The 72,089-nt window shown below is 44.9% G+C and overlaps 1 protein-coding gene and 1 long non-coding RNA gene across 2 annotated transcripts; one reads left to right on the top strand and one right to left on the bottom strand.

Moving 5' to 3' along the window:
• Positions 1-13,394: 13,394 nt before the first annotated feature.
• Positions 13,395-56,428, top strand: LOC144177973 (uncharacterized). The gene is made up of 3 exons (XR_013323899.1): positions 13,395-13,708; positions 27,826-27,949; positions 55,899-56,428. It is a non-coding gene; the product is annotated as an uncharacterized LOC144177973 (long non-coding RNA).
• LOC144177972 (uncharacterized) lies at positions 46,241-51,817 on the bottom strand. The gene is made up of 3 exons (XM_077705531.1): positions 51,591-51,817; positions 49,983-50,256; positions 46,241-46,763 (listed from the first exon to the last, which is right to left on the bottom strand). The coding sequence occupies exons 1-3, from the start codon at positions 51,641-51,643 to the stop codon at positions 46,716-46,718; spliced, it is 375 nt and encodes a 124-aa protein (XP_077561657.1). The 5' UTR covers positions 51,644-51,817; the 3' UTR covers positions 46,241-46,715.
• Positions 56,429-72,089: the final 15,661 nt, after the last annotated feature.

Genomic DNA, 72,089 nt, shown 5'->3' with positions numbered 1-72,089 from the left:
CCTACCGGTACATTGTGAGTGTGAAACATCGTAAAGAGCCCTAAAGATTATCTCGTTCTAAACGCGTTAGGAGATTATAATGTGAGTTTTGTGTTCGCAGGACGAGGAGAAATATTTCCCAGATAGTTTATTACACATCCGGTATTTTACTTTAGAACATTTCACCAAGGTCCGCTACGACGGCAGGTTGTGAATAACTACTCGCGTTATGAACTGCTCTATTAGCCCTGCCGGCGGTGCAACGACCGTAGAAAAATGTTGGAATGACAACAAATACTCGTCTTACTAAAACCGTGAAGCTTCTGAAAATACTATATATCTTCGTTTCTAAGCACAACGGCAGCATATCCTGGCGGATGATTTTTTTTCTTACCAACATAAGTCAACTATAAAAAGGGATTGAGTGAAACTGCATCCTACAGTTTGGGCGTCTGTACAGAGTATATACAGTGCAGTGTGCGTAGGAACCGAAGCGCTGCTGCTAACAAGCGCTCCGTGCGCAAACCGCTATGTGCCACTGACAAGCGACAACGTATCTTCTACATGGAAAGGGCGCGGTTCGGTCTTGCCTCGTAAGCGAAATTGAAAAACACAGAAAACGCCCCAAATAAAACTTCAAGGCACGCGAAGGGGAGTTGAGTGCTGGCACGAGCCACAACAGAGCCGAACAACTGACAGCGTTCGAGCGAGTAGAATGCCTCGAGGCCGACATCGCTGGTTATTTCTGCCACCGTTAGGATGTGGTGAGGCGCAGCCCCACGCGTAAAGAGGAATGACTGCCTGGGAGCACCCTTATTGCAAGTATACACGCGTAGTCATTTGCAAAGACACTCTGTTTTTGATCGTACGAACCAGATGCAATTAGCGGTAGTATCACCATCTTCTTTAGGTCTTACGATATTAAGCGCTCGCTTACCTAAACTAAGCAACCCAACTGTGTTTTTTATTTCCTTTCAGCTCTCTAAAATGTTTTTCTTCACCTATCAGTGCAAAGGTGTCTCGCGTGAACTTCTAATAGTTCGATACCTTTTCATCCAAATGTATTCTTCGCCACGAGATTTTCTCATCTCATGTCTAGATCAAGTATCATTCCTTGCTTTATTTCTCATCTGGCCTTATCGCAGTCATTCAGTTCATCGAGGCACACTATGTTGCCCGTTTTTCCCATTACAAGTGTGGTTGAACCTCACATTCGTTGTCCATTAAACACTTAGGTTGTGTTTACAAACACGTTTCTGATCTCACAGTATATTTTGCCTTTTTAAGCAGGGCTACAATAGACAACTTTTTAAAAGGGAAATACTTATTGCGCTCATTTTCTGGTGTGGGGTGTCCTCGCTTTTCGTGCCCATTGGCCCTATGTGGACCTGCAGCCATCACATCAAAGCAGAGGCGACGGCTATCGCTCATCGTTTCTGATTTAAATATAAATAAATCGTGCGGTGAACAAACGTGAAATTAGAGACGTGATTTGAGAATAAAGTCACTCGGAAGACACCATTCGAGGTAGTGAACATTTGATCGAAATAGCGCCAAAGGAGTATAAAACGTTCGCCTAGATCTGCTGACCTCTTTTGAGGGCGAAATCCTAGCAACTTGGAGACTTCCTTGCGCCCACATCATGCTTGCGTCTCTATCTGCGCTTTCCTTCCTTTGTCTTTTTGTTCGAGGTACTGACCGTACTTGATGCGACACCTGGCCCAAGAGCAGGGGTCTACGTTCATAGCCGGGGAATTTTACACTAACGTTGCGTCACCTTTAAATGTCCGGCTGTTCGCACCAGGCTGACTCTTGTTCCCTTCGATGGGTGCCGAGAAAGAGCGTTAACGCCGCACTAGCCTACTGTCCTAGACGACCCATTTGAAACCTCACACAAACTCAAATCGCTTTCAATTTTTGCAGCGGTGGACACTTGCGCCATCCATGTTGACGCCTATGACAACGGTAGCTTTACCCATGTAGTAAGACATGTTGGGCTTTCGGCTTCAAATACAGGCGTGCAGACGTCGCACATCCCTAGCCTTGGCTTTCGGAAATAAAAATGGCGCAGGTTCAACATTTGTAAACATGGTTGTGATGAGGCGAAGATAAGGCTTTGCACATGATGTTTCTGAATCTGTGCCTTTGCATCACATCTGGCCGGCGGCCGTATGGAAATATCAACTTCATGGTTTGATCCGCATTTTCTCTTGCGCTGAAGAGCACACCCATACAGGCCAGTTAACGCGCCACCAATGGCCAGACTTGGGGACAAACAGCCGGCAAACAGCAAAGGATCCGCTAAAGCGACGTCTGCTCATGTAATCCGCATCAGCTGAAGCGCAGGCACAGACGGTCTAGCTAGCGTAGCGCGATCAAGCGTAGACGAAGTAGAAATTTCACCCTAACCCAGCCACGCGGTACCGCAGCAGCAAGGCTCCGAGCAAGCCGAACGATTTTAAAAGTGCAGCTGGTGCGTCGGTGGCTGAGGTCATGTACGACGTGATGAATGATATTTAAAGACGCAGCGTAGTCACGCTACTGCTCTAAACAAATAAAGGCGTTCCAAATTACTTTTAACTTCACGTATTTAAACATTTGTATGTCAAGGTTGTTATACGCTACGCCACTGGGTGTCTGTAGAAGACGAAAGCGGCAGGAAGGTGCGTAGTTTGAAGAGAAGGAATAAAAACGCAAAGCATAGGGTAAGTGGCAACAGTGCGGCCGCAATCAAATCTTCTTCGACCATAGGACAGGGAAAGAAAACTGCCACACCGGAGAAGCAATTAAAATACCTCATTTTCAATCACAAGCTCGAAATGTTTGTTGCTGTAGCAACTCTTTCCCGATTCCATTTTGAGCAACATATGCGCTAATACCATCGAAAGTTTCTGCTTTCGTAAGCTTTGTAACCTGGTTGGTTGCATTGCATATTGTAGTGACGTACCTAACCAAGTGTTATTCTTTCAAATTTCTTCTCAACTTCACCCAAACTACTTTAAATCAACGCCTGCCTTATATAGCCCAGCCCGGATTGCCATTTACAATGTCGAAAGCCAAGGAAAATATATTTTTTTTATTTATGCATGCATGTTTTCATTTATTTATTTTAATATTATTTTTTAATCGTTCACCTATTTATTTATTTTTATTTATTTATTTATTTATTTATTTATATGTTTAATTATTTATTGTAGCTTCGAGGCTGAACCATTGACCAGGGTAATGGTTTTATATAATTTAGTAACTAATCATTGCAGTGCAAATCAAGCAGCTGCGGAAAAAGAAATGGACAATAACACAACGTAAAATATTGTAGATGAAATCTGTGTAGGACAGGTCATTCAATACACCTAGAAGCTAAAAACATTTCTACACACCAGATCAAATCAAGACGTGAGGCAAGTTCACAATCAATTATTGACTATCAAAGTGGTTATCATACTAATGACTGATTAGAAACCATCAGTGTCTAAGAAAGGTTCTACGGCATCCGGAAAGCCGTCCAAGTCATGTGAACCGTAAAAGCCGTAAATAACCAAAACTAATGTGAATTACGCGAAATTAACGGAACCGTAGTTAAACGTAAAACAGCCGTACGGTGTTTTAGCACGAAGAAGGCTCCGATAATGGTCGACGCCGCAAAGAAGGAAACGCAGTGAAATTCGAGTAACTTAGAAGAAACGTTAGTATTTCCGGCACGTTAATCGAAATGGGGTCCCCAAGAATGCGCCTCGGGGCCCACTCAGATTCATCATCAGCCTGTTTAGTACCCCTGCAGAACGAAGGCCGCGCCTGTTGATCTCCGTCCCATGCTGCAGTGAGGTGCCCCACGCCATTCCTTGCCTCCAAATATCCTGATTTCGTCCCCTCCACCTGGTTACAGGACTTCTTCTCGAGACCCGTCTCTTGGTATCTACTCTGACACTCTGATGTTCCCAAGTTAGCTGTTCCGTTTCACTACAACATACAGAAAGCTAACTTTGGTTGGCTCAACTGGCAACGGGTGGAAGCACGATAAGAGTAACGATTACGGACAGGAAACGAGCTTCCTGTACCACGGAACAAACTCGACTTGTAGACATCATAGTTAAAGTGGTTAAAGTGATCAAAACAAGTAAATTTGGGTTTTCCAACTTGCGAGTCGGGGACGCTACCACGTCACAAGTAGGGTTCTTGTGAACGCACTCCATACTCTTGGGTTGAGAAAACGTCGACTACAAGACCGTGCATCTCGACGTGCGCTTATTTTGAAACCGTCTCCCCGTGAAGTTCAGGACTTCTTCAACCACACGTTATGGCATAATATAAGCACACAAACACCATCACACTGGTAGAGTGGGCCCGTTACAGTCCCAAATATTGTGTAAAACTCTCCGCCGTTATATTAATTAATATTTCGGGGCCTCTATAACAAATATGTAGACATTCTCGCATCTCCAACAGAAGGTATTAGGAACTCGTAATAACAGCGGGCGTCAGATGCTCACGGTCAATTAAGCAATTCCGATTGACTTAAACGTTAACATTTTTTCACGAGGGAACATTCGTCTGCGTCTAATTCGAAATTGCCTATTCTGAATTCACATCTCATATGATGAACCTCGTTATCCCATGATTTTTATTTCTGTTCGCCCATAAACTTGACGTATACTGATACTGTTTACCTAGTGAAACGTTCAAATTTCGGGTGTTGATCCACTGTCACAGTAATTAATATATTTCAGGACGATCATATAAATTAAGCCGAAGTTAACTTTGGCTGAAACATCCAAGGCGCAGTGTTGGTATTCTGATACTACGCAGTGACCCTACAACTGAATTACTGGCGGTGGACATCGGGTTCATTACGACAGGATACAGGCAACGCGCTTGATTACGAGCGATCTTTCACTCCCGCAAGGCTGGCGCTCCCGTGTCGGCAGCTCTCAATGATGGAACGTCCAATGTCAACACGCAGTCCCCTGTGGGAACGTTGTTACGGCCTAATTACATGTCCGAGGCAGACGACACGCTGTCATACCAACCGGTCACTACCGAAGTAGGGCAAATTCAATCTCGCGGTCACTCCCCTTGCTCCAGGAACAAGGTTGCCATGGTAACGTATAGCTCAGCCCGGTCTTTCAAACCGCGTGATACCTATATATCAGAACACAGCACCAAGGCAAGTATCAAGGAAGAAATTTAAAGCGTCAAACAATTATCGTGGCCCTAAAGTAGGTAGGGAGGCAGTCAATACGTTTAAACTGACCGGAACTAAGAACCGATGTCATATGACTTGTCTGCGAATCCGCATTGTGGGTATTAAATGATTATCATCTGGCAGCGTTCTCACCTCGTATTTACTTGTACTCCAGCTCTCTTGAACACGAATTTTATATTGGGTGCGCATCCCCTACATTGCCCTTGTTCAGCAACTTTTGGTTTGGTGCCCCAGGCAACGTGCAAGTGCTTGTAACCATACCTGTAGACGAAAGCCGCCTTGAGGTTTTTTCCTTGCTTTTTAAAATGGCTTTGCCTCTGGGCGCCTATACTCCCCTTTCTTAATTTATGTCCATAAAGATATATGTGCGAAAAAGCATGACGTCCTCGCTACTACAATTTTTAACACTATTCTGTGCAAACTCATCATATAAATTGTAAGTTGGAACAAGCGCTACTCTGTTTTGCCTGCTCGGGTCTCACGCTTCGCAAAGGAAAGGTTATTAGGCCCAAGTGCAGGGCTCACTTATCTTCAGATTCAATCAAAATTTAACCCCACCTTGCAAAAGTTATCCCATCACCAATATTCTTTTGTCCGTATAGCTGCTAACATTGTGAAAATGATTCTTACTGCGCCAATGCAAAATAATCCAATATGCGAAATAAACGTTGCAGAATGGCAAACACAACGCACCCCCTTCCCCCACACGGAGACACAAACAAAAAAACTTGGAACATGAGAGCGACCCCAACTGTTGACAACGTTTCAGCAAGATGACTTGCCTACGTCAGGGCAAACTCTGGCTTCACTGGCAAGCTTTATACATGGCTAGTTCTCCATGCGAAAAAAGCGAATGAGAAAAAGGAAATTGGAGTGTAGAGGCAGTATTGGTTGGGAGTGTGCGGGGGCAGATATTAGGGAGGCAGCAAAGGTGCGGGTTTTTTGCTGCGCAGATGGTAAGCAGAAATTGAGGTTTCCTCGTTTTATGGAAGGAGGGGTTGAGAAGGTGTTTCTTGCGACGCCACGCGGCCTAGAGCACGGTTCTCGGAAATGGTGGAAGCCAAACAGAGTTTAGGGGAAGTCGTTACCAGACCGTGTCTGTAAGCTGGAGGTCAAAAAAGAAGCCGGTAACTAGATCAAGGAAAAAAAAACAACTGAAATTGCAGGTGTCACAAACATCAGCATTCTTGGAGAGAGCCTTTTCTGAAACCAGAAAAAACGAAAAGATAAAGTTACAACCATGTGTGCGGCACACGAAAAAGCAGTGGAAGAAAAAGGGGGGACGGAATAAAATTCCGGAGGAATTGCTGAATGAATGTGGACCTACGAATGTTGAAGCTAAAATAGGAAATCTAAAGAAACATGCCGATCACATTTGGACCTGGGGGAAGTGGGTCATATTGTTCGGATATAGATATTGAACCGTCTCTGGGCAGATACTCATAACAAGGCCTCTAAAGCTGTACCGCAGCGCTTCAACCAATCAGGCGACAATTTCCAAGACCTTAAGTTGCATATACTTCAGTCAAACTTTAAGTCTCCCAGGGACAGGAAATACAGAGTATCTTATTTACCCACAAATTCAACTCCTTTAAACCTGCTGGAAATAACGCTTCCGGAGGCAACTTCGTATCCTTACGATATTCACCGGGAATAAAGCATTTATGATTCATCTGCGAGTACCTTTAGCCGAACAATGTCATTTGCCTCTCCTTGGTCTAAATCTGATCGCCGAATTTGTTTTGCTCTCCTAGATTAGCTGCCAGGTTTCTATGCAGACACCCCTGCAGTATTTGCTCTGAAATTTTTTACCCTTCTCCCTTTTTTGGCACACATATCACAAGCGCACTACTAAAGAGGCTGGGCAGTATGCTATGGAGCTCATGATTCGAGATTGGTAGCTGATGTGCCACTCGCTAAACGAATTCATCGTACTAGGAACATTAAGACAGGGACGAAACACACGCTAGCGTTTGTTTCGTCTTCTCTTTAGCTGTGTCCCTGTCCTAATGTTCGCAAGCACGATGAATGTCTTAGTATACATTAACCAACTCGCCCAACTTAGCGCTTTAATAGTCGCTAAACGAAGCCGGTAATTTGTGTAGCACCTGGCAGATATTTCGAGCCCTGCCTGGACAGAGAAAATATACTTTGATTTCTGAAAGCATGGTCCTGAAATTGTTCATATTTTAGGCACAGGTGCCTGTGCAGGTAGAGAATTTCTTTTTTTCTGAACCTGAAATTATGGATGTTTTGCCGGCGGATCCTCACCAGGAACGTAACACTACGAGGCTCCGTTTACAATAGATGGATGGAAGGCAACCCTGTGTGGCTCCAACACAAACAGCACCACCTGGAGTGTTTGGTGTGCGCTGTTCAACACTTGAGAACCTCCCCATTCGGATCAACTTGTTCTGTTGAAAAAAATCGAGGAATATTAGGCAAATGGTTATCTTCTAGCTGCCGGGACGAAAGCCGACCTTGTCCCAGTTTTTAAACCTGGCCGACCCAATCGGACATCGCAAGACCTCAGGCCGACAAAAAAAAGCGAGTACAGTTAAACGTGGATGGAACGAAGTTGACGAAAGTTCACAATTTGTCGTTACGTCCAGGTTCTCGTTACATGCAGGTTTTGAGTCAATGCTCGCGGGAATAACGCAAAAATGAAGCCGAAATGTTGGACATCAGTAAAGGGTAACTCACCCTTCATGGGTTTATTTAACAAAGAAAAAATGCTTCAGTTGCGTCTGCCGCTGTCGCCCGAGCTTAGACACTACACGGAGCGCGCCTAAACGCGTTACAAGAAGCAGATTTGTGCTGAAATGGTGCCTTTTTGCAAACTTGATCCCTTTTTCCGAACTCAAGATTGTCGAGAGGGCGCGAGCTGGGACACTATACCAGGCAGCAACATTTTTCATTCTCGCCAGCGGGGAAGCCTTTAATATCGTGCGCTTTTCTCGAAAAGGCACAACTTCATTAGGCACATCTGTTTGGCAAGTTGGTGCATTATGATTAAAAAAATAGAGCTTGACTTGGACAACGACGGGAAAGAAGGACGACGGGACAAGCACTCACTTGTAACTAACATTTATTGAGGCATCGTCTAATATTTCTTCATTGTTTTCGAGCAGCAGCACTCAACACCTGCGAACCTATACCACACATAGAAGTGGAGACGCGCGACAACACGACCACAGGACAGCCGAGCATGCACTTAAGTCTGTAACCAAAACCGCACTTCCGCGTGGAAACGCACTGTACTTTGCGGCGTCGGAGAAAAAAAGCAAACATAAAGGTTAGCTGGTATGTTGTCACGCTACCCGAGCAGGAGAAGAAGTGACTGTACGTTAGCCACAGGATTGTCTAGCCCATAGAGTTTCTCAATATCACCTAGAGTGGTAAGTGTCGCGGCCATCGCACGCCGCCATGGGAATTGTTGGTACTATGGGAATCGCGTTGGCAGCAAGTGGCTAGTTCGAAGGGCTGTGGAATAGGCTTCTCGGCTCTGAAGCGTTTGTTAGTTCTGTTTTCGGGATGCCCTCTTTGGCATTCAATGGCTATCGGAGACATGTCTAAATAACAGCGTGATTAGCTCTTAACGCATGTGCTCGCGTTAGCGTGGAGTTTCTTCAGATGAAGGGGTGCCCAATGCAGCGACGGCGACAAGCGACGCAAAAAAACTTTAACCAAAAGGTGCAACAACAGTTTACTTGGCGAAAGCGACAAGCGAAAAAAATTTATAAACTGGCGCCTATGACTTTTGTCGTCGTCGCTCGTCGCTACAGTTCACTGTTTCGTCACCGCCGCTCGCTTGTGGGCAGCTTCTGGCCGGAAAAAAGCGAGCGTAGGCGCCGGCGGTCGCTTGCTGTTTATACCGTTTGCCCCTTGCTGCTAAATAAGCTACTAAATAAGCTTCGCTAACACACACTATGTGTTTTCTGCACCCATTCATTTACCATTTTCGTGTCACTCGTCGCCGTCGCAGCGTGCACACACCCCGTGAAGCATGCGCTGCCTTGGACAGGCGCAAAGGGGCAACATACATGGCCACTCGACAAGCCAGTATTTATTTGCCATTTGAAGCATTCATATAATTTCATAATGCTTTGGTCGCGTACTTGGACTTACTTGCCGTAATAGCCTTCGCCTCTACGTTAGTTTATGCCTGTTGAGACAAACATAAATACAACGCGATTACATCATTCTTGCATCTCTATGTTGCATCTGCATCGCCTTCCAAGGCGCGTAGCATACGACCATAGAGTATCTCAATAATGAGACTATTAAGAGGGAGAAACAACACAGCTTTAGACAATCTCAGTAATTTTTTCAGCTAAATATTACAATTAATCAAAGAAAACCTAACCCAGTATGGAGTATGTAATATATTTAAAAATATATCCACTACGGCCCGCTGTGTCTGGCGGCGTGAGCCAGAGGTAGGACTTCTACTTTTTTCCTTTCTATGTAACCCCCTAATTTGTTTTGCAGCATAAGACTTCTAACACAGTGTGCTATACAAAATAAAATTTGTTAAGAGCGGTGCTGTTGGCAGCAATGTTTTAAACAAAAACTCAATTTGCATTGCCACAAAGTCATTGCCGGCAATACCACGCCGAGCTTCCGGCCGAACTACACACAAAGGCGGCAATCATGGAGGCGTAGAGCGCTTCCGCCGAATCACGTTGACGCCAGCGCCCGATTCCACTCTAGATAAGCTAGTGAGAAACTCTATGATCTAGCCCATGCATTCATCATTGTTATCATCATCATAATGACGAATTTTGGGCTTAGGCGATTCCAGACATTTAGATTGCTGCTGCCCCCATACGGTAATGCTAGTATTCGCAAAATTAGCCTATTTCACTGGCCGATTTTTGACTAAAAGTGCTATAAAAAAAAAGAAATGACTGATCGGCATTAGCGAGTTCGTCACATCAAGGTGAGCCGACGCTGCGTTTCGTTACGAAGAGGTCGCAAGCACATGGGCTTCAATGGGGGTGATAATGGCGAAATGAAAAACTTCGTTAAATCGAGGAATTCGTTACATAGATGATTGTTAAATATGTGTTAACTTTATGTGGCCGTCATAAACAGTCCGCGACTTCGAGCTGGCTCCGAACGTAGCTTTATCTCCATTCCTATAAGGAACTCAGTCATTTGCTGCAAAGGAACCATTCGTATATTCGGCTGCCATATTGACAAGTATGGCGGAGCGAAAAGATGGATTCTTAACAAGTTGCGTGAGCGTCTACACGTGTAAATGGGGAACGAAAGAGGTTTGTCTTTGTGAATTACCCTAGGTTCATATATCATAAAAATAATCTACGGATACCCGTAAATGCCACTTAGCCTAACTCAACACCTTAGGATTAAGCGAATCAATCGCCAAGGGTTGTGCTTTTTTACGGGTTTCCCGTAGTACTGCGCAGATGCAGATGTACACACTTGCAGCAAAATCACTTCCCTGTAGGTTATGGCAGAGTAACAATCGCAAGCTCAGAGCACCGATCTTTCTACAACGGTAGCTTTCCGTTAGGCTAAGGCGTCCACAAACTAGAGCCGTTCTCGTTTCCGGCTGCAGCATGGGAACTTATCGTTTTAGTAGATGGCATGCCATTTCCAAACAAAAAGAGTTCAGCAAATTCCACAAGGCGCAAAGCTTTCGCCATAAGTCACAGAAAGCTGTCGGACAAGGTAGCCCAAGAAGGGATCATCCCACTGTACACATATGCGCTCAGCTTTAAAAATGAAGGAAGCTCACCCGAAGGCGTAAGAATGGAACGTGGGCAGCTGTACGCAAACTTCACAACTAACACGTTGGTTTAAGTTGACGATTCCAACCTACTTCTTCTTCGCTGAAGCAATGATCCTTACTCCATCATTGTTGGCATAATTGTGAGCTTCCTTCAATTTTTAAAGGTGATAATCATTGTACATCACTTTTGAAGGGGGTACGCTATGACATGTCTTTCTCTTTCCGAGCAAGTGTTGCAAATATTACGGCGAACGCTGGAGTGTTTTTTTTTTGCCACTACGTGAGCATGCTTGGCTTGCAAACATGTGCCAAAGACGCTCGGCTCTTTGTAGAGCCCCGATTGGCCAACTTCTCTAACCAACACTGATTCACCTGATTAAACTGCGCATAAATGACCCCACAGTACCCGTTAAGCGCTCCAAGCGACACGACAACGCGGCTCCTGAAGAGTTTCCCTGCTTTTGGAGCGTTCTGGGGACGAGCTCCTAAGTGCATCAGCCGACATCGAACTTTAGATCGATCTGCCATCGCACATCGGGCCACGGGACGCAATTCGGCTCCGATAGGCCTTCGTTCAATACCTCTGAAAAAAGAAAGAGCTTGCCGTTTCTTCCCAGAGCCGGCCTCGTCAACACCTTACCTCGATGAAGATCCCGACCTCGCACCCCCTACCCCCTATAAACAACCCTATTTCTGCAGCAATAATTCAAACGGTGGCATGCATAAATAAATACGTATGAAAAAAAACCCAATGTTTCTATTGTACAGTTTCTCAATTGTAGGTTCAAATGCAAGAAATCAAGAAATAAACTTGTCACATTTTCCTAAGCAATCGATCCTTGGCTATTCTACATAAATGATACCGCAGTTTCTCTTCTTTGCTTAAATAAAACGGTACGCACTGGAACGGCTCCGGAGGTTCTCATATCTGTGAAACTTGGTTGCTCTTAGCTTTTACTGTCGTTTTCCGGTTGACTTTCTCCTAGAAGGCGGGCGAATGGGTTCCAAATGTGACATGATAGCTCTTCATTAGGACTTTTTCTAGCCGGCATAGCGTATTTTCCCGAAACCCAGAAGGCAGAAAACGTTAAAATATAGAGAGAAAGAGTCGTTATGAGCCCTCGGGATGGCACCTGTCCCCTCGATTCCAGCGCTCTATCCTTATTTTACCAGCGTTGTTGAAGTTATGTGCATATTTCCGAGAAAGCATTCCGACATCCGGCAACCACCGACTTCGTACGTTCTCCGTCCTCACCCCTGACCTCACAGTGATTTGAGGACCGCCACTGCGCATTCTACCCTTCTTTCTGTGTGGAAATCCAAGCCTAGCTTAGAACTTGCCGGCGGCCAGAATGTTTAGTGCTACTGGAGGAGCCATCAGCGCCAAAAAAAGGAATTCATGGGCGAAATTTCCAGTTGCTTGTTTTTTTGTTTGTTTGTCCCCCAGTAATTGTCCCTTTTGCCTGGGTACCCCTTCCTCTGGTTTTATCGCCGTAACGCCTTGAAAAGTCCGTTCCGTTAGCAGGATTTTTATTTCCCATATTCTTTTATGTTGTGTCGTTGGCGTGCCTTGCTCATGAACTACCATTCATTTATTTTGTAATCTAAGGTAATTGGCCCTTTTTTCTTTGCAGCACACAGCCGAGTCCGTTTTTCTTTTGTCGTGTTGTAGTTCCTTATGCATTTTTTTTGTTCAGTGACCTACAATACCTTTCGCAAAGGGAAAAAGAATGCGCTGTCAGGACTATTGGAACCAGAGGCACCTACGTGTGGGCCTTCAGGTCTGTTACACTGTGGTCGGCTTTGTTTCGAACGCGGAACCACTCTAGCAGGCGAGCTATAGGCGCTGCTCCACGCAACGTCCTTTCTGTACTCACGGGTGAAGGAAAGCGCGATAGCTGTATCATCGGATGGATTAGGTTGGCCATAAAGATCGCACGACGTCTCCCTTATTCAAATAGAGTTACGCGAATATGTTAGAGAGCATTGTAGATGTGCACTGCTTGTTGAAGCGCGGTCTTCATGCACTTCTGCGTACTAGGGAATATTTCTGCGCGGATATATTAGGGCCCGACAGCCGTAAAGGGGGGGGGGGGGCAATTCATTTCGTCTAGTTTCAAACTGCATTTGAAGATTTAAGTGGTAATTTCAGCGCAAAGAATAAACTTCTTAGGGCTTCCTCAATCGACTAATAGAGGTTAAACCCAATAAGACTTAACTATTTCTTTTGATGTACGGACTGCCCAAGCACCATTTTGTGTGAATTTCCGACCGTGTTTTTTTTATTTCCTACTTGTGATAACTGCCATCCTCCGGGCGCGACAACGTGCAAGCAGACGACGACGGAAACCAACCGTCGGTCAAACATAAGAAAGCGGAAGACCACCGGGACCACGCGCAGCGGAGATCACAAGAGGGAAGTGTGCCGGCGGAGGCTAGCTACTAGACAGCGCTAAAGAAGGGGCCTAAGGATTCCTCTCGGGAGGTGGTTGGAGGGCAAGACAGGAGCTTGCTTGCGCCCTGCTCCGAGAATCGTCCAGGGAGCGGCTCCAGGATCCCTCTGCTGCAATACGTGATGCATGTTACCGCTCGCGATATCTGGAGGCATGTTCCGGGCCAAGATTCGGGGCGAGGCCTGGAGTAGCCAAGAAATAGCGCGGGCATCAACATTCTGTACCTGCGACCACCACATCTCAACAGGCGACGTTCCACTGACGTTCCACACGTTCCATCGATGTCATCCCGCCCAGCGTCGAATAGACTGGAACGTGAGCGTGTCCCCTCGTTTTTTCCTTCCGAGTAAACTTTGGTTCGGACTCGAGTGTTCTTTATTGCTCCGTGTTGCGCGTGTGCTGCTTTTTGTTGCCGATCAAGTCACCAGTTCTTTTCCCGAGTGTTTCTGTGTCCTGAAAAGAATATATGTTTTGTGCTGAACCCTTGGCATCACTTGTAGTTGATCCTCCTCCGCGAGCCACACGCCCGCCTGCTAAACAAGCGGCCTCACAATTGCTGGCGTCCGCGCCAGGACCGCGTGCTCGAATTCCATCTTGAGACTAAGCAGGCAAGTGGGTGTTGCAAGCGAGGATGGATCTAGAAAAGTTGATGTCCATCGGGAAGGAGTTAGGACTGCACGGACCAGCTCTAAAGGAATGGATCGATGAGTAACGCACGAAAGAAAGGGACCGGCGCGCAACTGAACGCGAGGCGCCTAAGAAAGCGGCAACACTAGCCCAGAAGAGATTGTCTAAAACCAGAGCTGGCATTGAGGCTGAACCGGCCCTGGTATAACTTAAGCTGCGGCTTCAGGAAGGGTCGCAGATTTCAAGCGAGGTGGGAGGCAAGCCCGCGCCTAATGCAGCGCAAGGCGTCCACAGCCCTCATAAGTTCATTTCTGCCTTCAACGAGGGTCGGGATGATCTTGACGCAGACATCCAGCGTTTTGAGAGGGTGACAACCAGTCAAGGGTGCCCTCAGACAAGTGGGCGCTGTCCCTGCACTTGTGCTTGACTGGTGAAAGGTGCAGGTACACCGAGCAGGGCTACAGGTGCAAGTTGAGGGAGTCTAAGCCACAGAACGCGGAGACAGGCCGTCAATTTGCGGGCTGCCTACTCGGCTACTTTGACAATTGGCAGGAGCTGGCCAAAATGGAGCAGACGTACGCCGTGCTTCGAGACAAAATAGTGGCCGAGCAATTCCTGGACAGCTGTCACGAGAAGCTGGCTGTTTTTTTTTCAAGGAGAGCGGCTACAAAACCTGGACCAGCTAGTCGAAACCGCCGACCACTACCTTGAAGCGCAAGGTCTCACCAACGAGGCAAGAAGCCAAGAAGATGAGACGGGCAGGCAGCCAGAAGTCCACCGGCCTCCTGGGTAGCAGGATCCTAAGACGAGGCCTTACTGCTTGTTATGTAATAAGCAGGGCCTCCGCCCAGCAGACTATTGGACAACGTCAATGTCTCCTGGTTCCAGCCAGCCCAGCAAGAAAAACGCCTTCGGCCTGAGGGGCCGCAAGCACGGACACTGATAGCAGGCTGAAGCTTGCTCCAACCTGCCAGAGAACGTGAGACAGGTACCCTCCTCGATGACGGGACCCAAAAGCTCTCGAGTAGAGGCATCCACCAAGTCTCGACGACGCCAAGCTGTGCCAGTGTCTCCAGCAAGCAATACACCTACAACCGAGCTGGAGGGGATGCCAACATCGCGGGAACTTCTGGAAGGCCAACCCGTGATCGTCCTGCGAGACACTAGCTGTAATACGGTCATCGTGAAACGCTCTCTCGTTGCTGACACTAAGCTTACAGGAGGCATGAGCACCGTCCACCTAATTAATCGAACGTATCTGTCCCTACCGGAGGCAGAAGTGGAAATCGATTCCCCGTCCTTCCCAGGCCGCGTACTAGCGTCCTGCATGGATATGGATAATCACCTGTATGACGTCATTATGGGGAAACTTGAGGCGAAATACTTAAACTTCTGTTTCAAAGAGCGCGTTGTGAGGTAAAGAGAATAGGTGGTAAACTAAATTGGAGTTTGTTTCTGTGTGCGCGTGCTGCTCAAGGAAAGCCGCAGCGCCGTAGTAGGCGGCGGCTCTGGCACACCTGCAATACCAGCCGCCCTCAGAGGTGTAATTCCCGGCGTGACCGAACAGGAGGCTCTTTGGTGTAGAGAGCGGGCGGAAGGAGCTGTAGAGGACGCTGTCGATGTGCTTGTAAAGCAATGGCGGGCGCAGCCAAACTGTTCAGCCAAAAGTGTAACAGCTCACCACAAGGTGTGAGTGAATATTTATTTCATGCCTTTATAGGCTGAGTGATGATGCCTAGCGGCCGCCAGAGCTTAAGGTTTTACCCTGGATGACTTCACTACGGCTGTTTTCTGTACTTACAACGTGTACGCTCGCTACCAACACTTGTCTGGTTTTGGAAACATTTTGGCAACCGAGTACTGCACGCCAAAGATATAATTATAATAGAGAATTGCCACGGTACCCAGATCAGAGGAAACCTGTCTATTTATTTCGAAACCGTCCAAGATGATATGCAGCGTGATTACGCTGTCCGAATTTCGTACTTAAAAAAACTGCTACTTGACTGGGCGTATGGCAAGCAAATAGTAAAAGACACCGTATCTGCAGCTGACAGAAAGGCCATTGGCGATTAGCGCTTTCGCTCCGTTCACTTGGGAAATGATCCTTCGTAAGCACAGCACCCCGGATGAACCTCACGTAAATCATTAACCTGGAGTCGAAGCAGGCATTCATAATGTTATTCAATATGCTAAGTGTCCTTGTGCAGCACAAAATTTGTAGTTCGTCATAGTTGCTAACGCCAAGCTTGTAATTGATGACCCGCACAAATTTGCCAGGTGTTGTAGTCAATGTATTTTTCATTCCTCAGGCGAAATATATTTCTGGCGCAGCAGTTTACACCGGGAGACAACTCCGGTTAGGCATGTTAGCACAAATATGCGCCTCGACAACTGGGAGCAAGGCAATGACAACACGTTTATTTCTGCTCATAACGTAACCAGTGACGTTTCTGCTCGTAAAGATATCACGCGCGTCGTTAAACATAGTACGTGCATTTCAACAATGGCCATGGCTGCTCTCTTCCTCCACCTTTGTCTAGGTGTTATTAATACACCCATACTCTTAAGAGCAGTGGAAACTGATACATGAATATTTCGCTGATAGTTACGCGTGAGTGCATTTTTGCCGCAAGAAGCATTACCAGACAATTTTATTCACTACTGCGAATGATAGCTTAACTGTTGACAGACAGAAATCAAGCTAGCGTGTGTTCTTAAAAGCTCAAGCAGTCATGGATACCACGTCGGGCGTAAAAGGCGTCTTTAACAGTCTTCCCGTAGGCCCCGCTACCACGAAAAAAAGTATCAAATGAGATAGTTTCGAACTCATAGGAATAATTTGGGCTGCTTAGGCCTGTCAGAGACTGTAATCCTCCGGATATTAGGTAGATATTTATTTACCTGTGGACGGGCATACAAGCCTTGTATCAAATGAAATCGTTCCGAACTCTTAGGAATAATTTGGGCTGCTTAGATCTGTCAGAGACTGTAATCCTCGGCATGATAGGTAGTTACTTATTTACCTGTGAACGGAAATAGAAGCCTTGTCGGCGAGGGAGAGGGAGAGTTCCAACGTGTTTCTGGTATGGTATATATACGAGCCAGCCACTTCGTCTTCACGTACATCGTCTCATCTCTCAGTGGTGTTATCATTGAAGTTTTATAACGGCTTGCTTTAACAGCGATTGCCTGAGCTTACATAATTGAGGGCAAAATGGTGGTGCACAAGAATCGCCAGAGTATATTAGACCAGCAGGTCTCCAGTTGCAAAGGAAAGGTCGTAAAGGTGGTGGGGGGTGCTGGGCTACAATAGGAGAGTGCACAGAGGTGACGTGCGGTGTCACAATGACGGAGCCGAAATTGGGGCCAAGTGGTAAGCGACTTAGTGAAAGACTTAAAGCGCAGAATACAGTGCCGCCTTCTTTGGGCTTCGCCGTAATACTATTAGTTTCACAAAAAGAGCTGGGAGTGCTTTGTGCGTCGCTGTGAATACCATTGATATTTACGCACCTGGTGTTAACGAAGCGGGGGGAGTGGGTTGTGCCTAAGAAGTACTTAATCGCAGAAGGAGGTATGGTAATTGATCTAAACAAGGTGGAGAAGGAAAGTCAAGGCATGAGCCGAGGGTGTGCCTGCGAAACAACTGACGGGATCGATAAAGGCGGAGATATTCGACAATGGCTGAGCGCAGTTGTGGCTGGCTTACGCCTCTCCTACCATGCTTCAGGAAAGGTGGTAGGAAAGGCAACTCTATTCGGAAGCACTTCCTTGTGATGCTTGTTAGTCTAATGAGCGTGTGAAAGGCCGTTGCTCAAGGCTACTCATCCTACCAGCTACTAAACCTCCTGTGTTCCCCTGTAAAATAAGGTTGATAGCGAATTGTTCAAGCTTTCGATTTATTTTTCCTGTTGTTTTTATTGAGTGGGTAGCAATGGACGTCCTCGTCATAACAATAAACTGTAAGATACTCGTAATTTGTATTCGTGCATGTTTTGGAAATAGTTGGGTGCGCTGCAGGAATTCACTGTGCGACAGAAAGAGCGAGACGTCTCTTTTTTAGAAGAGCACGCGGAGATGTTTACCGGAATTGCGACACCGCCATGCTACTCGGGTGGGGGAAGGGTGAAGGGGAAAGAAAAGGGCCCAGATTTCATGCGCGGATGGCACGGTGTAAGCTGGCTGTTGTGTACTGTGTTTGACTGCACAGAAACGCAAAAATATGGTTTATGCCTCTTTCATAGGAATCGGTAAAACACGAAAGTGAAATGTACCTTCACAGGGACTTGTATTGTGCATCCATATGAACTTGCACATCGCTATTTATATATTTCGGTGTGGCACCGTTAGACACATCAACGTTAGACACTGGATTGCAGGCGCCGGAACATTGCAAAAAACGACTGAAACCACAGCACATTAAAAACTGGGCGAACTAAACGGAACCGAAACCGAGAGCGAAAGCAGTAGGTGACGGATGGTGTCTCAATTCACCCGCGTCTCGCGTATACCCAAAGACGGCACGGGCTTTGAATTTCAGTCGTAAAGAACATATTTATTCAAAGGAAAAACGTGACCTGAGCCACTTATCTTCTCATTGCCGCGCCCGCAGACCTGATTGTGTCCCTGTGTTTCAGCGCACAGCCATCCTTTTCCGACATAAGAACCAGCCAACGCGAGAAATGGTACAAGCCAGCCAGATCATAAAAGCTGGTTCCGATTGCATCAGTCATCCCTCTATAACAATGCGTAATCGCTAAGTCGCATATTTAGATGCACATTAAGCGCTATTTCGCTGGCTCTTCTGGGCTTGCGTGTTGCGGTAGGGAGGGGGGTCTTAATGCGTGTATGGTGCGGTTATCTGCTGATTTTTCGCCATTCGTGCGCCTCAAAGTTCGTGTTCTGGTTTTGTTGTTACGGTTTTTTTGTATTGTCGGCTGAGTGCGCCGAGAAGTGTGACGCACTGGGGGCGTAGTGATTGGGCGCTTGGGCATTTAAAGCTCTGTATTGCGCTATAATAAACTACTTGCGAGCCTGCGCTTGTGCCGTCTTCATGTGTTCTTGTCCCCGTTAATTTGCGCGCAGTTTGTTTTTCGAGAGGGTAATAAGAATTTCTGTGTCCGGAAAGGCCATGTTTGCACTTGAGAATCGCAACTTTCAACGCACTAACCTTGTATGACAAGGGATGGTTAGCTGCACTACTAGACGAGCTCTCGGTCATAGAAGTGGATATCATAGGGTTAAGCGAAGTTATAAGGGCGTCAGATGGCTTCATTTTAGAAATTGACGGTAATATTTTGGGCAACAGAGGACTTGAAGAGAAACAAGAACATGGGGTTGGATTCTTAATAAACAAAAAATACCAGAAAACTTGGATGAATTCTTCCGCATTGACGAAAACGCCGCCGCAGCACTGATCAACCTAAACAAGCGTTACAGGTTAAATATCGTAATTGGCCTTTGCGCCAAGAATTAGCTACTATGATGAAGCCATACACATTTTGAACAAAAACGTGGACCCAGCTAACAAGAAGGAAGAACACAGTTTACGATTGTGATAGGGAGACTTTAGCGTAAAAAGTGGGGAGAAGCTAATAGACGAAATGTCAATTGAAAGCCTTGGAACAGACAATCGCTACCGTCGAGGAGATACACCGGTGGGAGTTTCGGAAGGAAATAACTGGCGGTTGACGAACACATTTTTCTGCAAATGAAATAATATCAAATGGACATAGAAAAGTCAAGATGGTACAGCAAAAAATGAAATTGATTTAAGTTTAGCTGACTCGTCACACAGCACTCGTCACACAGCAGCTGCAGCGGACGGCGCGTTTTTCGCTCGTCCTAAGCGCAATCTAATGTTTTTGCAGAATTCCCTGTTCTGTGACCACTGCGACTACCATCTGCGCACAAGCCGGGCCAAGCAAAAGTGGATCGACGCCTGGACGACTAGCGACAGCTCAGCGACACCTGACTGTGGCTCGCCTAGGTGACGTGTCGGCGGTGGACCACGCTTAAAAAGGCTGAACGCACCGAGATCCAGCGCACTCGTCACACAGCAGCTGCACCGGACGGCGCGTTTTTCGCTCGTCCTAAGCGCAATCTACTGTTTTTGCAGAATTCCCTGTTCTGTGACCACTGCGGCTACCATCTGCGCACAAGCCGGGCCAAGCAAAAGTGGATCGACGCCTGGACGACTAGCGACAGCTCAGCGACACCTGACTGTGGCTCGCCTAGGTGACGTGTCGTCGGTGGACCACGCTTAAAAAGGCTGAACGCACCGAGATCCCGCGCACTCGTCACACAGCAGTTGCAGCGGACGGCGCGTTTTTCGCTCGTCCTAAGCGCAATCTACTGTTTTTGCAGGTTAGTAACTTTCTGCCCTGTAGTTGGCAATTGTGTGTTTACGTCCGCTGCTGCTGCTGTGCCGGGTGTTTAACATGGACAATTGCTTGGCGTGTCATGAGAATGTTCCCGATGATGGCAAGTTTGTTCAGTGTACCTTCTGTCGGTATTCCTATCATCTTGGCAAGTGCTCTGGCGTAACGCCAGCCAGTTTTCGTAGTAAGGGCGACTCCCTTAGGTCTTAGTGGGCTTGCTCAACGTGCGAGGCAGCGCGTAAAAAGAGTGGCATGGCTACTGAGCCTGGAGCGTCTCTTGCGGATAGTACCGATAGAAAACTGCAAGAGTTGAACGATAAGTTTGCGCTGCTCCTCCCCCTTGTCGCCAAGGTCGACGCATTGTCGGAAGTGATTAAGAAAGTTAATGACATCGAAAAATCCGTCGCTCATGTGTCTGATCAGTATGATACAATTCTAGCAAAACTCGACTAGCAAGACAACGATGTTACCGCGCTTAAGAAAAGGGTTGATAGTATTGAATCGGGCTCCTCATCTCAGGTCAGACAAATGAGAATCCAGTTCAACGAACTTGAAGAATACAGTCGTCGACATAACATTGAGGTTCGGGGAATCGTTGAAGAAGAGAATGAAAATCTTCTGGAAAAAAATGAACGATTTGGCCTGTAAACTGGAACTACCGGAGCTTGCACAATCCGATCTTGACGCCCTGCATCGCTTACCGTCTGGTCCTGGCAAAGAACCTGTGGTGATTGCCCGTTTCGCTTCAATTGCTTTGAAGGAAAGCTGGATAAAAAAGCGCTCTGCTCTGAAGATAGCCGCCCCGTTAATACAGATAATGGACAACCTTACGTCCATGAACAAGCACCTTCTGTGGCTCGCAACAAACAAAGGGACAGAGATGGGTTATCGGTTTGTCTGGCAGAAAAACGGTCGAGTGATGGCACGAAAGTTCGATGGCGATAACGTCATTCACATTCGTGACGAAACTGACCTAGAAAAAATGACGTAAGAAGCTTCCTGTAGGCTTTCACGCAGCCTAAAACTTGTTATGGACACCGTTAAACAGTACCAGCATTATGACGCTGACTCTTTTTCTTCTGTCACGTCAAATAGTTCTAATTTCTTTTCCTTTTATCACTTGAACGCTCGCAGCCTAAAAAACAAAGAAGATGAGTTAACTATTTTCCTATCCTCAATAAAACATGACTTCGATGTTCTAGCATTCAGTGAAACATGGTTTTCGAACTGTGGTGAGGCTGTTTAACTTGAAGGGTACAAGTCTGATTCATTATTCAGGAAAGACGAACGGGGCGGAGGCGTCGCTCTCTACATTAAGAACACATTTGTTTATGATGTAATTCCAGAATACACTACTGTGAACCCCAACTTTGAATCCCTGTTTATAAAAACCAGCCAATTTGTCGTTGGCGTTATCTACAGACCTCCCTCGGGATTCTTTGAAGAATTTTATCGCTTCTTCGAAGTAATGTTGGAAGGCTTATCAGCGTTAAAAAAAAGTGTTGTGATATTAGGTGACTTCAATATTACCTTGTGCTTTTGTCCAATTCTACTAGTCAATTCACTGAAATGGCGCTTTCTTATGGTTTTTCAAACGTTATTAAGGCACCTACTCGTATTACAGAACATAGCGAAACATTAATTGATCTATGTTTAACCAATCTAAGTGAAAGTCAAACAAAATCAGGAACAATAACAAGCGATTTGAGTGATCACCTATCCATATTTTGTTTCATTCCGAAAACCTCGCCCTTCGTTCCCAAATCGATAAACGCATGTTTACCGATTCGTGTAATGGATGACTCCAACATTCAGTATTTCCGTCACTTGGTTGCAAATGTTAACTGGTCGGAACTATCATCCGAAAGCAATCCAAATCAATTGTACAATGTATTTCTGGAGAAGGTAATAGAACTTGACGACCGTGCATTCCCGAGAAAAACAATTAAAATAAATAAAAGAGCGAAAAAGCCTTGGATAACCGGAGAGCTGTTAAAAAGAATCAAAGAACGTAATCTATTGTTTCATAAGTTCATTATGTCCAGGGATGTCGAAATCTTCAAAAAGTATAAAAAAATTAGAAATAAACTAGGATCTGACATAAAGAAGTCGCGCATTAATTACTACACCAACAAATTTTCTGATATCATGTATGATCCGCAAAAAACATGGCGTATGCTTTAGAATTTATTAGGTAAATCGCGAACCGTTTTACCGGATGCAATGACAGTTTCTGGGCGAACCGTTAGAGGCAAAGCTCTTTCAGATGAATTTAATAGGCACTTTCTGCTTTCCGGAGCCTCACCAATACACAGCACTGGAGGTTTTGAAGATTATGTTTCTTGCAACCTTTCTAATTCGCTGTTTCTTTATCCTGCTTCTCCCGAAGAAATTGTGACGTTAATTAAGAATAGTAAAACAAATTCGTGTGGGTTTGACGATATTAGCGCAAAGCCAATTAAAGCTGTGTCTGACCTCCTGGCTGGCGTACTGTGTCAGATAACCAATTTAGTTCTCTCCACTGGTATTTTTCCTGATAAAATGAAGATTGCAAAAGTGTGTGTTTTGTACAAAGGAGGCAGTGTTGACTGCTTCAGCAATTACCGGCCGATATCTATTCTCCCACTATTCTCAAAAATAGTGGAAAAAGTAATTAATGTGCGATTAGCAAATCATTTAAACAAACATGCATTGATATCTCCACATCAATATGGATTTCAAAAGGGCAAATCCACAGAAAGTGCATTACTTAATGTTAAAGATAAAATAGCAACAAACCTAGAAAACCGTCTTTACACTCTGGGTATCTTCTTAGATTTTAGCAAAGCATTTGATTCCCTTAAGCACGACATACTTTTCGCAAAAAACCTCACTATGGCATACGAGGCATCTCTCTTGATCTGATACAAAACTTCTTAACAGGCCGTTCTCAATATGTTTTTATTAACAACGAAAAATCTGACTTAAATAAAATTTTATTCGGTGTACCACAAGGATCTATTTTAGGTCCAGTTTTATTTTTACTCTATGTTAATGATAAAACAGCTATTGTTGGTACCCAAGACATTGTTCTGTATGCCGATGATACAACGGTGTTTTTTTCAGCGGATGATATACCGTCGCTAATAAGTACAGCTAACCTGTGGCTTGAAAACTTGTCAAACTGGCTCTATGCAAGCCAGCTTAAACTGAATACCGATAAAACAAAATATATTCTGTTTTCCTCTATTAACAAACCAGCTTACATTAACGACAATGTGACCTTTCGTACACAGGTAGTCGAACGCGTTCCTGAAAATAAATTCCTCGGTGTGCAATTTCACGAAAACCTCAAATGGACATCCCATGTAAATAATGTACGGCATAAGATCGCATATTCGATAGGTTTATTGAACAAGCTTCGTTCACTGCTACCTGAGCATCTAAGACGCCAACTTTACTTCAGTACAATTCAATCGCGCATAGACTACTGTCTATTAGTATGGGGAAACTCATCGAAATACAACATTGACAGTCTTCACATCATGCAGAAAAAAGGAATCCGATTCATCTCAAACCTGGCTAGGTATGAACATAGGTCTCCTTATTTCAGGCAGCTTCGGATCCTTCCAATTCACTACCTGTACAAATTACGACTTTCAGAAATTGTGTTCTCTGAAATAAAACGTGACCGTGATTTATTCTTCTCAATGTATGTCGATGCTGAATGCCGCTATAATTTAAGGCATAATAGTTTTAAAACACCGCGAACGAGAACTAAATATGGCGAACAAATTTTATCTTGGCAGATTCCTAATCTTCTCAACCAGCACCCGAATGTAATCGAAGTTATAGATAAATCTCCATCCATGCGTGTACTTAGAAAACAATTAAATGTTATGTTTCTGCAGTATATATGACACTTCCCCGTTACGTTATCAATTGTATCCCTGTATGTCATGTGTTTTTCACAAGTTGGGTATGTAGAGTATATGAAACCTTTATTTCTGCTGTATAGGTTGTTGTTGTTACTAGGCCGTTTTGTGTTGTTATTTGTTACCATGATCCTCCTTCTTTGTATCGGATAACAAACCCTTTATTTTTAGTATCTAAGCTGTTTTCACTTTTATTATATTGTATAATTTGAACGGAAATTATGTTGCTGTGTGTCGTGTGCAGCTGCCCTACGGGCCCAGTCAGGCGATCACGTCGTCATACAGCTGCTGCAGCTGTATGACGTTGTGATGTATCGCCTTTAGCCCACGGGCCGCTGCATTCTGCTTCACTGTTGTTGTTGTTGAACGAATTGAATTGAATAAATTTCAAATTTCAACCCAGCTATTGTGCAGAACAAAGAGGTGCTAAGATTCGCTGCAGCAATCATATGATTGTTATATACAAGGCAAAGCTAGATCTCAAAAGGGAAGGAGAAAAACTGGAGAAAAATAAGAAACCATCAGTGAGTCAGTCAAGAGTCAGGAGAGAGGAATATAAAAAAAACACCATTTTTTTCTATTTTGTGGGCTCAAATAAAAACGTTTTTCCTCCTCCTTCAGAACAAATCTCACTTTCGAAACGAGGACGATGATAGTGTAGAAAGGCTAATAACTATTTTAAGGCGGAAATTACAAAATCTTCAGAAGCTGTAGGAGAGCTGTACGTAGGGAACACACTGGAAAAGTAATAAAACAAGGGAAGTAAACGTGAAACCTAGAAACATGAGAGTGTCAAGGACAGTAAATGAAGTTGAGTTAGCAGAATTATCTAAATTGGTTAACACTAGTAAAACAAACGAAATTCATGACATTAGACTGTGACGGATCAAGTTAATGCTAGAAATATAACGAAGCCTCACAGCGACTCAAGAAACCTAACCATTAGTGAAAACTGAATGCACTTGTTCAGAGACGAGCAGGGTAAGATTACGGACAACATGAATGAGATAATGAAGGCAGCAGAACAATTCTACACCAGGCTGTATGCCAGTGACGTTTGACCAGGGGGAACTACTGAGCATACACGCGGAACTTGCGGTGTCCCGTTAGCAAGTAAAAAGCAAGTAGGAAAGTCTCTCATGAAGGTGACACTAGCACAACTGTGGAACTTTTGGAGGAGAGGAGAGATATTGTACCGGACTATCGCGCTGCGCTCTTTTCGTAATGCTTGACTCAAAAAGTGTTCATAGCGAGGAACACGCGCACATTATTCCGGCGAAGCTGTTGAGCAAATCGTTAGTGTATGCTGTCGCCAGTAGAAAGACAAAGAAAATAAAGAAAATGCCAAGCACCCCTGTGCACGTGCCCGACGCTCGTGCTATCGCGATAACCGTCCGGCAGTTAAAAAAATTACACTATTACACTAACAAAAATTACACTAACAATAAGCGCAACAGCTACAATCGTGAACTTAAACCGTCGTGACTGTCGTGTAGGTTGCGTGCAGCTTCGCGGCCTTCAAGTATTTCGCGTCAGTGTGAGCTTCTTTCATTTTTTTCTGTTTTATAAATAGGGAGATACCAAGCACCTTGATAAATAAAGACTCATCAGTCTACTTGCACTTATTAACAAGCTGCTTACCATACTTATAACCCTCCGCATAGGTAACAGTGTAGATTTTCGACATCCCCGAAGCCAGGCTGGATTGATGAAAGAGTACTCAACCTTGGATAACATCTACCCTTTCAATCAAGAGATAGAAAAGTCCGCAGAATACAAAATATGGCATTCATGTACTACGACAAAGCGTATGACACAGTATACAACTGACGTAGTGCTAAAAGCACTAAAACACCATGCAAAGAAGAGACCTACCTAAGACCGTTGCATATATAAGAGGTCTTAGAGCTTCTGCTCAAAAGGCGTGACTGTGAAAACACAGGATGATGGATAACCTGGAAGTACTTGAGCCAGTGGAGGTATGCAAACGACATGGTTTTGCTGAGTGAGACTGTAGAGCACCTGTAAAAACGCTTGAGGAAGCACAAACAGGAAGCGCGACCGTGGACATAGAATGAATATAAATAAATCTGAAGTTGTGAGGAATAAGCAGTGCGAATGCACCCTCTTACGCTTAGAAAACGAAACGCTACACGAAGTAAACGATTTTAATTTCTTCAGAGAGATGGTTAGTTTTGGCGCCAACTACTAAAGAGAAACTCGGCGCAGAATTGGTCACTCCCACATAATGCAAAGCAAGCTACCTCTATCACTCAAAAGGAAATGTACAACCACTCGGTACTGGGTGTGATAACATACGGAGCTGAATCTTGACGCATTACTAAATTTAATAAAATCGAAAGCAAACATTGATTGGCCCCAAGGTCTATGGGACAAGTAATGTTAGGAGTAACACCTTAGGGACGAAAAACGAGCTTCCTGAATCAGGGTACTAACTCACAAACTCGAATAGATGATTTCGTTGCTCAAGTTAAGAAAAAACGACCCCGCTGCGACACCCCTAGCAGCACGGGAAGGCCGATAACACAATGAAGGGAAGAAATGGGTAATTTAGTTACCAAAAGCCTCCTAGACCGGCAAAAGAAAGGAGTTGTTGGGAGTCAGTGGCATAGGCGATCTCGAAGGGATGGCCTCGGTAGGCTGTTGTTGTTAAGGAAGAGAACGACTACAATGATGATTATAATGAAAATCGGTGCTACATAAGTAGAAGTACGTGCCTGGAAGCACGTGCCGCCACGGAAAGTTCACAGAAAGACTCCCAGAAGGGACAAAGAGTGCCCCCAGTAAATGAAAACGAAAACAGCAGCGGCAGATTAGGGTGAGCCGCTGCCGCACGTTTAATACGCTTTACCACGAGAATTGAAGTTGCCGACGGGTGCCAAATGGAGGCTACTCGCGATGGCTAGTGAGTGGAACGAGCTTCGCACAGTGTTCTGCATGGGTCTGGTCAAACAATATTGGGAGCAGAATCAATGTTCGACACCAGTTTTGACGATAGATAAATGGCAGGTCTAACATATTTCTCCTCCGCATAAAAAATTGTTAAGACGTAAGTAGGTAACGTCAACTTGTTTTTATTTATTGCCATCACTTGCCACCCCCCCCCCCCCCCCCCCCCCCAATCGGTGGGTCAACTGCGACCGCCGACGAACGCAAAGAGAAGAGAGCGCAGGAGTTGACTGGAGTGGATCCCGCGCCAACCCGCTTTATAGGGGGTGGTTGTATTGCGGTAACGTTTAGTGTTTGGGGAGTTGGTGCTATCACGTGTACACTCCGCAGCTATCACGCCGCTAGCACGCCGCTGAGTCGCCAACGCACGCCGCTGACGACGTAGTTTGAATAAGTCAAGGATATAAGGCGCGTTCGTAGCCTTTGATTCTGTGTCGTTTTGTGGCGCACGGGTAGAGCACCATGTACCTTGCGATCCGCCCGCAGTGTCGTGGGATTGAAACCAGGCGCCGGTAACTGTTATTTCTTTTTCTTTTTACAGTGTAGGGGGAGGCTGGCTGCTGCGGACGCCGACGCACGGGATGTCCTATTTCCCTTTGTCGTCTGACAATTTTGTTAGGTGCTCGGTACATCCAGCTTCTATTGAACAGGTCAGACATGGGCAAGTAAGTACAAGATTGTTCCATTGGCTGACAAGTAATAATTGCTACTTCGTAAAATATTTACCAGCCAGACACAGCCGGACAGAAGTAATCGAATTAAATACGGTGAAGGCACGAAGCAAACAAATTCCCATGAAAGAAACGTTTAAGAAGAACATGGCAATGGGCTTGAGATATCCGCGCTGAAAGATGAACCCCTGCCCTCAATATATAACGAGCTCATAAGTGTGAACGGCAAGCACATTTTATATATCGTTTTCTGTTTGTTTTATTTGCCTTTTCATAGCTTCGCTTTGGACAGAACCGGAACAAAAGTTTTTTAAGTTTCAAGTTTCAGTCTTATTATTTCCAAAAAGAAGTTGTTAAGAAATCCAGGATATACCGGCGAGGGTCCCAGAGCTGAGGACTTTAGTTGGACCCTCGGTGCATACATACAAAATAACGGCAAAATCAATACACAGCAACTGATACATTCTTACAAAATACGACATGCAAACACAATTTTATAACAAATCAAGCCATAAACATGCGACATGGTGTCAAAGAAAACGAAGAACAAACAAGTCAAAACCGTTAAAGATCCCAAGTACGGTTTGTCGAGAATATATTTTTGACAAATTCTGAAAGCAGTAGAAATAAAGTGCATCGCTTAATACTTGAAGGTGACTCATTTAAAAAAATACACCGCACTGAATGCAGAAGTTTTTTTTTGAAACTTAGTACTAGCAAGGGTATCAGAAAATTTCTGTTAGCCACTAACCTGGCCTCATTATTATTTGGCAACAGGTCAGTAGCGATAAATGGGAAATCCATTAGGTAAAACAGCACTTTGTAGAATAAGCTCACGAGATTTAACCGGAACAAAACGTTTATGGGCAAGATATTGTGAGCGCGTAGTAATGTGTCGGCGTTCGACAGCGAAGAACTAGAAGTGACACAGCGTATTGACTGAATTTAAATGTGCCGTATTTATGATAAGTGGCAAGCATATGTTTGGGCCCAAGAGACTATACAGTAAGTGATACGACTGTGGATGAAAGCAAAATACGACGCCAACAGTGCTTCGCGGGAAAACAATGGGCGAGCTTAGACCAATACACGGATACTAAACGCCGTCTTCTGCTTAAGGTGGTTAAAGTGACTGCAAAAGGTAAGGCACGGGTCCAGATGCATGTCAAGAAAGACGACATCAGTACATGCAGACATGGAAGGAATACAAGTTGTATTACGGAATAGTAAATAATGACCAGTGAGCACTTTTAAAAACCATAAAGTTAGTTTTTATGGGCTTAATAACTAAGATATATTACAGCTGCACCAATTTATGAAGACACTTATGCAAAATTTAACTTTAAGATAAGAGCACCAACAGTTTTTTCAAAAGAAAACATAATTCTGTTTTTTCCATATAAAACACGGTGTCCATGTGGAGAGAATTTAAGAAATTAAAAAGATCAAGAGTTTAAAAGAAAGTTAGTTTCAAACTGTTTGTTTTGTTTTATGCAGAAAAGATACATAAATGTCCTCCGTTCAGTAATAGCTGCTCCAGATATTAGAAACGCACCATTTGCTTGTTAATACTCCGTCCCCTACTTTGTGATTGTGATACATCGTGAAGAGCCGTAAGGATGTTCTCGTTCTAAACGCGTTGCGAGATTTGAATGTGAGGTTTGTGTTTGCCGGGCGAGGAGAAATAATTCCCAGAAAGTTTATTACACGTCCGCTATTTTACTTTAAAACATTTCACCCAGATCCGCTACAATGGAACGTTGTGATTAACCACTCGCGTTATGAACTCTCTATTAGCCCGGCAGGCGGTGCAACGACCGTAGAAAAATGTTGGAATGACAACAAATACTCGTCTTACTAAAAGCGTGAAGCTTCTGAAAATACTATATATCTTCGTTGCTAAGCACAATGGCAGCATATCCCGGGGGATGATTTTTTTTTTCTTACCAACATAAGTCACCTATAAAAAGGGTTTGAAAGAAACTGCATTCTACAATTTGGGCGTCTGTACAGAGTATATACAGTGCAGTTTACATAGAAACCGAAGCTCTGCTGCTAACCAGGGCTCCGTGCCCAAACCACTATGTGCCACTGACAATCGACAACGTATCTTCTACATGGAAAAGGCGCGGTGTGGCCTAGGCTCATAAGCGAAATTAAAAAACACAGAAAACGCCACAAACGAAACTTCAAGGGACGCGGAGGGGAGTTGAGTGCTGGCACGAGCCACAACAGAGCCGAGCAACTGACAGTGTTCGAACGAGGAGAATGCCTCGAGGCCGACATCGCTGGTTATTTCTGCGGCCGGTAGGATGTGGTGAGGCGTAGCCAGACGCGTCAAGAGGAATGCCCGCCTGGGAGCGCCGTTAGTGTAAGCATACACGCGTAGTCATTTGGAAACACACTCGGTTTTTGATCGTACGAACGAAACGCCATTAGCGGTAGTATCAACACCTTATTTAGGTCTCACGATATTAAGCGCGTTCTTACCTAAACTAAGCAACCCAACTTTGTTTTTTATTTCCTTTCAGCTCTCTAAAATGTTTGTCTTCCCCTATCAGGGGAAAGGTTTCTCTCGTGAACTTCTAATAGCTCGATACCTTTCCAGCCAAATCTATTCTTCGCCACGAGATTCTCTCATCTCATGTCTAGATCAAGTATCCTTCTTTGCTCTATTTCTCATCTTGCCTTATCGCAGTCATTCAGTTCCTCGAGTCACTCTATGTTGCCCGTTTTTTCCATTACAAGTGTGGTTGAACCTCACATTCGTTGTGCATATTTCACTTAGGATGTCTTTACAGACACGTTTCTGATCTCATAGTATATTTTACTTTTTCACGTGGTGCTACAATACACTGCTTTTTAAAAGGGAAATACTTATTGCGCTCATTTTCTGATGTGGGGTGTCCTCGCTCTCCGTGCCCATTGGCCTACCTGGAACTGCATCCATCACATCAAAGCAGAGGCGACGGCTATAGCTCATCGTTCCTGATGTAACTATAAATAAATCGTGCGGAGAACAAAAGTGAAATTAGAGACGTGATTTGAGAATAAAGTCACTCGGAAGACACCATTCAAGGTATTGATAATGTGATCCAAGTAGCGCCAAAGGAGGAGAAAACGTTCACCTAGATCTGCTGACCTGTTTTGAGGGCGAAATCCTAGCAACTTGGAGACTTCCTTGCGCCCACATCATGCTTGCGTCTCTATCTGCGCTTTCCTTCCTTTGTCTTTTTGTTCGAGGTACTGATCGTACTTGATGCGACACCTCGCCCAAGATAAGGGGTCTGCGTTCGTAGCCGGTGGCTGTTACACTCACGTTGCGTCACATTGAACTGTCCGGCTGTTCGCACCAGGCTGACTCTTTTTCCCTTCGATGGGTGCCGACAAAAAGCGGTGATACCGCACTAGCCTACTGTCCTAGACACCACATTTGAAACCCTGCACAAACCCAAATCTGTTTCTTTTGTTGCAGCGGTGGACACGCCATCCATGTTGACGTCTATAACAACGGTAGCTTTACCCATGTAGTAAGACATGTTAAGCTTTCTGCTTCAAATACAGACGTGCAGACGTCGCACATCCCTAGCGTTGGCTTTCGGAAATAAAAATGGCGCAGGTGTAACAATTTGAAACATGGTTGTGATGAGGCGAACCAAAGGCTCCACACGTGATGCTTCTGAATCTTTGCCTTTGCCTCACATCTGGCCGGCGGCCGTCTTAAAATATCAACTGCATGGTTTGATCCGTGTTTTCTCTTGCGCTGAAGAGCACACCCATACAGGCTAGTTAACGCGCCACCAATGGCCAGACGTGGAGACAAACAGCCGGCAAAACGCACAGGATCCTTTAAAGCGACGCCTGGTCATCAGGTTCGCGTCAGCTGAAGCGCAGGCACAGACGGTCTAGCTAGCGCTCTGCGATCAAGCGTAGACGAAGTAGCAATTTCACCATAACCCAGCCACGCGGTACCGTACCAGCGAGGCTCCGAGCACGCCAAGCGATTTTAAAAGTGCAGCTGGTGCGTCGGTGGCTGCAGGTCACGTGTGAGGTGATGCATGATATTTAAAGACGCAGCGTAGTTGCGCTACTGTTCTATACAAATAAAGGCGTCCCCAATTGCTTTTAACTTCACGTATTTAAACATTTCTATGTGGAGGTTGTTATGCGCTACGCCACTGGGTTTCTGTAGAAGGCGCAAGCGGCAGGAAGGTGCGTAGTTTGAAGAGAAGGAATAAAAACGCAAAAGCATAGGGTAAGTGGCAACAGTGCGGTCGCAATCAAATCTTCTTCGCCCATAGGACAGGGGAAGGAAACTGCCACACGGGAGAAGCAATTAAAATGCCTCATTTTCAACCACAAGCTCGAAATCTTTGTTGCTGTAGCAACTCTTTCCCAGTCCCATTTGAGCAACACATGCGCTATACAATCTTAAGTTTCCGCATCTGTAAGCTTTGTAACCTGGTTGTTTTCATTACATATTGTAGTGATGTAAGTAACCAAGTGTTATTCTTTCAAATTTCTTCTCAACTTCACCCAAACTACTTTAAATCAACGCCTGCCTTATATAGCCTAGACCGGATCGGCAATTACAATGTCTAAAGCAAAGGAAAGTATTTATTTATTTATTTATTTATTTATTTATTTATTTATTTATTTATTTATTTATTTATTTATTCGTTCACTTATTTATTTTTATTTAGTTATTTATATTTTTATTCTTTTATTGTAGCGTCGAGGATGAACCACTGACTCGGGTAATGGTTTTATATTTTTTAGTAACTAATAATTGCAGTGCAAATCAAGCAGCTACGAAAAAACAAATGGACAATAACACAACGTAAAATAAAGTAGACGAAAGCTGTGTAGGACAGGTCATTCAATACACCTAGAAGCTAAAAAGATTTCTCCACAACAGATCAATCCAAGACGAGGGGCAAGTTCACAATTAATTATAGACTATGACAGGGGTTATCATACTAATGACGGTTTAGAAACCGTCAATGTCAAAGAGAGGTTCTACGCCATCCGGAAAACCGTCCAAGTCACGTGAACCGTAAAAGCCGTAAATAACCAAAACTAATTTAAATTACGCCAAATTAGCGTAACCGTAATTAAACGTAAAACAGCCGTACGGTGTTTTAGCAGGAAGAGGGCTCCGATAATGGTCGACGCCGCAAAGAAGGAAACGCAGTGTAATTGAGTAACTTAGAAGAAACGTTAGTATTTACTGCACGTGAATCGAAACGGGGTCCTCAGCAATACGCCTCGGGGACCGCTCAGCTTCATAATCAGCCTGTTTAGCACCACTGCAGAACGAAGGCCTGGCCCATTGATCCAACCCCCTGTTGTCCTTAGCTGCCCCACCTGAACCCTTGCTTCCAAATATCCTCAGTTCGTACCCTCCATCTCGTTTTATGACTTCTCATTTTCGAGACCCGTCTCTTGGTATCCACTCTGTCACCTTGGTGGACCCCAGGTTGTTATTCCGTTTCACTACAACATACAGAAAGCAAACTTTGGTCGTCTCAACGGGCAACGGGGAAAGGACAATAAGAGAACGATTACGGACAGGAAACGAGCTTCCTGTACCACGGAACAAACGCGACTTGTCGATATTATTGTTAAAGTGATCAAAACAAATAACTTGGGTTCGCCAACTGGCCAGTCGGGGATGCTACCACGTCACAAGTAGGGTTCTAGTGAACGCACTCCATACTCTAGGGTTGAGAAAGCGTCGACTACAATACCATGCAACTCGACGTGCGCTTATCTTGACATCGTCTCCCCGTGAAGTTCAGGACTTCTTCAACAGCACGTAAAGCTTAATATAAGAACATTGGCCCCGTGACAGTCGCAAATCTTGTGTAAAACGCTCCGCCATTGTATTAATTATTATTTCGGTGCCGCTATAACGAACAGGTAAAATTTTCGCATCCCCAATAGAAGATATTAGGAACTCATAACAGCGGCCGTCAGATGCTCGCGGTCGATTCAGCAATTACCATTGGCTTAAACGTTAACATTTCTATACGATCGAGCATACGTCTATGTCAAATTTGAAATTGCCTATTTTGAATTCCCATCTCATAAGATGCACCTGGTTATCCAATGATTTTTATTTCTGCTCGCCCATAAACTCGTCTTATGCTGATACTGTTTACCTATAGTGAAACTTTCAAATTTGGGGTGTTGATCCAAAGTCGCAATAATTAATATATTTCAGGACGATCATATAATTTAAGGGCGAAGTAAACGTTGGCTGAAACATCCACGGCGCAGTGGTGGTATTCTTATACTACGCAGTGACACTACAACTCAATTACTGGCGGTGGGCATCGGGTTCATTGCAACAAAAGGATGCAGGCAACGCGTTCGATTACGAGCGATCTTTCACTCCCGCAAGGCTGGCGCTCCCGTGTGGGCAGCTCTCAATGATGGAACATCCACTGTAAACACGCAGTCCCCTGTGGGAACGTTGTTACAGCCTAATTACATGTCCGAGGCAGACGACACGCTGTCATACCAACCGGTCACTACCGAAGCAGGGCAAATTCAATCTCGCGGTCACTCCCCTTGCTCAAGGAACAAGGTTGCCATGGTAACGTATAGCTCAGCCCGGTCTTTCAATCCGCGAGATACCTATATATAAGGACACAACACCAAGGCAAGTATCAAGGAAGAAATTTACAGCGTATACCAATTATCGGGGACTTCAAGTAGGTAAGGGGGAAGTCAATACGTTTTAACCGTCAGGAACTAAGACCCGATGGCATATGACTTGTCTGCGAATCCGCATTGCGGGTACTAAATCATTATCATCTGACAGCGTACTCACCTCGTATTTACTTGTACTCCAGCTCTCTTGAACACATATTTTATATTGCGTGCGCATCCCTTACATTGCCCTTGTTTAGCAACTTTTGTTTTGGTGCCCCAGGCAACGTGCAAGTGCTTGTAACCATACATGTAGACGGAAGCCGCCGTGAGGTTCCTTCCTTACTTTTTAAACTGGCTTTGCCTCTGGGCGCCTATACTCCCCTTTCTTAATTTATGTCAATAAAGCAATTGTGCGAGAAGCACGACGGGCTCGCCACTACAATTTCTAACATTATTCTGTGTTAATGTATATAAATTGTAAGTTGGAGCAAGCGGTACTCTGTTTTGCTTTTCGTGTCTGAAGCTTCGCAAAGGAAAGGTTATTAGGCCCAAGTGCACGGATCACTTATCTTCAGATTGAATCAAAATTTAGCCCCACCTTGCAAAAGTTATCCCATCAGCATTATTCTCTTGTCCGTATTGCTGCTAACATTGTGAAAACGAATCTTACTGTGCCACTGCAAAATAAACAAATATGTGAAATAAACGTTGCAGAATGGCAAACACAACCCACCACCTTCCCCAACACGGAGACACACACAACAAAACTTCGAACATGAGAGCGACCACAACTGTTGCCAACGTTTCAGCAAGACGACTTGCCTACGTCAGAGCAAACTCTGGCTTGGCTGGAGAGCTTTATACATGGCTAGTTCTCCATGAGAAAAAAGCGAATGAGAAAAGGAAATTGGAGTGTAGGGGCAGTATTGGTTGGGAGTGTGCGGGGGCAGGTTTTGGTGAGGCAGCAAAGGTGCGGGTTTTTTGCTGCGCAGATGGTAAGCAGAAAGTAAGGTTTCGTCATTTTATGGAAAGAGTGGTTGAGAACGTGTTTCTTGCTACGGCACACGGCCGAGTGCGCGGTTCTCGGAAATGGTGGAAGCCAAACAGAGTTTAGGGGAAGTCGTTACCAGACCGTATCTGTAAGCTGGAGGTCCAAAAAGAAGCCGGTAACTAGGTCAAGGGAAAAAAACTACTGAAAGTGCAGGTGTCACAAACATCAGCATTCTTGGAGAGAGCCTTTTCTGAAACTAAAAAAACGAAAAGATAAAGGTACAACCATGTGTGCGGCCCAAGAAAAAGCAGTGGAAGAAAAACGGGGGCGGAATAAAACTCCGGAGCAATTGCTGAATGGATGTCGACATACAAATGTTGAAGCTAAAATAGAAAATCTAAAGAAACACGCCGATCACATATGGACCTGAGGGAAGCGGGTGATATTGTTCGGATAAAGATACTTGAACCGTCTCTGGGCAGGTGCTCATAATAAGGTCTCTAAAGCTGTACCGCAGCACTTCAACCAATTAGGCAACAATTTCCAAGACCTTAAGTTGCATATACTTCAGTCAATCTTTAAGTCTCCTAGGGACAGGAAATACAGAGTATCATATTTGCCACAAACTCAACTCCTTTAAACTTGCTCGAAATAACGCTTGCAGAGCCAACTTCGTATCCTTATGATATTCACCGGGAATAAAGCATTTGTAATTCATTTGCGAGTACCTTTATCCGAACAATATTACCTGCCTCTCCTTGGTCCAAATGTTATCGCCGAATTTGTTCTTGTGTTGTGTTGTGTTTTATGGCATATAAGCAACTTAGGCTATCATGCGCCAAACAGAAGGTTTTGTGTATTTTGTGGATAAGAACGGTTAGATCACGTTACAGCTTTACAGCTTGCTTGCAATCCCTGCTTCTATGATAAAACTAAAAACGGAGGAAATTTAACAAGTGCGTTTTCTCCTAAAAGTAGATTGGGATGAAATGGAATGTGTTCGTCGTAGAAGAGCCTAAAATGCTTTTTTCTCAGGATCTCGAATTTCGTACATGAGAGTAACATGTGGTTTACTGTTAGCACTTGGTCGCATTCCTCACATCTCGGTTTATGTTCTTTCATTACAAGGAAGTTATGTGTCAGGTATGTATGTCCGATGCGGAGACGACATAAAATGACTTCTGTGTAGCATTCCTCATGTTTGCTTGATTCCAACTCAACTATAGTGGGTTTAACTATGTGAAGTTTGTTGTTTGTTTTGTTATCCCATGAGGACTGCCATGTTTCTCTGAGTTTACTCTGTATAAATTTCATACAGTCGTTATGAGGAATATGTTCTTGCGTTACTGTTTTACTACCAGCCTTTGCAGCACATGCATCGGCTCTCTCTTTACCATTGATCCCAACATGGCTAGGAACCCAGCACAACTTAATGTCCTGTCCCTGTGTTTTTGCTGTCAATAAATTGTGTATTATGTCTCCTATTATGGGTTTAGCTGCATTTTTGTAATGTAGGGCTGTGATCGCGCTGAGCGAGTCTGTGTAGATAACTTTTTGGAATGCCTTCCTTCCTTATTCTTTCCACAGCCACAGCAATTGCATAAGACTCCACTGTGAAAACCGAGGCGCACTGAGGTAGTCTGATCACCTTCTCCCATTTACCTTGTATTATTGCACTCCCAGCATAGCATGCTGTTTTGGAACCGCCTGTGTAAAATGAGGTGTAGCCTTTGTATTTTTTGTTCAGTGCCAAACACTCGTGTAATATGTGTTCACACGTTGTTTTCTTTTTTTGAAAGTGTGTCAGTGTAAAATCGCACACAGCAGGGAATGTATACCAAGGTGGTAGTTGTTTTGTTCTATGGGCAGTCCCACGCAATGTGTCCAGCATACCAAGTTCTTGGCATTTCTCTTCAAACCGAAGGAGCAACGGTCTAATAGCTTGGGGTTTGTTATTAAACAGTGCCCTAGATGGACATTTCGTGACTATAGGATAGCACAGATGTTTCGGTAGTGAACAGATCTTTAGGATGTATGAGCACGTGAACATGAGTCTTCTGAATGTAAGTGGCGGTTCATTGGTTTCAACATAAAGACTGCTAATGGGTGATGTCCTATATGCACCAGACGAGAGTCATAAACCTAAATTATGTACGGGATCCAGTCGTTTTAAGTAGGACTGCCTTGCTGAGCCATACACAATGCAACCATAGTCTAAGCAAGAGCATACAACGGAGCGATAAACTTGTAGGAGGCATGACCTGTCGGAACCCCAGTGTTTACGAGACATAACATTAAGTATATTTAGAGCCCCGGATGCTTTCTTTCTCAAGATATTGATGTGAGGCAGGAAAGTGAGTTTTTTGTCAAATGTTATGCCGAGAAATTTGTGTTCATTTTGTATGGGAAAATTTAATTCTTTTAGGTGTAGGGTGGGGTCTGTCTGTAGGCCTCGTTTGAGTGAGAAAAGAATAGCGACTGTTTTGTGTGGTGAAAACTGGAAACAGTTTCTGTCTGCCCATGTTGTCAGTTTATTTATGGTCAACTGTACTTGTCTCTCGCATGTTGTTACATTGGACGATGTGCAAGCTATTCGAAGGTCATCAACATAAACAGAATACATAATCGACCTTGGAATTATTTTTGATATGGAGTTCATTTTGACGACAAACAGTGTTGTGCTAAGAATACAGCCCTGAGGGACCCCGTTTTCCTGTACAAAATTCCTCGACATGGTTGAGCCCAGGCGCACTTGAAATGAACGATTTGTCAAGAAATCATTCAGGCAGTTCAGCATTCTTCCACGTATGCCTAATTCTCCTAAATCCCGCATTATTCCAAACCTCCATGTAGTGTCATAGGCCTTCTCGAGATCCAAAAAGACAGCAAGACAGTGTTTGTGTATAAATGCTTCTCATACGGCATTTTCAAGGCGGACAAGATGGTCAGTTGTTGAGCATGCTTTTTTGAAGCCGCACTGGTGAATGTCTATAAGTTGATTTGATTGTAGGACAAAATTTAACCTGGTATTCACACCTAGTTTACTACTAGGGGAGGTTGGCGGCTTTCTGGGTTTTAAGAATGCTACAATAAAAGCTTTTTTCCAAGCTTCCGGCATTTTTCCCGATACCCAAATTTTGTTAAAAAACTTCAGAAGTGCTTCTACAGCAGGACCAGATAGATGAGCGAGCATTTCGTAATGAATATCATCTGGCCAGGGGGCGGTCTGCTTACCAGTCAAAAGAGCTCTTTTTACTTCTTGGAGTGTAATTAAAGTGTTGTACGTTTCGTTTGTGCCACCACATGTTGGCAGTCGTTGTTTCTCAGCTGTGTTTTTATACTTTAAGAAAGCTTGTGTGTAGTGTGCGGAACTTCATACTTTGGCAGTGTTCACCCAGTATATCTGCCTGTTCTTCTTTGCTTGTGTGCACATCTGGTGCTGTTAAAAGGGGAAGTGTGTAGGGGGAGTACGTCCCGTTTAGCGCATGAATTTGCTCCCTTACCTTCTTTGATGTTACGGAGATGTTTATGGACGAAACATAATTTTGACATGAGGCTTTCTCAGCTTTTCGGCGAATGTACTTTGCTTTAGCTCTTACCTTTTAAATATTTATTAACTTTTCCTGGGTTGGGTATCTTCTAAAGACTCCCCATGCTTTATTTTGCTGCTTTTTTGCCTCCTTACATTCTTTGGTCCACCATGCTTTGCGGTTCTGCCTCACCACTCCCGTGGACTGTGGAATAGCTATGCGTGCAGCATTAACAATGCGGGACGTAAACACTTCATTCAATTCGTCAATACTAAGAGTGTCTGGAAAAAAGTTGGTCTAAATTTGCTTCCGAAGCAAAAAGTCCCCAGTCGGCAAACTGAAGTTTCCACCTGCGCGGTTTCGTCGGGATAATAGTTGGTGATGATGTTACGCTAATGAGTACAGGTAGATGATCGCTCCCATATGGGTTGTTTATGATATCCCATTTAAACTCGCTAAAAACAGATGATGAACTAAAGGATAAATCTAAGCGGCTCATCCTTCCTGAGCTTGGGGAGCTGTATGTAGGCTTGCCAGTATTCAGTGCGCAGACATTATTAGTCAAAATCAAATCTTCTAAAATATGGCATCTTACATCAGTGTTTTAACTTCCCCAAAAGGATGAGTGGGCATTAAAATCACCTACTATTAAGAACGGTTCTGGTAACTGATTTACTAAGTCTTCTAAATCAAGCAGTGTTACCGTGAGTTGTGGTTCCAAGTACACACAGCAGACTGTGATTGTTTTGAATACAAGCATGGTGGCAGCCACTGCTTCTAGCCTAGTTTTCAGTTTGTGTTCTTTAGCTGCAATACCATTTTGCACAATTATGGCGACACCACCAGAGAGCCTATTCCCCTGCTCTCGGTCACAACGAAAGACCTGGTATCCTTTGAGTATGTTCTTATGTTTAGGACCCAAGTTTGTTTCCTGAACGCACAAGACTGCAGGTGAATGAGTCGCGAATATTTCTTTCACGTCATTTAAATTATTTAAAAGTCCTCTACAATTCCAGTGGACTAGGAATGCCATGTTATTTTTGTATCAGGTGAAAACTACGTTTTCGGTCCCGTGATACGGTTTTTGCCTTTCCATTTTCAAGGGAGTTCCGCCGCACCACCGAAGTAGACGGCCGAGAACCTCCCTCAGTTGCGTCCATTGTCGCCTCCGAGACGCCGGATGTTCGTGCAGAATGCACGGGTGTTGAAGAGTTGGACCTAGCCGTGTGGGCAGAGGCCTTCGGGACTGCCAAACCAGGGGTCCGTGCAGCTCGCTTTGGGGTGGGGGAGCAGCACTAGCTGCTTCCACAGGGGGCGCGGGGGGCCTTGCTTCAGCCATACTCTGTGTGGCTTCAGCAGGCGCCGAAGACAGCTGTGATGCCGCGCCCTGTTGCACCACAACGGAGTAGGATCGGGTATGCGCTGGTGTCAGTCGCCTCCGTGCTTCACGAAATGTAAGGTTTTCAGTCACTTTCAGCGTGATGATCTCTTTTTCTTTTTTCCACGCTGGGAAAACACGAGAGTATGCTGCGTGGTTGCCCCTGAAGTTCACACAGAGTTGTTGTTCAGATTCACAGTACTCAGTAAGGTGTTCATTGGAGGCACATTTGGCGCAGGTGTCTTGGCCCCGCCAGCTTAGCGAGCCGTGACCGTATCGTTGGCACTTGTAGCATCGGCGAGGATTTGGAATATACGGTCTCAGTTTCGTTTTTGTGTATCCTACCTCTACGGTTTCTGGAAGTATGCTGGATGCGAAGGAAATGACCATGTGTTTAGTCTGGATTTCTTTGTTTTCTCTTCTGATTTTGATTCTATACACATTTGTGACGTTCTGTTCTTTCAGAGCTTCCAAGAGTTCCTCCTCAGACACGCACTTTAGGTCGCCATCGGAGATGATTCCTCGGACCGTGTTGAGTGACCTGTGTTCGCTTATAGTTATAGGGATCTCACCAAAAGATGTTAGTCCTGGCAGTTTGTCACACTGGTGTTTGTAGAGCAGTTCGAGTAGGAGGTCTCCATTAGTTGTTTTTTTTTTAATTTGTAGCCTTCGCCAATGGTGGCAGTTAGGGTTTTTGCGACCAGAAATGGCGAGACAAGTCGGGCAGTTTTCTCTTCATCGTTGCTGTGAACCACTTGGAAGCGTGGGAAGTTGGTAACGTTCTTCGTGAAAAACTTAGCAGTTACGTCGGTGCCCCCTCTTTTACGAGAGCGGTCAGTTGTGCGAAAAAAAGCAGCCATAAAATGAAAAATCTGTTCGGCCATGGTGCCAGCCGCCCACCATGGAGCCCAACAAGGAGACGGGACAGGAACTCGCGAGCAAGTCCTGCCCACGCCAGCTGTACACCCCGACTATAACCCAATATTGCTGAACTCAGGGTCGTCCACCACACAAGGTTAACCCTAGCCGCCAGGAAAAAGGGAAACTGAGAAAGAATGAGACGACAGGAAAGTTGTTAGAAAGGAGACAGGAAAGCGAAAGGTGAAGGGAAGGACAGGAAAAGGCGACTGCCGATTCCACCCGGGCGGGTCAGAACGGAGGTGCCGTCTACGGGAAGCGGAGGCCAAAGGGGTGTGTTGCCTTCGCCAAGGGGCCTTATAGGTCCAAGCCCTCGGCGTCGGCTCAACCACCAGGACCCTCTTTTCCCCGGTCACGGCGCTGCCACGCACGGCTAAACGTGGGTGCTCGGAGTCCGTGGTGTCGCACAGTACACGCAAACATCTGCTTTAGAAGATGCCCCCTGCGGGGCCGAATTTGTTTTGCTCTCCTAGATTAGCTGCCAGTTTTCTATGCAGACACCCATGCAGTATTTGCTCTGACATTATTTCCCCTTCTCCCTTTTTCGGCACATATCTCACAAGCGCATTACTAAAGAAGCTTGGCAGTATGCTATGCAGCTCATGATTCAAGATTGGTGGCTGCTGTGCCACTCGTTAAACGAATTCATCATACTTGCGAACATTAGGACAGGGACACAACTGAAGAGAAGACGAAACACACGCTAGCGTTTGTTTCGTCTTCTCTTTAGCTGTGTCCCTGTCTTAATGTTCGCTAGTACGATGAATTCCTTAGTATACAGTAACCAACTCGCCCAACTTACCGCTTTAGTAGTCGCTAAGCGCAGCCGCTAATTTGTGTAGCACCTGACAGATATTTCGAGCCCAGCATGGACACAGAAAATAGACTTTCATTTCTGAAAGCATGGCCCTGAAATTGTACATATGTTAGGCACAGGTACCTGTGCGTGCAGGGAATGCCTTTTTTTTAAGCTGAAATTACGGATGTTTGGCCAGCGGATCCTCATCAGGCAAGAAACACCACAAGGCTCCTTTTAGAATAGATGGATTTAGGGCAACCCTGTGTGACTCCAACACAAACAGCATGCCTGGAGTGTGCGGTGTGCGCTGTTCAGCATGTGGGAACCTCCACTGTTCCGATCAACTTGTCCTGTTGAGAAAAGTGAACGAATATTAGGCAACTGGTTATCTTCCAGCTGCCAGGAAGAAAGCCGACCTTGTACCAGTTTTTAAACCTGGTAGGCCCAGTCGGACATCGCAATACCTCAGGGCGACAAAAAAAAAAACGAGTACAGTTAAACCAGGATGTAACCAAGCTGACGAAAGTTCGCAATTTTTGGTTACGTCCAGGTTCTTGTTACATGCAGGTATTGAGTCAAGGCTCGTGAGAATAACGCAAAAACAAAGCCAAAATGTTAGAAATCAAGGAAGGGTAACTCACCCTTCATGGATTTATTTAACAGGGAAAAAATGCGTGAGTTGCGCCTGCCGCTGTCGCCCGAGCTTAGGCACAATACGGAGCGCGCCTAAACGCGTTACAAGTAGCGGATTTATGCTGAACTGGTGACTATTTGCAAACTTTATCCTCTTTTACGCACTCAAGATTATCGAGAGGGCGCTCGCCTTGACACGATACCATACAGCAACATTCTTCTTTCTCGCCAGCGGGGACGCCTTTAAAGTTGTGAACTTTCCTCGAAAAGGCACGCCTTCATTAGGCAAATCTCTTGAGCAAGTTTGTGCATTATGATTCAAAAAATAGAGCGTAACTTTGACAACTTAGGTAAAGAAGGACGACGTGACAAGCGCTCTCTTGCAACTAACATTTATTGAGGCATCGTCTCATATTTCTTCATCGTTTTCTAGCAGCAGCACTCATTACCGACGAACCTACACCACACATAGAAGTGGAGACGCGCGACAACAGGACGACTGGACAGCCGAGCATGCACCTAAGTCTGGAACCGAAACCGCACTTCCGCGTGGAAACGCACTGTACTTTGCGGTGTGGGCGAAAAAGGAAACATAAAGGTTAGCTGGTATGTTGTCACGCTACCCAAGCAGAACAAGAAGTGACTGCTACGTTAGCCACAGGATGGTCTAGCCCATAGAGTTTCTCAATATCACCTAGAGTGGTAAGTGTCGCCGCCATCGCACGCCGCCATGGGAATTGTGGGTTCTGTGGGAATCGGGTTCGCAGCAAGTGGCTCGTTGAAAGGGCTATGAATTAGACTTCTCGGCTCTGAAGCGTTTGTTAGTTCTGTTTTCGGGATGCCCTCTTTGGCATTCAACGGCTATCAGAGACCATAGAGTTTTACACTAATATATACTAGAGGGAAATCTGGCGCTGCATTCCCGTGCCGCCGTGGGCGGCGCCATTGCAGCTAGCGACGTTCCTCGCCTCCTTGGCTTGGTTAGCCACATGGCTTCTTTTTCGTCTTGAAGCGAAAAGGGGTAACATTGTTTTTCTGTTCATCTCCCATGAAGCTTCTAAATATTCCCTAGCAAATTAATCTTTGTGGAGCTTTTATTTTTAATAACAGAACAAATTCGACTAATTTTCTGCAGTAATATTGTTGCATTTTTGCAGCCAAAGCCAACTTTTCAGCCTGTTCGTAAGCCATGCCAAGGACAAATGGAACGTGCCTGCCCAGTACATGACGGCACGCTCGCCGAAGCGCGGCTCCCCTAGACGGTGGCGCCACATGTCCCTCTAGTGTATATTAGTATGAAACTCTATGTCAGAAGCATGTCTAAATAACATCGTGATTACCTCTTAACGCATGTGCTCGCGTTAGTGGGGAGTTTCTTCAGATGAAGGGGTGCCCAATGCAGCGACGGCGACAAGCGACGCCAAAAATTAAAACGCAACAACAGTTTATTTGGCGAAAGTGGCAAGCCACAAAAATTAATACACTGCCGCCTATGTCCTCTTTCCTGGTCGTTCGTCGCTACAGTTCACTGTATCGTCAATGCCACTCGTTTGTGGGCTGCTTCTGGCCCGAAAAAAGCGAGCCAGCGCCGGCGGCCGCTTGCTGCTGTGGCCCACCCTATAGCTACTAAATAAGCTTCGCTAGAACACACTATGCGTTTTCTGCCCCCATTGAGTTACAATATTCGTGTCGCTAGTCGCCGTCGCTGCGTGCACACACCCCTTGAAGCATGCGCTGCCTTGGACAGGCGCAATGTGGCAACATACATAGCGACCCGACAATCCAGTATTTATTTGCCATTTGAAGCATTCATGAAATTTCATGATGCTTTGCGCGCGTACTTGGACTTACTTGCCGAAATAGGCTTCGCCTCTACGTTTGTTTATACCTGCTTAGACAAAAATGAATACAACGCGATTACATCATTCTTGCATCTCTATGTTGCATCTGCATCGCCTGCCAGGGCGCGTAGCATACGACCATAGAGTTTCTTGATAATGATACTAATGAGAGAGAGCAAGAACACAGCTTTAGACAATCTGAATAATCTTTTCAGCTAAATATTACAATTAATCAAAGAAAACTTGATCCAGTTTGGAGTATGTAATATATTTAAAAATAAATCCGCGACGGCCCGCTGTATCCGGCGGCGTGAGCCAAAGGCAGGACTTCAACTTTTTTTCTTTTCTTTGTAACCCCCTAATTTTTTCCGCAGCATAAGACTTCTAACACAGTGTTCTATACAAATTTCCGGCCATACCAGGCCGAGCTTCCAGCCGAACTACACACTAAGGTGGCACTAATGGAGGCGTAGATCGCTTCCGTCGAATCCCGTGTTCGCTAGCGCCAGATTCCACTCTAGGTAAGCTAGTGAGAAACTCCACGGTCTAGCCCATCCATTTAATATTGTTATCATCATCATCATGACGAATTTTGGGTTTAGGTGGTTCCACATGTTTACATTGCTGCTCCCTCCTTATGGTATTGCTAGTATTTGCAAATTTTACCTATTTCTCCGCCCGATTTTTGACTAAAAGTGAAAAAAAAAAACAAATGACCGATCAGCTTCGCGAGTTCGTCACATCAAGGTTAACCGCCGCTACGTTTCGCTACGAAGAGGTCGGAAACACATGGGCTTCAATGGGAGTGATAATGGCGAAATGAAAAATTAGCTAAATTGATGAATTTGTTACATAGAGGTTCATTATATCTATGTTAACTGTATGTGGCCGTCATAAACAGTCCTTGACTTCGAGCTGGCTCTGAAGGTAGCTTTATCTGCCTTCCTATAGGGAAGTCAGTCATTTGCCGCAAAGGAACCATTCGTATATTCCGCCGCCATATTGACAAGGATGGCGCAGTAAAAAGCTGGGTTCTTGACACGTTGTGTGAGGGTCTATACCCCTATATGGGGAATGAAAGAGGTTTGTCTTCGCGAATTACCCTTGGTTCATATATCTTGAAAACTAATGTACGGATACTCGTAAATGCCACTTAGCCTAACTCAACACCTTAGGCTTAAGCGAATAAATCGCGAAGGGTTGCGCTTGTTTACGGGTTTCCCGTAGTGCTTCCCAGGAGGATATCTACAGGCGTGCAGCAAGATCACTGCCCTGTAGGATATGGCAGAGGAACAATCGCAAGCTCAGAGCACCGATCTCTCTACAACGGTGGCTTTCTGTTATGCTAAGACGTCCACAACCTAGAGCCGTTCTCGTTTCCGGCTGCAGCATGGGAACTTATCGTTTTAGTAGATGGCCTGCCATTTCCAAACAAAATGAGTTGAGCAAATTCCACAAGGCGCAAAGCTTTCGCCATAAGTCACAGAAAGCTCTCGGACAAGCTAGCCCAATAAGAGATCATTCCCCAAGAGAAATCCCAACAGACATTCAGGCTGTTGGACCGACAGCCAATCCGGAAATTCGGCATATCGGTCTGTTGGTCTGATGGCAGCCTGTTAGCCTGATGGCAGTCTGTCGGTCTGATGGCAGTCTGTTGGTCTGATGGCAGTCTGTTGGTCTGATGGCAGTCTGTCGGTCTGATGGCAGTCTGTCGGTCTGATGGCAGTCTGTCGGTCTGAATGCAGTCTGTCGGTCTGAATGCAGTCTGTCGGTCTGAATGCAGTATGTTGGTCTGAATGCAGTCTGTTGGTGAAGCTATAGGTCCGATGACGAGATTGACTTAGGACACATGCTGTGAGGTGTGGAACTGGTTTACAAGTTTGGCAAGTATGTAGGCCTTTTAGCAAAATAAAAATAGACAAGTTCATTTTGTGCTGCTCACTCATTTATTTGCGCTGCATGTCGCCGTGCTTTTGCGAAAGGTGCTTTCGCACCACCTTTAGCCTGGCTTCAGTGGGCTCCGCAGACGCAGCCTGGCCACATAGATCTGAAAAAGAGCTGTAGATAGAGAGAATTAAGGGTTCAATGACCTTGTGAACAAAAGACCATGTGGTAAAAGGGTAACAAATATTGCCAAACAGGTTGCCAGTAAAAAGCAACACTTTGGGGAACAAACTAATACCCTGTAGCATTTTTTCTTGCAAGCTAACCCATGCTGGGCCCGCAGCAAACCATTATTCATGAATGGCATTCAGGCACAAGAGAGTTTTAGCAGTCCGTCCGTTCCGTTGTTACCGGGTTGACCGGGACCGGTCTGCGCTTGCGCGCGCAGTAAGGGCGAGGAGGCGCGGACATGGCGAAGGCAGGCGTGCGGAACTAATCCCCCTACTGTGAAGAATGCCTAAGTGCCCAGACGGGTCCCGGTAAACACGCTAGCTACGTACGTGACGGAACGGACGGACTGCTAAAACTCTCATATGTGAGACCATTTATTGTGCCAGAAGTTTCATATTAGGGGATGCTTGCTTTTGCGAAATTATGAGTTAGCTATGAGTTCTGATGCCAGATATCACATGCAATACCTTTCAGGGATGTGACCTTCTCTGGTGTCAGGGCTGGTTTGGGCTTCGTTTTTGCATGGCCCTTGTTCACTTCGCTCCGGTGCTACATTAATCTTCTGTGCAGATTGCCTGTTTCACCAATGTACACTGATTTGCATTCGGCGCACGGAATCTAATAAACACCTGGAAGCTTGAAACGTGAGAGGGGGTCTTTCATGCTGACAATGTCAGAACGTAGCTTGCTAGTGGGCACGTGCACGATGTGCACACTGTGTTTCTTGAAAATGCGTGCAAAAGCTTGATTGATGTGTAGGATGAGAATTGCAGCACGTCTTGACACAGGCCTTGTGGACGCTTCTGCCTGCTAATGTCAATGCGGATTCCTGCTAGTCGCCCTCTTAGCTTCTTTTTGAATACAATGCTTTAGGCAGCCACAAGGACTGCATCAAAACGTGCAGCAATTACCTACGTCCCACACATCAGTGAAACTCTCGCACGCGTTTTCAAGAAACGCAGTGCATACATCGTGCATGTGCCCACTAGCAAGCTGCGTTCTGACATTGTCAGCGTGAAGGACCCCCTCTCACGCTCCAAGCTTTCGGGTGTTGTTTATAGATTCCATGCCCTGAATGCAAATCAGTGTACATTGGCGAAACGAGCAATCTGCACAGAAGATTAACGCAGCACTGGAACGAAGTGAACAAGGGCCATGCAAAAACAAGTGCACTGGCAGAGCACCGTGAGAGGACTGGACACGTGGTCGACTGGAACAAGGCGAAATTACTGACAACTGAGTGCAATCTATCTTCTCGATTACTGCTCGAGTCCCTCATCGTTCAGACGACGCCCAACATTATCAATATAATGGATGGCAATCCGCACCATATCTATGCAAACTCATTGCACTGCGTAATGCCAAATATATAGCTTCATTTTCCACGACACATGCTCACCGTGAACAAGCACCAAACCATTAAATGGGTTTTTTGACTTGGTCAGTGACCTACGTTTCATCATTGCAATAATGCTTTTACCTGCCTACACGGCATTTTGTCAAACACTGGACTACACTACATGAGCCATTGCCGTTCTTAACCTGCACCAGAGTATATAACCTTTCACTACTGCTATGAGATAGACCCATAAACGCACTTCAATATGGCCTTTATATTTAGCTCTTGGAAACATGCATAATTTCACCTTTATGTTGCACCTGCTACAGCAGCAGGTAATATTCCAAAAACATGAAGAAAGAAAAAAACGGTAGTTTAACACGCCAAAGCTACACTCGGGTAATGGGGAGGACTGTAGGGGAAGGCTTCGCATTAATTTTGACCACCTGGGTATTTTTGTGCCGACCGAAATCTCAAAACACAGGCGTCTTAACGTGTTGCCTCCATCTGAAAAGCGGCCACACCAAGCGGTATGTAACCAACATTCGCCTCCACAGGACACCACCCTAGCCGTTGCAGTCAGTTAAACATATGAAATAAAGCGAGCTTTGGAGTGCAAATGAAAATATTAATCACACGTCTTATTTTCCCAATTGACCTACCTTTTGAAATCCACCATGCAATCCCCCCTCCCCTACCGGCCTACCAAAACACCTTTGTCTCAAGAGGTAATCAGGCTGTTGTTAATGAAGTAAGTATTTACAATCCGAGACTTGCCACCGTTAAAGTCATGCACTTTGTTTTAGAGACAAGCGACATTAGCCATTTGCAGCACCAGGAGTTAATTGTGTTAAGATCAGATTGAAAGCATTGACGGTAGTAGTTGAAAGAAATTGTGTGATAAATTACAATATCATCTGCAAATAGACATACATGGGAGGATATGCAACATGGAAGATAGACCAAGCAACCTGCCTGGGGGGACAACAAAGTGGCACGAGCAAAAGAAGTATACAGTTATTAGGAGAAGTAAACTGCATTTGAGAAGAATGAAAATCTTTCGCTCAAGTGAGGACATTAGGGTGAAGTTTGAAAAGTAGTCTGTAGTGTGCAATGCGATTGAATGCTTTTCAAAAATCGAGAACTACCGCAGTTTGTAAGCCTGCGTCAATGGATCAATGTCGATCGTGAACAAATCCTGAAAGTTGTGTTTCTCAAGTAACCCTTGTGAAAACCGTGGTGATATTCGAATGTGATATTGTGATTTTATAAATAACTAGCCACCTGAGAGTGGATGACAACGCTCCCCGACCTTGCATATGTTGCTTGTTAGGGAAATTTAATGGTGAAGTACAGTCTCCTGATTTAAAGATTGGTGCTACCTCGACTATCTTCCAATTATTGAGAATAGTGCCTGTCATGAGAGACTGCGAAAAAAGTGCTGTCGGAATTCTACAGACTGCGGGATGTACTTTTCGGTATAGTATGATTAATACCAGTATGATCTTAAGTAGATAAAATTGTTAGCTTACTTAAAATGGAAAGTAGTTCTACACCAGTTTTTATTGCAAGTTCAAAACCATATCGAGAGATCCTAAATGTTTGCTTGGCTTGATTAGATACGAATACTTGCTTCAAAGTCAGTCCAATTTCTCTTTTTGCCCTTTAGTCATCGGCCCCAGATTCTCTTCAATATCTCTGCTAAGCAATGACACACTCCAAACGCACAACACTGCTTCATGAAAATGTTTGAAATAATCAGAGGCCACAGCACTGCTAACAGGTATACATCATGGCAGGTTCCACAACATGCAATAACTAACCTGAAAGTACATAATCGGTGGGTGCACCGGTATGGCAGGAGTGCCTGGACCGATGTGTCGAGCAAATGCGCTGGCTTCTGAACGGGTGGTCCAAGTGGCCAGATGATGGATGAAGGAATGATCATTCCTGGCGGCAAAGCGTACAGAGCCCCAACGAAAGGCCAGGCAGTACTTGGGTACAGCAGGTGCAGTGTCGGTTGGCCAAGGGAGGCCCTGGCAAAGCCTTTGAAACTGGATTGGAAGGCAGCCGACCCAGGACAGCCAGCAGCAGCACCTGCAGGTGCATAATCTGAGTGTGCTGACAATTGTTGAAATACAAGAAGAGCACACACAAAGCACGAATGCTTACATCAAGTAGATTTTTAATCGCTTAAAGACAGTAACCTCCAAGGCACTAATAAGAACAATCCCGGAACACCCCAAGTGAAATTTAGGTCACAGTAAAAATGTATTTAATAGACCCGCAGGTACTGTGAGTGGGGTATGCATGATATATGCAAAGCTCACTGCTGAGCTAATTTGCATGGAACGCATGCTAGCAGCTAATCTGCATCCCTTGCTTTCAATAGGTTCTGGTGTGTGAAAGTTGAGGCTCCTCCATTTCAATGTCTGACTTGTATCTGCACGTTCAATTCTCAAATATAAATCGAGTTGAGTGAGTGCCTACAGCTTTCTTGTTAGTCTGTATGGCCTGCGGTTTTGCGAAAATGAGAACTTGCGAATTCGCTAAATTTTCTGCACTAATTTAAACAATAAATATGCCTCTGATATCAAGCCCCAGACTTCCCGAGAGCTACTCTGACGGAATCGGCAGGCGCCTCGTAGGCGTTGTGAAATCTCCCCCACTACCCCGAGACTATGCCAGCTCCCTGCGAGGCCACATGCGCGCATTTCACCTTCAATTTGCACGTATGTGAATTCTATACCTCCATGAACTCTCAGACGGGCGTCGTCATATTCGCGCCGGACTCGTGAAGCTCGGCAACTTCAGGCGTCGTGAAATCGCCGCCCTCGCTCGCTGGCGCGCGGCCCGAACTCTCACCGTTTCCTGCCCTTGCATACTATTTTCTCTCCCTTGCACTTTGTAAATTCTCATCTGTTTCACTACACCTCCTGCGTCCTCATCTCTTGCCTGCTTTTCTTCCAGCACAACTCCGCCAGCACCCGGTCGACGCATACGCTGTCGGGGTGCGTTGGCGAGCGATTTCACGACGCTGTGGCCGAGCGTCACGAGAACGGCACGCATATCGCGGCCCGAAGACCGCAAGGTCGCAACGGCGGCAGCCGGTCTCGCGAGCGCAATAGCTGCGAAGCGCAGTGCACGGAATTCGGGTAGGGGGGAGACTTCACACCACCTACGAGACGCCAGCCAAAGAGTCAAGTGTACGCTTTCTTTTTTTTTTTTTAGCAGCCGTGTACTACAGCGCGAGCATCGTAGCCAAGGTCTAGCTTCAGCGTAAATTGATGCTGACTTCTGCGGAATCGGTGGACTGGGCGCGAAACAAGTATGCTAAATCACCTAGGCTCTCAGAGTAAATGAGATGGGGGTCTAGCGAACCACTGAACTCGTTCCAACCAAATACAGAATAAAAAAAAATGCGTACTTACCCTAGCAAAAACGATGTTTCCAACGTACAATTCTCCTTCACTGTCGTCTTCATCTCGCGGACACGAACAGGCAGCAGGCTTTGTTCGAACGCAATGTCATCCACTTTTGACGCGCACTATTTTATGCGGCGATGATCGTTCTTCCCGGGTCTCCATGTTCGACACACGCGTAGGTTGGAAGGGTAGACATCACCCATAAAGCTTTTATAACTATGATTTAAGCTTGAAATAGATAGAACTGAACAGCAACCACTCGGCACAACACGCCATAAACAAACACGCAAAAAGTGAGAGATAGTTGCCAGACTTCAATAGCAGCACCTTTATGTTTGACAGAAATTGTGTTAGTGCTGTAATATTGGTAACTATCTTTCTGATTTCAAAGTCTGAAAGGTGTTTATAACTTGAATTTGAGGTTTTTAAACGCAAAAGGGAATACACATAAAGTAACTGACATATATACTGATATTGTAAAGAAGTTTCGACGTTTGTTTTGGTTTTGTTTTCACGGCGGGCTTCTCAAGGGCGAAGGCGCGAGACAACAAGCTACTTTGGGTTTAGGAAGAGGGTGGGAAATGTCGGCGTGATGGAAAGCAAGCAACAGGCGCTTACCCTGGTCTTAAAAAAAAGAGCTAATAAAATCCTCGGCCGAAAAAAAAAAAAAAAGCGAGGTTCGACGAGGAATCGAACCATGGACCTTCAAAACAGTAACCGGACGCGCTACCACTGAGCTATCTTGGCGAGCGGGGGGGGGTCGGCTACGACAACTGTATACTTACGTAAGTTGTCAACGAATCTTGTCGTTTGTGTCTAGTTTATGCTGCATTTTTGAAATTTTGGCTGTCCTAACGCTTATTTCTCACGCACCGATCTTGCAGACGAGGCCACATTGCTAGCGCTGCAAGCGATTGAGCCAAAGCTCCCTTATTAGACTCAAGAAAAGCTATCGCAGGTCAACCCGAGCTTTTCTGCGCAAGCCACGGTAGCCACGAATGAAATGGAATGTGCCGTTAGAATTCTGGCGTTGATAACGCTTGTTTGTCCGGCACCGTCTTGCAGACAAGCAACGTCGCGCTAATACTACAAGCGATGTCACTCCGGGCATGTCAGGCGCATCAAACCCGTCGTGTAAAACGACTGCTAACAGTGCGAAACCCTCTGAATTTGTAACAAGTGGGGATAATGCAAGGCAATATTAGATAGCGACCGAATCATGCGGTGGCGGCGACATAATAGGTACAGCAAACAGGTACCGTGGACGGCAGCGACGAGCGAAAAAGATTTTACAGGGGCCGCCCCGGGCGGCCTGTGCAAAAAAGGAAGATAGAACCCCTGCATACACGCCCTCGAAGAAAGCTGTACAGCCGATTCAGTTTGTTCTTGACGAAGAGCAACCGAGGCTGCAGCAACAAACTATTGTGCTTGCCGTGGTATGAGCCAAAGCATATATTGACATCGTTATGTTATCGTCCGTCTGACTGTTACTTATTGAAGAGAAAAATCAGAACACAAACGTTGACGTTTAGCGTCTATGCCAGACATAGACGCTGCTGTTTAGGCCCTAAAAAGCACCTTCAGGGCGTCTGTCGGTTCTGTCTGATGGTGCGCTCGCTCCGCTGATTACCAACAAGGCGTCTGTTGGCGTTCACTGATCGTGTTGGCGAGCCGGTAAACGCCATCACGGTTAAACTCCCTGTCGGAAGACTACGTTGTTGGGACGATAGAGTGCCGACAGAGCTTCTTATTGGCCCCACAAACGCCATCAAGGTTAAGCTCCCTGTTGGAAGACTAGGCTATTGGAACGATAGAGTGCCGACAGAATTTCTTATTGGCCCCACAGGCGTGCTGTCAGCCCAACAGGAAAGTCTTGTTGGACTTTTTGTCCGGGTTCCACTGTACACATATGCGCTCAGCTTTAAAAATGAAGGACGCTCACCCTAAAGCGTAAGAATTGAACGTAGGCAGCTGTACGCAACCTTCACAACTAACACGATGGTTTAACGTGACCATTCCACCCTACTTGTTCTTCTTCGCTGCCGCAACGAACGTTACTCCATCATTGTTGCTACAATTGTAAGCTTCCTTTATTTTTAAAGGTGACAATAATTGTACATCACGTTGGATGGGCGTGCGCTATGACATGTCTTTCTCGTTCCGAGCAAGTGTTGCAAATATTACGGCGAACGCTGCAGTGTTTTTTTTTGCCACTACATGGGCCGGCTTGGCTTACAAACGTGCGCCAAAGACGCTGGGCTCTTCGTATATGCCAGACTGGCCAACTTCTCTAACCAACACCGATGCACCTCATTAAACTCCGCTCATAAATAACCCCAAACTGCCCGTTAAGCCCTTCAAGCGACACGACCACGCGGCTCCTGAGGCGTTGCCCTGTTTTTGCAGTGTTGTGGAGAAGATAACTTAAGTCCCACAGCGGACATCGAACTTTAGATCGATCTGCAATCGCACATCGGGCCACCGGACGCAATTCGGTTCTGATAGGTCTTCGTTCACTACTTCTGAAAAAAGAAGGAGCTTGCGTTTCTTCCCGTAACCTGCCTCGTCATCACCCCACCTCGATGAAAATCCCGACCTCGCCCACCCCCACTATAAACCACCCTATTTCGGCAGCAATAATTCAAACTGTGGTATGCATAAATAAATACGTAAGAAAGAAAACCCTACTGTTCATATTGTAGTTTCTCAATTGTGGGTTCAAATGCAAGAAATCAAAAAATATACTTGTCAAATTTTTCTAAGCAATCAAAACTTGGCTATTCTACATAAATGATGACGCAGTTTCTCTTCTTTGTTTAAATAAAACGGTAGGCATTGAAATGGCTCAGGAGGTTCTCATACCTCTGAAACGTGGTTGCTCTTACCTTCTAGTGTCGTTTTCCGGTTGACTTTCTTCTAGAAGACGTTCTGAAAAAAAAAATCAAGAAAAGCAAGTCCGTGCGAACGGGCTCCAAATGTGACATGATAGCTCTTCATTAAGACATTTTCTAGCCAATATATTGTATTTTCCCGAAAACCAGAAGGCAGAAAACGCTAAAAAATAGAAAGAAAGAATCGTTATGAGCCCTCAGGATGGCACCTGTCTCCTAGATTCCAGCGCTCTATCCTTATTTTAGCCACCGCCTTTGAATTTATGTGCATATTTCCGAGAAAGCATTCCGACATCCGGCAACCACTAACTTCGTAGGTTCTCCATCCCCACCCATGAACCCACGGTGATTTGAGTGCCGCCACTGCGCATTCTACCCTTCTTTCTGTGTGGAACTCCAAGCCCAGCTTAGAACTTGCCGGCGGCCAGAATGGTTACTGCTCCTGGAGGGGCCATCAGCGCCAAAAAAAAAAAAATGCAATTCATGGGAGAAATTTTCAGGTGCTTGTTTTTTTGTTTGTTTGTCTCCCAGTCATTATCCCCGTTTCCTGGGTACCCCAACCTCTGGTTTTATCACGGTACCGCCTTTAAAAGTACGTTCCGTTAGCAGACTTTTCTTTTTCCCGTATTATTTTACGTAATATCGTTGGCGTGCCTTGCTCACGTAGCGTCAATCATTTATTTTGTAATCTAATGTAACAGGGCCTTCTTTCTTTGCAGCAGACAGCCGGGTCGCTTTTTTTCTCGTGTTGTAGTTGCTTCAGCGTTTTTTTTTTTGTTCACTGACTTGCAATACGTTTCGCAACGGGAAAAAGAATGCGCGGTCAGGGCTATTTAGAACCAGAGGCACTTACTGGCGGTCCTTCTGTTCTGTTACACTGTGGTCGGTTTTCTTTTGAAAGGAGAACCACTGTGGCATGCGAACTATAGGCGCTGCTCCCCGCAACGTTCTTTCTGGACTCACGGGTGAAGGAAAGCGCGATAGCTGTATCATCGGATGGATTAGGTTGGCCATAAAGATCACTCGACGTCTGCCTTATTCAAATCGAGTTACGCGAACATATTAGAGAGCATTGCAGATGTGCACTCCTTGTTGAAACGCTGTCATCATGCACTTCCGCGTACTAGGGAACATATCGGCGCGTATATATTTGGGCCCGACAGCCATGGAGGAGGGCGGGGGGAAATTCCTTTCGTCTAGTTTCAAACTGCATTTGAATATTTCAGTGGTTCTTTCAGCGTAAAGAATAAACTTCTTAGGGATTCCTCAATCGAAGAATAAAGGTTAAACCTGTTAAGACTTAACTATTTCTTTTGATGTAGGGACTTCCCAAGCAATAGTTTGTGTGAACTCCCGACCGTGTTTCTTTTTATTTCCTACTTGTGATGACTGGCATGTCCCGGCCGCGACAACGCGCAAGCAGACGACGGAAACGAACCGGCGGTCAAAGATGAGAAGCAGGAAGACCACCGGGACCGCGTGGAGCGGAGAGCAGGAGAGGGGAGTGTGCCGGCGGAGGCTTGCTACCAGACAGCGCTAAAGAACTTGCGCAAGGATTCCACTCTGGGGGCGGTTGGAGGGCAAGCAAGGAGCGTGCTTGCGCCGTGCTCCGAGAATTGTCCCGGGAGCTGCTCCAGGGTCTCTCTGCTGCAACACGGGATGAGTGTTCCCGCTGGAGAGATAAGGAGGCATGTTCCGGGCCAAGATTCGGGGCGAGGTCTAGAGTGGCCAAGAACAAGCGCGGGCATCGACATTCTGTGCGTGCGACCACCACGTCTCAACCGGCGACGTTCCACCGACGTTCCACACGTTCCATCGACGTCATTCCACCCAGTGTCGAATAGACAGGAACGTGAGCGTGTCCTCTAGTTTTTATCTTCCGCACGAACTTTGGTTCGGACTTGAGTGTTCTTCATTCATCCGCGTTGCGCGTGTGCTGCTTTTTGTTGTCAATCAAGTCACCAGTTCTTTTTCCGAGTGTTCCTGTGTCCTCGCAAGAATATATGTTTTTTTAGTTTTGCTGAACCCATGGTATCACTTGTCGTTGATCCTCCTCCGCGAGCCACACGCCCGCCTGCTTAACACGCGGCCTCACACTACTCCTTCGTTATCTGCCCTTCGGCTAAATGACTCGGTGGTTCTCCTGTTTCTTTCACTCAGTAAACAAGATATTTAACGAGAACGTACCATTCTACTTCACTAATTATAACTTTTGTAATCGTGTGGTGAAATTACTAATGCAGACTTCGGTACACACGTCTAACATCGGCCCCAGGCTTAAAGGCCACAATACGTTTACTGGCGCCACCTTTAGTGAGCTGCACGTAGCCAACGAGCTGCGAGGATGTTGCTGATCTGCGTTCGTCTCGCATTCCTGAGGCGCCTGGTTCAAATCCCTGCCAGACTGCACTGTCGCGTGCTGATTTCAAATAGTGTTTTTATTATTAGGGCCACTCTCCTAGGAAGTTCGTCGTCAAATGGGGCATTCCTTTAAATCTCTGTATCATTTCCTGCTCCGTACGCTTGCCATGAACGCTGGATTTTTCACCTCAAGAATAACTAATTGCCTGGAAATAAATTAGCTTGGACATATCTGGCCCTTGTTGTGTTCACTGCTGTTTGATTGAAAGCTTCCAACTTCCGAATGCGCGCTCCGCATCCGAGCGTAAGATTGCATCTCCAAAGAAAATGTTGTTGGTATTGCAGTGACTTCGGGGAGCAAAGCAAAGCTTGAGTGACTGCAGGCGAGATACCATAAGCGACTGTCGAGACTATGGGGTGTAGAATATACATACGAGGGCGGAAAGAAAGCGGGAGTTGCAGCGGGAATATCTGCATGGTCAACAGGGAGGGCCCATCTGCACCAATTACTGAGATGTTTTGGGAAAGTTTGTATGGCCCACGCCGCCTTGTCCGCGCATCATTGCTAACAGCATTAAAAAGGAAACGCTCCCCAACAAGGGCATTTTGAACTCAGGCTGGTTAACAAAGCATTTTTTGTCTACGTTTCATTGTTATAAAACCGCTAGTTTCATAACAAAGCTCTGTTAATGTTTTTTAAGTAGTGCGTTGAGACTCACGGAGACTGCAAAGCGAAGAAGTATTCGTCAAGATAACAACATATTTCGACTAACATTGCCCGAATAAACAAATATGAACAAATACATTTTTTTCTGAAACTACGCATGTGGTCCCCCAAACATTTTAACACTCTCCAAACTTTAATAACCACGCACCACTGAACGTTTGCACGCTTTTGCTTTTTATGGTTGTTATGTTAACAACAAGTTGGGTGAATAAGCTTACATTTATTTACAAATAAGAAAACGTTTTGTATCTCTGGATAGCGGGGCAGCCACGAAACAAATGCTTATATTTTTAGTCTTTGAATGGTAGTGATACCACTATATTATGTTACTGGGGTAACCTGATTGGTTTAATTTATTTTCTTTCCAAAATAGCTCAGCCGTCATTGCTGATTTGCAGGCATACACGCCTATGCTACATATGGGCCATTCGCCGCCTCAAACGAAATGGCTGCAGAATAATTTATAGTGCCACATGATTAACGCAATATGCATATCAGAGACTTTTCATTTTTGCCTCAATCAGAAAAGCTGCTGTTATGTACCGCTTGGAACTTGCATTCCTGGGCTTAGCAGCAAAACTTCCAGCAACTTAGCCCCCACGATAGATTCAGTAAAAAAGGTGCATAGCTGTATCAGGCCTTGAAAAGGGAAATTGTAGACAGGGGAGCGAGCGACTTCCCCTGGAAAATGTTCCAAGAAACCATTTTTAAAAGCGAAGCTGGTCTTGGTAGTGCTTTCATGGGACCACGCAGCCACTGCGATCGTAAGAGGGCTTAGACCAGTGAAGGACGGAGGAAGCGCTTAACACACGTGGAACATAGTGGCAGAAGAGAGACTAGACGCTAAGCACAGGTGCGCAGAACGAAGACGCAGGCGAGAACATTCGGGCCGAGCGCAGGTAGGCGGACTCAAAGAAAGGAGGAAAAGAGTAGGTCAAATGGATATCGCGCTCAAAGGAAATAGTTCGGACTAGAAGGCATATACCGAGGAATGTGCTGAGGCATCGTTTCTGAAATGTTTATAAAAGGGCAGGCTCTCTGGAAGAAGAAACCGCCAGCCGGGACTTCCAGATACAGATGGCGTGCGTACTGCCCCTACGTCGTCGGGAGAATCCAGAAGGCCGCGCGGCGGAGAGCGAAGTCATGCGAAAGCGGACAGATACCGTCTTAACAAGTGCTAACTCGTGGAAAATGATCTGTTGGATTTTACAGGTTGTGTGAAGTTTAGCCTTGGAACGAGGGAACGCTACGGAGCTTTACTTTAACAGTACGCATTTTCGGCGTTAAGTTACGTAAGTTGGTCAACTTTTTCTTTTTACATAAGACAAAAACAAGTGTGCAAATTCTTTGGACTTCGCCTATATATCAGGCTCAACCGATAATAGGCCTCTGACGCCTATTCTCTCCTATGCGTTCTTTTTAAAATAACAAAAAGTGCATGCAACTGAAAGCCAATGTAGATTGCGCCCACTGCCTCCTTAAAGGCTTGTCCAGAAAGAGTGGGATATCGAATACCTTTTTTTACTCTCTAATAAACTTGCATTATCGCTCTCTCATTCCTGTTATTTGCCAATCTCTCAACCTCTGAAGAACGACAAAATCGCTGAGTCTTTTTAACCGCGTTGAAAGTAAATTACGTCGAACATGTATTCACGCAACAAACGCATAACTGAAAAGGTTGCATCCGCATGGGAGATCTTCCCAGAAATGTGTGTCTTCTATTGAAGGCATAACTTGAGGCGAAAGACTTGCACTTCTATTTCACTAACCCCGTTGTGAGGTAACGAGAACAGCTGGTAATCAAAATTGGAGTGTGTTTGGGTGTGCGCGCGCTGCTCAAGGAAAGCAACAGCGCCGTAGTAGGCTGCGGCTCTGGCACACGTGCAATACCAGCCGCCCTGAGAGGTGTAATTTCCCGCGTGACCGACCAGGAGGCTTCTTGTTGTAGAGAGCGGGCGGAAGGAGCTGTAGAGGGCGCTGTCGAAGAGCTTGTAAACAAAGACATCATCATGATCATCATCATCATCACCACCAGCCTATCTACGCCCACTGCAGGGCAAATGCCTCTCCCATTATTCTCCAATTACCCCGGTCCTGCGCCAACTGTGACCAATTTATCACCGCAAACTTCTTGATCTCATCTGCCCATCTAACTTTCCTCCGCCCCCTGCAGCGCTTGCTTCTCTACGGATCCACTCTGTTACCCTTAATGACGAACGGTTATCTTGCCTTCGCATTACATGCCCTGCCCACGTCCATTTCTTCTTAATCTCTACTAATATGTCCTTAACACGCGTTTGTTCCCTGACCCAGTCCGCTCTCTTCTTGTCCCTTAATGTTACACCTATCATTTTCCGCTCCATTGCCCGCTGAGTCGTTCTCAATTTAGGTTGAACCGTCTTAGTGAGCCTCCAAGTTTCTGCCCCGTAGGTGAGTACCGGTAAGATGCAGCTGTCATACAATTTCTTTTTCAGCGACAATGGTAGGGTGCTATTCATTATCTGAGAATGTCTGCCGTATGCACTTCACCCCATACTGATCCTTCTAATTATTTCTGCCACATGGTTGGGATCTGGGGTAACAACTTGGCCTAAGTAGATATATTGGCTTACCACTTCCACTGCCTCGCCCCCTATCCCAAACTTCTGTGCTGTCCCGAGGTTATTGATCATTACTTTGGTTTTCTGCATATTAATTTTCATTTTCAGGCCAACGGTTATACTCTGTTCGTCCAGCGCAGAAATCATGCTTTGAAATTCGTCCCCCGAGTTACTTAGCAAGGCAACGTCATCAGCAAATCTGAGGTTACTGAGGTATTCTCCATTACTCCCCCTTACCCTTACTCCCACCTGTTCCCAATCCAACGTTCTGAATACTTCTTGTAAACATGCTGTGAATAACATTGGAGAGATTGTGTATCCTTGTCTGACGCCCTTCCTTAAAGGTATTTTACTGCTCTCCTTATGGAGGATGATGGTAGCTCTGGACCCATTGTAGATGTTCTCTGGGAATTTTATATAATGCTCATCTTCCCCCTGGTTCCGTAATGCCTTCAGGAATGCGCAGTTATTCTTAAGAATTAAGGGGTATTGCGTCCTTCTAGATCGTCAAATTTTAGCGATTCACACGCGACCACAAGCCATGAGTGAATATTTATTTCATGGTTTTAAAGGCTTAGTGATGATATCTAGCGGCCGGCACAGCTCAAGGTTTTACCCTGTATGTTTTCACTACGGCTGTTTTCTGTACTGACAACTTGTACTCTCGCTACCAACACCTGTATGGTTTTGAAAACATTTTGGCAACCGAGTACTGCACGCCGAAGATATAATTATAATAGAGAGTTGCCACGGTACCCAGATCAGAGTAAACCTGTCTATTTATTTCGAAACCGTCCAAGATGATATGCAGCGCGATTACGTTGTCCGAATTTCGTAGTTCAAAACATTGCTACTTGACTGGGAGTATGGCAAGGAAATAGTTAAAGAAACCGGATCTGCAGCCGACAGGAAGGCCATTGGCGATTAGCGCGTTCGCTCCGTTCATTTGGGAAATGAGGCTTCGCAAGCTCAGCGCCCCGGATGAAGCTGACGTAAATCATTAACCTGGAGTTGAAGCAGTCACTTCATAATTTTATTCAATATGCTCAGTGTCCTTGTGCAGCAAAACCTTTCTAGTCCGTCACAGTTACAAACGCCAAGCTTGATATTCATAACCCGCACAAATTTGCCAGGTGTTGTAGTCAATGTATTTTTCATTCCTCAGGCAAAATATATTTCTGGCGCAGCAGTTGACACCGGGAGGCACCTCCGGTTATCCATGTTAGCACGAAATTGCGCCACCACAACTGGGAGCGAGGCAATGACCACACATTTATTTCTACTCATAAGGTAACGAGTGACGTTTCTGCTCGTGAAGATATCACGCTCGTCGTGAAACATAGTACGTGCATTTCAACACTGCGCAAGGCTGCTCCCTTCCTCCACCTTTGTAGTGGTGTTAATCATACACCAATACTCATAAGAGAATTGGAAACTGATAAAGGAATATTTCGCTGATACGTACGCGTGAGTGTATTTTTGCCGCAACAAGCATTACAAGACAATTTTATTCAACGTTTTGTACTACTGCGAATGATCGCTTAACTGTTGACAGACAGAAATCAAGCTAGCGTGGGTGCTTAAAAGCTCAAGCAGTTGATATTCATCAGCCGATTGAGGGTCGGAGGTTCGAATATAATTCCGATTAGCATCAGAACGACACAAAGGGGCCGCTATGTGCTACCGCTTACAGGGAAGGCTGAGAATAACCGAAAATAAAATTTATCTCTGAAGCCCCTCTTGCGTAGTCATGGTTACGACGGCGGGAGTAAAAGGCGTCTTTAACAGCGTTAGGCCCCGCTACCCCGAAAAAAAGCATCTAATGAAATCATTTCGTACTCTTAGGAATAATTTGGGCTACTTAGACCTGTCAGAGACTGTAATCTTCGGGATATTAGGTAGTTATTTAATTACCTGTGAACGGGGATACAAGCCTTGTATAAAATGAAATCGTTTCGAACTCTTAGGTATAAATGGGCTGCTTAGACCTGTCAGAGACTGTAATCCTCGAGATATTAGGTAGTTATTTATTTACCTGCGAACGGGGATACAAGCTTTACCGGAGAGAGAGAGAGAGAGAGAGAGAGAGAGAGAGAGAGAGAGAGAGAGAGAGAGAGAGAGAGAGAGAGAGAGAGAGAGAGAGAGAGAGAGAGAGAGAGAGGGAGAGTGTTCCAACGTGTTTCTGCTATGGTATATGTACGAGCCAGCCAATTCGTCTTCAATTACATCGTCGATTCGCTCAGTGGTGTTATCATTGAAGTTTTAAAGCGGCTTGCTTTAACAGCGATTGCCCGAGCTTAAACTATTGATGGCAAAGTGGTGGTGCACAACAATCGCAAAAGTATATTAGACCAGCAGGTCTCCAGTTGCACAGAAAAGGTCGCAAAGGTGGTGGGGGGGGGGGTGCTGGGCTACTATAGGAGAGTGCACAGAGGTGACTCGCGGTGTCACAATGACGGAGCCGAAATTGGGGCGAAGTGGTAAGCGACTTAGTGGAAGGGTAAAAGCGTAGAACACAGTCCCGCCTTCTTTGGGCTTCGCCGTAATACTATTAGGTTCACAAAAGTGGTGAGAGTGCTTTGTGCGACGCAGTGAAGGCCATTGATATTTACGCACCTGATGTTAACGAAGCGGGTTAAGTGGGTTGTGCTTAAGAAGTACTTCATCGCAGAAGGAGGCCTAGTAATGGATAAAAACAAGGTGGAGAAGGAAAGTCAAGGCATGAGCCGAGGGTGCGCCTGCGAAACAACTGACGGGATCGATAAAGGCGGAGAGGTTCAACGATGGGTGAGCCCAGTTGTGGCTTGCTTACGCCTCTACTACCATGCTTCAGGAAAGGCGGTGAAAAGGCATACTACGAGAGAACCTCAAAGGTAAAGCCGGTTGGTGGAAAAGTATCGGAATACAGCAGGTGGCAACTCTTTTCGGAAGCCCTTTCTTGTGATACTTATTCATCTACTGAGCAAGTGAAAGGCCATTGCTCAATTCTACTCATCCTTCCAGCTATTAAACCTTCTGTGTTCCTTGAGGTTGAGAGCGAATCGTTGAAGCTTTCGATTTAATTTTTTTCTCCTGTTGATTTTAGTGAGTGGGTGGTAGCAATGAACATCCTCGGCCTAACAATAAATTGTAAGATACTCGTAATTTGTATTCGTGCATGTTTTGGAAATAGTTGGGTGCGCTGCAGGAATTGACTGTGCGAGAGAGAGAGCGCGAAGGCTCTTTATTAGAAGAGCAAGGCGAGATGTTTACCGAAATTGCGACACCGACATGCTATAGGACGGGGGAAGGGTGAGGGGGAAAGAAAAGAGCCCAGATTTTTATGCGCGGATGGCACGGTGTAAGCAGGCTGTTGTTGACTGTGTTTGACTTCACAGAAACACAAAAATCTGGTTGATGCCTCTTTCATAGGAAAGTTAAAACACGAAAGTGAAATGCGCCTTCACAGGGAAATGCATTGTGCATCCATATGAACTTGCACGTCGCTATTTATATTACTTCGGTATGACACCGTTAGACGCATCGACGTTAGACACTGAAGTGCAGGTGTCAGAACATCTCGAAAAACTGACTGAAACCAAAGCACATTGACAACCTGGCGAACTAAACGGAACCTAAACCGAAGCAGAAAGCAGTAGGTGACGGAGGGTGTCTCAATTCACCCGCGCTCCGCGTATACCCAAAGACGCTGGCATCGAGCCGCCAACTGTTAGCGCTGATTAGGGTCATGATGGACTACTTCTCTTAACTTCTCCCAGACGGCAGGATCTCCTTAACGGCATCTGAATGAAGAAAGCAGTGGGAAAGATATAAGGCGCGTGCCTAGACCTCCTTGCGCTAGAATTAGTTGCGCACTGGGCAGAGCGCTCCGTACCTCGCGTTGCGACGAGAGAGGCTATCCGTCAATGGAACTTTTCATGGCGACGTCATTTCCGTGACGGATACGACGCACGCCAGATCTAGGTGTAACCGGGCATAAAACACTTTCGTGTTAAAAAGCAACTGGGTGTGTAAGGTTAACTCTAACTGCGTGTGAAGGTCAAAGTGATCGCTGTTTTCACTTCTAGTTCCCTCAAACACAAATTACGTGGCCACTGTAACAAATGAATAAGGTAATCTTGTCTGATCCCAGGGTGTCGGCTATCTGAGCATTGTTCAGTATTATGTCGAGGCAAGCTTGAATGTTTTTTTTTAGGTTTACTCAAACGTATTAATGTATCAAAAGGTTCTTATCATATGCATGGAGTTCATAGGGGACATCAACAATCTTGTTGCGAAGAAGTGGTTTACCGAAAACGATTTATTGGAAAACAGTGGCGACTATAGGGAGCTTGTGCAATCCCATTATTTTCCTCTAAGTAGGATATAATGCTGTACTCCGAGCAAAAAGCGAAGGCAATCTTTGTAAGATACAACGCGAGTTCATACGCACGTCCAAGCAACCAGTAGTTAGTAGCCTGGATTTGACCGAGTGCAATACTGGGTTGAATCCTTCAATGGTGGCCGCTCCTGCTGCGATACGAAACAAACGAACTGGAATGAATGAAGCATTTTGCTGTAGGCGGCAGCGAAGGCATTTTGTAAAGCAGACGAAAAAAACGCAAACGGCGCCGAACTAAGAAGTCTATTGTGCTGTCGTTATTACAGCGACGGGTCTTCGACCGACTTTTAACAATTATAAACACAATATTGTTATTTAGAAAGGACAACTTGTAAGCCATAAGAGTTTCACATAACGGCGAGCGGTAGATGTAGCCTTGGGGGTGCGATACACAAGGAGTATTCAAGGCCATCAATCTTTCTTTTAATCGCTCCTTTAAGGCTGAGCTTAAAAGGCAAATTTAAAAAGTAGTGACAGTGTTGGGAACTACTGCGCTAGGTCTTTCTGATCTGTCAACAGGAGGAAAATTACAGAAACTTCGCATCCTCAACACCGAATGAATCGAGTCAAAACATAGAAAACGGCAAAGAAATGTATCAATGTAGGTGGGTCGGTGCATACTTAAACTAACTGAGCCATCACTGAGCTATTTTAATGTTTTGGCCGTTTATCGTTATGCATATAGACGCTGCAAGCTGTATGCTAGTATTTAAAGACCCGCACATGTTACTTTGAAACATAATTACAGATTCGGAAGTGTTCTGTGTAGATGTTGCTGATTTTAAATATTAAATCGGCGCCGGAAATTAGGAAACAAACACGGGATGCTCGATTTCGAATTCGCAGAAAGATCTTAGTTAGGCATGCCTTAAACAGTGGGCGAAGGACATCACTTTCACCGTTCGTGTAATGGGAATGCCACCATTGGAGCACTAGCAAAAACAAAAACGGCAGACCAAGGGCTCGAAGAAGAAATGAACTAAAATATCGAGGAGGTGAACGGACTCACGTTCTCACGTCAAAAGAAGCTGTAAATCTGTGGAAGTAATTGTTCTGGTCAGGTTCATGATGATTGTTGATGGCATGCCTCGGGCTGTAGCTAATTGACGCCTCATCAATGATATTTGTAGAGGAAAGTCATGAGGGCTGTTGTGCACCTTCTAATAAAAAACAGCCCCCATCGCGTGCTTGAAGTAAAGTGCTGTTTTGTGAGTACGTATATAAGGAAATTACGGGATTTTAAGTAGAAAATGAATTATTTTGAAATATTCGAACGAAGGAAATAAGACAAAAATGCGCTAGATGTGGCACCAGCATTTGGTCCGCCTGCTTGCATTCACATATACCTATAACCTTTGCAGCAACAACATCTTTACAAGCCACTGCGGCTATCCATAATTCCCGCAGCACTGCCATAAGTTCCCGGCAACCCAATTAACCAAGCTGACAGCTTGAAGAGCATGAGTCATATGAACCATAATGAGCCTACTTATACTTTGAGTGAACCGTCAATAAAAGCAGTGTTCTGGTTCCTAACACGCATAAATGAATCTTCGTGCATCTGTGTAATGAAGTCTTGGTGGTGAGATTAAAGGTAGGCCTTTCTAGCAAGGACCACAAAACAAAAAACGCGACAAGAGGTCTGGTGCCCCTTGCGAGAAATTATATTTGAAGTATGGACAGTCGCTGCTGGTCCTGCTGTTACAATGTCCCATTAATTGGAGACATTGCAATATGACGGGGCTGAACCAGTGTACGGTAATGTCTAGTGGCTTATACTATGGGGCCAAGGGGGTTGCGGCCTCTCGCCAACATCCCGTCTTTGCGGACTGAGTAAAGGTAACAGCGAGAGCGCCATTTTTTGCATGTTATGAAATAACTACTGCACACTATTTTGCCGAATGCGATGCACCGAGTAAATTTTCCCGCACAGGACGTTTCCGAATAACCAAACAGGAATTTTCCTCTGCCGCCGTAAAAAAGCAAAAAGGAATAATAAAATGACCAATCGGAATGTTTAGAAAACGGCGGAAAAACACCTGCAATTGTTTACTTTGGAATATTTATTTTTACGTTTCAGTAAATTTACCTATTTTTTGAACGTCTCATATTCTCCCTTTTCTTTTTTGTCTACTCGAGCCCCCTACAAAACCAAACCCTCTGTACGCCACACGGCAGCACTGTAGTTGTGGCCATTGGAGTACCCTTGGGATCATTATTGCAGCTACGATTGTAGTCCTTTTGATGACCATGGGGGTCACCAAGCAGTACACAGGGTGATGACCACTGGAGTTTATAGTGGGGTTCATGGCGTGAGCATTTGCGTCACCTTGGGAGTTCACTGGGTTGAGTTCATCGGGTTGAGCCGTACCAACACAGATGCTGTGCTGAAGAAAGCAAAAAGATGCGAATATGTACTGAATACCTCGATTTTTACCCAACTCGCCAGTGAACAAGAAGGAGCACCTTTGCCCAGCACTCAAGCAGCTCTTTGGTAGGGCTATTGAGCAAAAGAAAGTAAAGGGCTGGCGTTTAATTTGGTCATGGGGCGGTAAAATTTTTGCAAGGAAAGAGCAGTCGCCACCAATCGCGCACATCCGGAATACGCAGGATGTGTAAGATATCGCACAAACACCCAGTCTCTGTTAAAGTAGTTGTTTTTTTTTCCTCCAAAAGGCTGAGAGCACGGTGGCCGTTGGAATGCATATATTATGTCTGAAATTTTTGGTCTTAACTGCGTTCACCGCAATATTCGATCAGGCCAACATAAGGACAGGGGACTTCTTCTTTTTCCGATGAATTTGTTTTCAAATTCGATACAGAAAGGTTGACGGAAACATCGTATTCATCCAACAAGCAAGTTTTCAATTGCGATGGTTATAAAAATTTCTTCATAAATAGGCTGAGTAAGCAAGGTGGTGGTATCGAAATCCTAATAAGGAATGAATTTCAATGTGAAATAATTTCGGAGCTTTCTTTCATTGCAGACGATTCCGAATATCTGGCTCTGGTGCCTAATAAAAATATTTACAGCCTTATGTATCTTCAGCAAAACAGTCAGATTAGCAATTTTGTTACCCTCTGAGTACCTCTAAAAATACGCGACTGAGAATGCTCTCGAAATAATACTTGGCGGTGACTTCAACATGAATACACAGAAAACTTGCCCGGCGCAGGAGTCGTTCCGGTTAACGATAGAATTAACCGGTTGTGCAATTTGCGCCGAAACGCCAACACGCGTCACACTCCAGACAGAAATTCTACTAGATCTTCTTATTACCAATACGAATAGGACCAAAGTGTTATCTGGCATTTTTTTCTCCAGCATATGGGACCATTTCCCCATTTATCGATTTTTACATCTCCTGATAAGAGGACGCATGCGCAAGTAGCAGCGACAGTAGGCTTTCAGAACATACCACAAGAAATTTCAAATTCTTTACATTCCCGCCTCATGAACGAAAGCGGATGGACGTATTCTCCTGCTAAACGGCCGATGCTGCGTAGGACAAGTTTTTATCAGTTTTTGTGCGGGTTTACCTACAAAATATAAAGAAAGCACTGTTAAGACGAATGGTAAAATCTCAAACCTTGGATCAACCAAGAATGCTTGAGACAAATAAAAGACAAGGATAGGTTATACAAGACATTTTTTGAACAAGGCCACTTTCAGATCTACAAAAATATAAGCAATATCACAAAACGTTTACCTCGTTTCTAAAAAAACGGAAAACGCTGTTACTTGCATAGTCAATTTCAGCAAGATGCCTGCAGCGGCTGAGCAGATGTGTGGAGTAAGATCAACAAGCTACTTCACCAGAGTACACTCCCCCTCCTATCAAAAAACTCGTTTCTCAACGCCGTGGTGTCCACGGAATTGATCTTTCCGAGCAATTGAATATATTTTTCAAAGAAGATGTCAGGAGCACGCGTTGCCTCCTATCTACCGGTCATGCTATACGTAGAAACCCCAAAAGCGTATGTTTTGAACAAACAAGATGAAGGCAAAATTGAGACAATATTTGATTCTCCCCCAAAAGTAGAGCTCGTTATGTTGATGACATGCAAATTGGTCCACTCAAATACGCAATTGACACTGTCGCCACGGTTCTAAGTTTTATATACAATTTAGCATTATCAACAGGTTGCTTTCCGAAGCTCATGCTAGTTTTAGAGGTTGCAGTGCGTTTTAAAATTTGTGATAAAAAAGAAATGTCAACTCTGCACCCCTTTCTACTCTAGCGTTTTTCTCAAAAGAATTGAAAAAAGTAATTCATAAAAGACTCGCTGACATTTGTAACAAATTCGAACTGATAAGTCCAGCGCAGTATGGTTTTCGTCGTAAAAGGTCCACTGAAACAGCTGTGCTAATGCAAAAAGAATTATTCCTAGACGCACTTGAAAAGTTTTTAAAAAATGAGCATGAACGTATTGGTAGACTTTTCGAAGGCTTTCGAACGCTTAAATCACCAAACCCTCTCCAAACATTAGAGTTATATGGCATCCGTGGCATCGCGTCGGCTCTTCTTGAATCATATCTATAAAACAGGTTGTAATGTATAGCAATAGTAAAGAAACTCCCTAGTTTTCAGAAAGTAACCACTGGATTTCCACGAGGAAGCCTTTTAGGACCGCTATTTTTTATTCTGTACATGAATGCCCTAACACGTATTGGCGACAAATCACATTACAATTTAAATGCGGACGGCAAAAGCACTCCTATTTAAAGGCACAAATACACCATCTCTGCTTTCGGATATGAATGGGGCTTTAGAAAATTTGAACTCGTGGAGCACAGCAAATTCCTTACTCATAAAGAGTAAAAAAACGAAAGCTCTGTTACTTCATTTAAAACGGAGTGCTATTTCAGTGGAACGCTTAAAAATAATGGATAACACTATCAGAGAGGTCGTGTACACCGCGAAAACATTGGGAGGTTTTTTTCCCCACAAGAACATGAGCGAAGGACCATGACATAAGCGCAGCCTTAAGTCGGCTATCAAAATCTCTTGGAATACTCACAATCTTCACTCCTTTATCTACAAAACTCTTATTGTACAGCGCTCTGTTCGTAACACATGTAACTTATTGCTTCTTCGTCTGGGAAAATACAAGAAAACCTAACACACATAAGATGTACCTCCTGCAAAAGAAAGCAGTGCGTCACAAAGCTAATGTTAGCTACCTTGCGCACAAGAGGGAGTTGTTCACGCGTTTTAAAATTGTCCCTTTTCCTAATTTATATAAATTTTGCCTGGCGACGGGTTATAAAAATGCGTTGCTTATAGTGAAGAAATTTTCTCACAAATGCTATTCCTAAAAACAAACGCCGTAACTTGCACTTTTCAAAGCCAACCATTTTGGTATCTTTCATATTGCCGTACTGAACATGGACGGCAAATGGTGAGGTATACCTTACGGACGCTACGAAATAATTTCATATCACACGGTTTTTCTCTAGAAGGAGCTAGTGTTCGCACTACACGAGGGTACCTCTTGTAACAATTTTTGTTGCTGTTTTCAAACTGCCACTTGTATGGCGATTATGTTTTCATATATATTGCTGTTGTGCATAGCTATATATTATGTTATATTATGTTCTATTTCTTCGTTCACTGAGATCATGTATAAGTGTTTCAGTACTGTCTAAGTAGTATTGTAATCATCATCACCATCATTATCATCACCAGCCTTTCTACGCCCACTGCAGGGCAAAGGCCTTTCCCATTACTCCCACATTATTGTAATAGGAGTTATTTTATAAAGACAGTGTTTTTAACCAATCCGTTTCACCAATTGAATGCATGAAGCGCATGGCCTGTCACAGGAAGCGCCTGTTTTGCTGAGGGTGCCAAATAAGGCCTTTACGGGTTATGGGCCTTGGGTTTCCTGAAGTGAAAGCTGTTCAACTTTTTTGCCAGAGCATGCCCGCATCACTGTGATGCAATTAAAACTGCTTTGATTTGAAATACAAGTCCCAAATGCGGTCCCTTGAGGTCACCATTTCAATCACCGTTGGAGTCAACTGTAGACGAACGACCTTTCGCGCCGGAGAAGTGGTTTGAACTCGCATGCATCTGGGTCAAGGTGAGTAACTATCAAGCAGCACGTTAAAAATGTCCAAATGTTTTAATAGAGTGGGAGTGTTATATTAACATTTTGCAATACTAATCCGTAATTTTCATTTTATTGAAGCAAACGGACACTGCGTAGAGCGTCACCAGCTCCAAGTCATGTGGCTTCAACACCTTCTACCCTAGCACCCTTATGAACCGAAGAGAAAATTTTTTTTCAGATTCCGCCATTACTAAGATTCGTTTTCTATATCGATTGCGAAAAAGGGCAGCTGTGATTTGTCAAAAGCGCGAAGAGAACAACTATCCCGGCATTTCAAATGATTCAATTGCAAATGTAAAAGACAAACAGCAAAAATAGTCTGTCATAAGTAGAGCGGCAAACAGTATGTTTTGAGGATATCATTAAACCACTGATTCTGGCCCATCTGACGGCATAGTACCTGTCAGATAGTATGCCACATCTTGATTTCCACAGGACAAAAGAATTCCTTGGCATGGAGTTAGCGAACGTGACATTGCGACGACAGTTGCGACATAAAAGACGTTGTTTAGTTTTAGAACAAATAAATTAAATCCCGCGTAAGAACATCACAACTTGCACAAAGACGGTGTTGTAGGTATTTTTTTTCTTTTCCTAGTGATTTCTACTGGAGAACATATTGTGTGCAAAAAAGGTGATTTGTTCGCTTCAGGTTCGCCTTGCTAAACAATGCACTATAAGAAATTCTCTTGTTTACATGGGTTACTCATCCATGAGGAGTAAACAGTTAAATGTCACCTAACCGGCCAGGAACACGAACATTTTACACACTGACATCATATCCAACAGATTGCTGGCGCTCGTAACGTGCATACGGTAATTCGAGAGCGTCAAATAGTTAACGAGTGCCTTTTCTCTTCTTTCCAGCTTTTCTTGCTAACAAATGGGCTGAACTTCTAAGTAGGGAGGTAAGATGTAGGATGAACACCCTTTTACAATGCTACCCAGAGCAAGACTGTGCTAATTCATGGTCGCAATTGCCAAATTGATATTTAGGATATAAATTTAGAAGGTAGTTTTTGTGTGGCTCATTAAACTAGATATCTGAATGGAGTTTGTCTGGCAGTATCCACACTGGTGAATACCTCGAAGAACATATTTACTGCTGTATCATGTCGCGGTGGCTCGTAAGATTAGACGTCGCGCTGCTGAGCCCAAAGATGCTGATTCGACCCCATCCGCCGGTGCTGCTGTTCTGATGGAGGCGAAAAGCGAATGTAACCGTATGCCGATATTTCGGCGCAAGTGAACGATGTCTGAGTGAGCTAATTATTCCCCTGCTCTCCACTATGGCACTCTTTAAAGGCAACATGTAGCCTATGTTGCGGTAAACCCCACAAATCTGATGTTTTGAAATTTCCTTCTGTGTTGTTAACGCTGTCATATTCAGTCGTCTTTAGCTAATTGACATACTAACATATATGGAAC

This window comes from Haemaphysalis longicornis, unplaced genomic scaffold (genome assembly GCF_048455015.1).
Source record: "Haemaphysalis longicornis isolate Haplotype H1 unplaced genomic scaffold, Haemaphysalis longicornis Haplotype H1 scaffold_36, whole genome shotgun sequence".
NCBI lineage: Eukaryota > Metazoa > Arthropoda > Arachnida > Ixodida > Ixodidae > Haemaphysalis > Haemaphysalis longicornis.
The sequence above is the reverse complement of the archived record's forward strand: the minus strand, read 5'-3'. Positions and strand labels throughout refer to the sequence as shown.

Excerpts from the sequence above, each read along its gene's own strand:
- LOC144177972 (XM_077705531.1), bottom strand. The coding sequence starts at position 51,643 with ATGAAGACGACAGTGAAGGAGAATTGTACGTTGGAAACATCGTTTTTG. Across the intron at positions 50,257-51,590 it reads GAAACATCGTTTTTGCTAGG|GTGCTGCTGCTGGCTGTCCT; the intron begins GTAAGTACGCAT and ends ATGCACCTGCAG. Across the intron at positions 46,764-49,982 it reads CACCGATTATGTACTTTCAG|CTCTTTTTCAGATCTATGTG; the intron begins GTTAGTTATTGC and ends CTCTATCTACAG.